This window comes from Gastrolobium bilobum, unplaced genomic scaffold (genome assembly GCF_033153095.1).
Source record: "Gastrolobium bilobum isolate Gb01-03AN ecotype WA unplaced genomic scaffold, APGP_CSIRO_Gbil_v1 utg714, whole genome shotgun sequence".
NCBI lineage: Eukaryota > Viridiplantae > Streptophyta > Magnoliopsida > Fabales > Fabaceae > Gastrolobium > Gastrolobium bilobum.
Window position 1 is genome coordinate 413,543 of NW_026899261.1, and position 70,335 is coordinate 483,877.

The 70,335-nt window shown below is 33.6% G+C and overlaps 10 protein-coding genes across 14 annotated transcripts in view; 7 read left to right on the plus strand and 3 right to left on the minus strand.

Annotated features, from left to right (window-relative positions):
- The first annotated feature begins 4,094 nt into the window (after positions 1-4,094).
- On the plus strand, positions 4,095-5,128 carry LOC133288879 (ethylene-responsive transcription factor ERN2-like). Its single transcript, XM_061486700.1, has one exon. The coding sequence runs from the start codon at positions 4,095-4,097 to the stop codon at positions 5,124-5,126; it is 1,032 nt and encodes a 343-aa protein (XP_061342684.1). The 3' UTR covers positions 5,127-5,128.
- A 4,497-nt stretch (positions 5,129-9,625) lies between these two features.
- On the plus strand, positions 9,626-11,835 carry LOC133288934 (WAT1-related protein At3g30340-like). Its single transcript, XM_061486777.1, has 6 exons — positions 9,626-9,810; positions 10,083-10,145; positions 10,274-10,390; positions 10,482-10,875; positions 11,267-11,418; positions 11,664-11,835. Exons 1-6 carry the CDS (start codon positions 9,629-9,631, stop codon positions 11,833-11,835), a joined length of 1,080 nt encoding a protein of 359 aa, XP_061342761.1. The 5' UTR covers positions 9,626-9,628.
- Positions 11,836-12,889: 1,054 nt separating this feature from the next.
- LOC133288904 (target of rapamycin complex subunit LST8) lies at positions 12,890-19,903 on the plus strand. Of its 2 annotated transcripts, XM_061486739.1 has the most exons (11): positions 12,890-13,029; positions 13,153-13,311; positions 13,678-13,779; positions 13,860-13,972; positions 14,073-14,142; positions 14,582-14,659; positions 15,083-15,199; positions 15,285-15,382; positions 16,593-16,672; positions 16,779-16,838; positions 19,503-19,902. In XM_061486739.1, exons 2-11 carry the CDS (start codon positions 13,204-13,206, stop codon positions 19,628-19,630), a joined length of 954 nt encoding a protein of 317 aa, XP_061342723.1. In that variant the 5' UTR covers positions 12,890-13,029; positions 13,153-13,203; the 3' UTR covers positions 19,631-19,902. The 2 variants fall into 2 exon arrangements, with proteins under 2 accessions (XP_061342723.1, XP_061342722.1); XM_061486738.1 differs by lacking the exon at positions 12,890-13,029 and having other exon boundaries at positions 13,171-13,311; positions 19,503-19,903.
- A 2,212-nt stretch (positions 19,904-22,115) lies between these two features.
- On the minus strand, positions 22,116-23,311 carry LOC133288880 (heavy metal-associated isoprenylated plant protein 8). Its single transcript, XM_061486701.1, has 5 exons — positions 23,300-23,311; positions 23,100-23,181; positions 22,820-22,998; positions 22,643-22,730; positions 22,116-22,381 (listed from the first exon to the last, which is right to left on the minus strand). Exons 1-5 carry the CDS (start codon positions 23,309-23,311, stop codon positions 22,116-22,118), a joined length of 627 nt encoding a protein of 208 aa, XP_061342685.1.
- A 3,426-nt stretch (positions 23,312-26,737) lies between these two features.
- LOC133288881 (uncharacterized) lies at positions 26,738-27,244 on the minus strand. Its single transcript, XM_061486702.1, has one exon. It carries the CDS (start codon positions 27,242-27,244, stop codon positions 26,738-26,740), a length of 507 nt encoding a protein of 168 aa, XP_061342686.1.
- A 10,344-nt stretch (positions 27,245-37,588) lies between these two features.
- Positions 37,589-38,352, plus strand: LOC133288930 (uncharacterized). The gene has a single exon (XM_061486773.1). It carries the CDS (start codon positions 37,891-37,893, stop codon positions 38,071-38,073), a length of 183 nt encoding a protein of 60 aa, XP_061342757.1. The 5' UTR covers positions 37,589-37,890; the 3' UTR covers positions 38,074-38,352.
- Positions 38,353-44,481: 6,129 nt separating this feature from the next.
- Positions 44,482-50,187, plus strand: LOC133288922 (uncharacterized). Of its 3 annotated transcripts, XR_009748421.1 has the most exons (7): positions 44,482-45,062; positions 45,153-45,266; positions 47,242-48,404; positions 48,492-48,659; positions 48,751-48,924; positions 49,492-49,568; positions 49,916-50,187. XR_009748421.1 is itself a non-coding variant. In XM_061486763.1 (6 exons), exons 1-6 carry the CDS (start codon positions 44,738-44,740, stop codon positions 49,516-49,518), a joined length of 1,971 nt encoding a protein of 656 aa, XP_061342747.1. In that variant the 5' UTR covers positions 44,482-44,737; the 3' UTR covers positions 49,519-49,800. The 3 variants fall into 3 exon arrangements, 2 of the variants coding, with proteins under 2 accessions (XP_061342747.1, XP_061342748.1); XM_061486763.1 differs by lacking the exon at positions 49,916-50,187 and having other exon boundaries at positions 49,492-49,800; XM_061486764.1 differs by lacking the exon at positions 49,916-50,187 and having other exon boundaries at positions 47,242-48,365; positions 49,492-49,800.
- Positions 50,188-52,053: 1,866 nt separating this feature from the next.
- LOC133288917 (cellulose synthase A catalytic subunit 8 [UDP-forming]) lies at positions 52,054-58,572 on the plus strand. 2 transcript variants are annotated; one of them, XM_061486755.1, is made up of 13 exons: positions 52,054-52,272; positions 52,705-52,781; positions 52,905-52,956; positions 53,051-53,198; positions 53,471-53,743; positions 54,010-54,355; positions 54,506-54,643; positions 55,529-55,654; positions 55,738-55,950; positions 56,281-56,515; positions 56,613-56,812; positions 56,998-57,351; positions 57,764-58,572. In XM_061486755.1, the coding sequence occupies exons 1-13, from the start codon at positions 52,095-52,097 to the stop codon at positions 58,349-58,351; spliced, it is 2,928 nt and encodes a 975-aa protein (XP_061342739.1). In that variant the 5' UTR covers positions 52,054-52,094; the 3' UTR covers positions 58,352-58,572. The 2 variants fall into 2 exon arrangements, with proteins under 2 accessions (XP_061342739.1, XP_061342740.1); XM_061486756.1 differs by having other exon boundaries at positions 52,717-52,781.
- A 5,818-nt stretch (positions 58,573-64,390) lies between these two features.
- On the plus strand, positions 64,391-65,686 carry LOC133288882 (receptor-like protein 51). Its single transcript, XM_061486703.1, has one exon. It carries the CDS (start codon positions 64,391-64,393, stop codon positions 65,684-65,686), a length of 1,296 nt encoding a protein of 431 aa, XP_061342687.1.
- Positions 65,687-68,681: 2,995 nt separating this feature from the next.
- The window catches only part of LOC133288883 (pentatricopeptide repeat-containing protein DOT4, chloroplastic-like), a 2,657-nt gene continuing 1,003 nt past the window's right edge, over positions 68,682-70,335 (minus strand). Inside the window, exon 1 of the mRNA XM_061486704.1 lies at positions 68,682-70,335. This exon is cut by the window's right edge and continues 1,003 nt beyond it. Within this exon, the coding sequence (XP_061342688.1) occupies positions 68,735-70,335 (1,601 nt within the window). The 3' untranslated portion in view covers positions 68,682-68,734.

The window sequence follows — 70,335 nt, forward strand, 5'->3', positions numbered from 1 at the left end:
TGATTTAAAATCAAAATAATCCCATAATAACTATCATACTAGTCGCTGAAGACATAATAGCTATTATGCTCATGCAATCATACAAGTTATGCAACAATATGGCACCACCTATTCTATATGGCATGTTATCGCAATAAAACATGTTATCAATCATATAATTTATACCAATCTATAAAAGCATTAAATAATAAATCATAATTACTTTAATCCATGGCCTTCCTATTTTAAAGAAAATAAAATAAAATTAAATTAAATAATACAACTTTGTAATTCGACTTTCGCCTAGCCCATAGTATCTGTCTCAAGTCCCTTTAGGGTTTCATGGGCCCAAAAGTCCAAAGACCCAATCCTTTGGCGAGAAACCCTAGGATGCGAAAGAGGAACCCTAGCGTCAGGTCTGCCGCGCCGTCACTCGAAGTCAAATCAGGCTGAAACTCCAGGGGAAGGACCGCCACGTAAAGACGAGTTCACCTCCGCCGGAACCACCCAAAAAGGTGGCCGGACGCTCCCTCACTCTCTCATTCTTTGCCGGAGAGTGGCGGCCACTCTCATCCTCTTGTGGAGGCGCGTGGTGGAGCGTGAAGTCTCCGATGGCCGTGATCCACCCACCGTTGTGTTCGTCTTTCTTTCCTATTTCCAACCATATATAGATCGCCCCATTCCGAGATCGGTAAGTCCTCGAAAAGTCTCCGACAGTGCTGATTGCGCATCTTCCTCGCGATTTCTCGATCTTGAACTTTTACAAAATATTGAAAAAATACACAGAAATTCCAAAAATAAACAAAAACAGCAAGGAGGAAACCTAATCATATGGGATTAGCCTCCTTGTTACAAATCGAGAAATACACGAGAGACCCTAACCATGGATTAAAGCATTTTTACCGATTAAAATTTAAACTTTTATGAAAATGAATTATAAAATACACATGCTAGATTCATACCATAATCCTAGAACCCTAGGTGCCACATTTCAAGAAGCAAAACTAATTACATGAATAGTGAAACTAGATTCACATACCAATGTACAGCCAAGGCTCTGATACCAATTGTAGGAAATCTTAGATTTATGCAGAAACGGTTTAGGACCTAGTACATTGGTATGCTTACCGAATCATCCTTGTTTCACAATTACCTCTCGGTGCGCAGGTCTCGTGTAGAATCTTCCCTTGTAGGATTCCTCTTCACGAACAGCTCACCTCAGCGCCGCAGCACGAACAACCTCCTTGAAGCTGGACTGTGGCAGATCTTCCAAACTATCTCTCGAGGAGGAAGGGGAAGTGTGTGGGCACTGATTAGATTCTGAGCTTGTCTCTTTCTCACAAAAAAGACCTAGTAGGCTGATGAATTAAGATGTACTATTTATATGGGTTCCAAGAAACCCTAGCTCATTGGGCTCTAGGTTCCTTGGGCTCTTCTCATACTAATAACCCATTTGGGCTTTAGTAAAAGAGCAAACCCAACAGGAGCAACCTGAAGGATTCCAAGCTCCAGACCAAGAAGACTTGGTATGTCGATTGAAGAAGAATCTCTATGGCTTGAAGCAAGCACCTCGGCAGTGGTACAAGAAGTTTGAATCATTCATAACTGATCATAAGTTTGAGAAGATAGAAGCCGACCACAGCGTATTTGTGAAGAGGTATGAGGCATGATATTTTTTGATCTTGTTGTTATATGTTGACGACATGCTTATTGTAGGGAAAGACAAATCGAGGATAGCCGCCCTAAAAAAAGCGTTGAGCTCGTCCTTCGCAATGAAGGCCCTCGGCCCTGCAAAGCAGATTCTCGGAATCAAGATATCCGAGATAGACAAAAGAAGCTACTGTGGCTGAGTCAAGAGAAGTACATTGAGAAGATTCTGAAGAGATTTAGCATGGACAAAGCCAAAACAGTGAGCACCCCCCTAGCCGGACACATAAAGCTGAACCAGAAGCAATGTCCGAGATCTGATGAAGACAAAGATAAGATGATGAAGGTCCCGTACCAATCCGCTGTCGGAAGCTTGATGTATGCAATGGTTTGCATTAGACCCGACTTGGCGTATGCTATTGGAATGGTAAGCCGTTATTTGTCAAACCCCGGCAAAGAGCACTGGGAAGCAGTGAAGTGGATCTTCAAGTACCTCTGAGGTACGACCGACTTATGTCTCAAATTTGGAGAAGGCAAAGCCGAGTTGCAAGGCTACTCGGATTCTGATTTAAGGGGAGACGCCGACTCGAGGAAGTCGACTACAGGATATTTGATGAGATTTGCCGGAGGAGCTGTCTCTTGGCAATCAAGACTTCAGAAATGTGTTGCACTGAGGCTGAGTACATTGCCGCTACTGAGGCAAGCAAAGAGATGCTGTGGATGAAGAAGTTCCTCATGGAACTTGGCCATGATCAAGACAAGTACGAGCTGGGTTGTGACAATCGAAGTGCAATCCATCTTGCGAAGAATTCGACCTATCACTCCCGCACTAAGCATATTGATGTAAGGTATCACTGGATCCGGGATGTGGTGGACGGTGGAGAGCTCGAACTCGTCAAAGTGAACACTGACCATAATTGGTCCGACATGATGACAAAGCCAGTTCCAGCAAGGAAATTTGAAGACTGCTGTGAAGGAGCCGAGTTGATGCTGAAGCCGATGCATTGAAGTCGGAGGGGGAGATTTGTTGGGCTTCCTCCTTCAATGCTAAGCCCAAGCCCATTTGAAAGGTTTCCTAAAAACCCTAACCCTAATTTTCACCTCCTCTATATATACTCATTAGTTGTGGGTGGAGCCTAGGTCATATGAGAGAATTTTATTTGACAGATATTTGAGAGAAAATTGTTTGAGCAAAGCTTTATGCTTTGCATTTGATAGATCTCTAGAGAGAGTTTGAGTGAAACATCTCTAGGGTAGTTTGATTATCACCATTGTTGGAGATGTTGAATTAACCACCACATTGGTGTATTTGATTCTTTGTAACCATTATTTTCATAGTGGATTTTTGATCTGGACTAGGTCCCGTGAGTTTTGACTTCTTCATTGAAGAAGGTTTTCCCACGTTAAATCTAGTTGTGTTCTTCTTCTCTCTCCTGTTTTCATTTTGTTTTTCCGCTGCGCTGCCCGACCTGGTGAAATTCAGGTCGAGGTATTGCTGAGATTTGAGATCGACGATCTCATTGACTGACTTCCGCACAAAAGGCCCCTGAGCCGATTTGAGGGAACGATTTTTCCCAACAACATTGCGGGTCTTCAACACTAAGTCCTCCTATTTATATATTTTGTGATACAGAAAGCATCGTGTGGTACTGATTAGCTATTATGAGGAGGAGTTATGAGATTTCATAGTTTTTTAGTGTGTATTATACACACAGACGCTTTGGTTTACTCCTTGGTCGTTAAGAGCAAGATATGTTATACATGATTTTTATTTTATATTTCATTTGATGTATATACATTTGGAAACACTCTTATGGCTTATCCTACCCTCCAAAAGAAAAGAGACACGCTTATTCAGGAGGGGGAAGAAGACAAGGTCAAATAAAGACACAAAGTACAACTGTAAGTAACACCTAAATTCTGCATCCTCGTTCTTAAAGGCGATAACGTTGGAGCCAACGATTATTGAGTTCTATGCTGGTGTCAGTATTTGGTTTTTTACATATTTTAATTGCCTACTAGATACAATTTAAGTTCTGAATTGGAGATAACTTTTTTTAATGTAACCATACAATCAAAACAGGACAATTTTGGATAAGATTGTCTAATTGTTACCGTTTCATGACTGCTATGCAAAGATAATATTTAGCATAATTAATAGTTCAATAAACTCCACAATTTACCATTAATATTATAACAATGACAAAAAGTTGTGTCCTTTGTAAAACTTTTAAACTTTTTGGTCGATATCAACAACACGGCCAGCAACGGTGACATTCTAATATATATATACATACAAATTACGTCCATTCACCTTTGACATGTTCTTACTTGTCCAGTTCGAAGAGTTGAAGATCCTTGCCTTCTAATATAAGCTTATAAAATATCTTCAATTGAAGCTCAAAAGTTTCGGTTATTATTCAAGTAGTAATTAACAAGGTTTGAGATATTGAAATTAAGAAGCAAAAATGGGAGCAGTAAATGAAGGAATAATCCGAAACAGAAAGAAGTCATCATCCAGAGGACACCATAGGTTTGTAGGGGTTCGTCAAAGGCCATCAGGGAGATGGGTGGCTGAGATCAAAGACTCTCTACAAAAGGTTAGGCTTTGGCTCGGTACATTTGACACTGCTGAAGATGCAGCTCGTGCATATGACACTGCTGCTCGAGCTTTGCGTGGTGCTAATGCTAGGACCAACTTTGAATTGCCAGAGTCTGCAATCTCTGGTGCTACAACTAAGCGCGGTGGTGGTGGTGGTTACAATTTCATTCCTGATAACACTGAACCCTTTTCTTTTGAGGATGTGAATGAGCCTGGGACAGATTCTGATGGCCTTCTTGGTGCACTCAAGGCTAAACTGAAGGAAGGAAGGTTTCCAATTCCATCTCGTGCTAATTGTGTGGTTCAATCTGGTATGTTTTCTAGATCAACTCAAAATTGTTATGGGAAGAAAGAGTTATCATCAGGAGCTACTGTTTTCTCTCCCATGAATGTTACAGCCAACAACAACAGTATTGTCCCTGGTTTAATGGTTACTACTTCATCAAACACTTCTGCTAAGAGTGTTCTTATCCCGAATCATGATCATGAAGGTGCTTTAACAAGCAGTGTTGGATTCAACTCTAATCAACTTTGCCAAACCCCTCCTATGACATGGTCTAATGAAATGGCATATGAATTGCCTTGGCCTTTGCAAATGAACCAAGTTGCTGATAATAGCTTGCTTGCATCTTCAAGTGCAGCCACTTTTACATGGCCACCTTATGGGATAACCGAGTCATCTACTGATATGATATATGCAGATCATGAGGGGCCATCAAATAGCAACAGGAATGGCCAAATGAATATGGGGAACATGCAATTACCTCTAGTTGGTGGAGAAACTGAAGGCTTTTGGACATTGGAACAGCAACAATTTTTGCAATGTGAGAACAACGGTTGGTTTAGTTCTAGTGTTTCTTGGGATCCTCTCCTCTATGTTCCCTCTGAGCTAGCTTGATTAGTGTCAATATGTCGGTGAAAGAAATCTTAATTTGTCTACTCTTAATCTTGTTCTACTAATCATTCTTTTAATTTGATATTATAGAAGACCCTCTCTGTATGCTCAGAGATTCACCAAATTTTATTATGTGAGTGAGGGAATGTTGTGTTTGTTTCTGACCTTAAAACATAATAATCATAATTTTCGTCATTTTAATCTGTATTGAATTTTTTTTTTTTTTTTTTCATATCCCTACTAGATATATTAATACTCGTTCTCGAGTCTCCGATGGAAATTTCCTTTCCTTTTTTATTTTCTTTGTATTGAATGATTCATTGACACGGGCAAATAAATGAAATGTTACATCATTCTTTTGGGTTAAACTTAAAGATGAAGAGTTCTTTTCGCGACTTTGTCGTACCTCACCAAACATTTGTCAAGAACAAGATTTAACCACTCAAGTGATTATAAGTGCTCTTTTTTTTTTTTTTCTAGCAATACCATTCTCGGGCATCTATATTAAATTAAATCTCTTATTTTTGAATGAGAAATGCTGCGCTTCTTTGATTTCAGTCCAGGAAATTTTTTTTCCATTTTCAAGAATTAAAAAACAAAAGAAAACTTGTTTGGATGGACACTTTTTGTCTGATTATTTTGAAAAACTTATTTAAAATATTAAATTTTTATAATAGAAAAATAAGAACACGCTTTAGTTGTTTTTATTTTCTTGTTCTTATTTTTATGAATTCTTAATTTTCATTTTAGTCCGAACATCCTTGAACTTTCAAAATTTATACTCAAAAATAAAATTCATTAAACAATTTATTTTTATATATTTATTTTATAAAATAACTCTAAGAAACAATGAAAAAATAAGAACAAAATCGAACTGACGCACTATCTCCGAAATTATGGTAAAATATTTCTCCCGTCAACAGAAATAAGTTATCTCCAGTAAACACAAAACGACTTCGTTTTATGATGAAAATCAAGGTGTTTTTGTAATTATAATTTATTATTGTACTATATTAGTCTTTATTATTGTAATTTTTTTAATTTTATAACCTCAAAACGACATCGTTTTGAACTCACTGAAGAAAACCTTTTCCCTTTTATTATTTCAACGATAGGTCCCATACAGATACTTGATATAATCAAAATTGAAGGAATGTGAGTGAAACAAACAATCTGGCATATGCCCTGGTGCCACACTTTTCTATTTATTCCAATGCAGCACTTAGTTTAGAAAGTTTTCTTGTCCAAAAATTCATTGATTCCACCAGCCCCACCTTGTGAATTTTCTTATTTAAGATTAAAAAACTTAAAATGATTTAAGAGATAAAGCTTTATTCTTTTCATTTCCGAAATGTATCACTTTTTGGCTCTGTTAGATATGACAAGATCCAATAGGGAATAGAAAAAAATACTTAAATATTTATAGTGGTAGGTATTTGTATGATGACATGACATGACACTATGACTTGGGCCTTTACAAATTCTACGAGAGGCACAATCTATGGCGAATGAACGAGGGTTTGTACACGTTATAAATGAACGGTCCTCGTTATCCTACTGAGCTCTTAATATTCATAAAGAATCATGAAAACGTATTAAATGGAAAGTGTTCCAGAAAAGCTTGAGGAAGGAACCTCCTAAAAAAAAATCAAGGAACAAGAGATTTGACATCTTAATCATGTGATCCTCTGCTTTTGTTCTAAAACACAATATGCTATAGAATTTGTGCCATTTCCAGTGAATCCATCATCTGTTGCATCCTGGCCACAAAGACAAGTAGGCAGGATAATATTACGTGTAAAAGAAATTTTCAGATGGAGAGAGAGTCAAAGAATATATCATCTCTTATCATAAATATGTGAGGAAAGTAAATTACATCTCCGACATCTTTTCTCCTGCAAATTCCATTTGCAGACTTAAAGTATAGGCAAAGAATTAATTTGTGGAATGCGGTTTTCAACATAAGTAATTGTTTTATATTTGTTAATAAACACTTTAAAGATTTTATCTTGAAGACAATTGATATGATTGTTTATAAAATGTTATATAAATCAGATACGATATTATGCTTACCTTTTTTTCATTGCTAATTTACCTGCTCATCTCCAACACATATAAGAATCTCGAGAGTAGAGAGAAATGATGAAAATTTGTTAAGATTTTGATTTAATAGTTTTAGAGATAAGTAGCTAAGGAAACAAGAAAAAAGTAGGTAAAATATTTTATCCCGATATAAATTAATTAAGAAGAATATTATACTTACAATCTATTTTCGTTTACAATATTTCACAATCATATGTTAACCGTTAATTTCCACTAATCAATGGCTATTATTTTCGTATATTAAATTTATTAATTAATTATTAATTCGCAATAAATGATAACCCTAGATTAGCGGAAACTAATGGTTAAAATGTGATTGTGAACAAAAATAGGTGGTAAATATAACATTCCTCGTTAATTAAATTAAGGAAGTTTCTGGTTTGCTAAAATATCCTTTGAAAAATATTTTTCTCTCTAAAATCTAAGACTATAAAAGTTACCAAAATTATGAATATAGTATAGACTATAAAGAAGTGTAATTAGATAGATGAGTAAACAAACTCAAAAGTTAAAACAACTTAAACCAGAGATATTATGCAAAAAAACCAATCAATTAAAGTAGAAAATTAGCATATGTACAAGAATTGATAGATCAAATGTGAAGAGAGAAAGACAATAGAAGATTGCTCGGCAATTTTTGTTGGTTTGGCCATCACTGGTTTTACACATTGAGATTTCCACTAGTCTTTTAAGATTCATGTACTCTAAGGGCATGTTTGGTGTATAGTATACGATAAAGCTAGATAGTATAAGACTTAATAATATAAGGTAAGATAGTATAAGACCTGATTAAATTTTAGTACTATCTAGCGTTTGACATGATATTATATAAGATAATGTATTGTATAAGATAATATCATCAAGTATTTGGTAATGCACTATATAATATTAGATAGGACAAAAATAAATATTTTTAACAAAAATACCATTTAATGAAGAATTTATATAATTCTTCTAAATATGTCATATGATATTAATTTTTATAAAAATCTATTGATCAGTGTGTCCAAAACTTATATTAATTTTTATAAAAATAAGAATCTCCAATATTTTAAAAAATTAATATATTAAAAAAAAAAATTTTACTTTAATATATTAATATTGAAATAATATATTAATTTGTGAGAATTGCATTGATCATCAAATTAATATATCAACCTCTTATCAGGTCTAATCCCACAGCCCTTAGGCCTGGTTAAGTTATACATCGTTTTGATATATTAAGGAGGGTTCTGTTCTATGAATTTATATTATACGATGTTCATACCAAATAACTAAAATTGTCTATCATGATATATATATAGTATAAGCTTATACTATATATCATACCAAATATGCCTTCACGAAAAGCTTTGTTCAATCCAACGGTGTCCTAGACAGCCCAGAACACTTTAGGTCAAAATGTGGAAGCTTTCTAGGATTTGAAGAGATTCTTACATACAAATCTTACATTTTGTGTTTTACAGCCGGTGGCGGAGATGTCATAAATCTGATAGTACATATTTAATTTTTGTGTCATGTATCATATTATAGTATAATTGGTTGGGTGCATCACACCGGCACTGTATCCGAATTTCACCACCATTAACTTTACCTCTAGGTTGACCAGTGTTTGTCCGAGAACAATTTCTGGCTGTATAACATAGAAAGTTCAACTCATTACTGTTTTGGATATACTATAGACTTCAATCAAATTTTGAAAGCCCTTCTTTTCTTTCACAAATTTTTAAGCAAAAACTGCTTTCAAAATCATAGAGTTCAATATTTTGAGTTTTATCTATGAATCTACATTAAAGAATCAAATTCCCAAGATATGGCACTTGAAGATTGTGAACTTCAACTTATTTATCCTTAATTTCCGTGTCTTGAATAGTTTCTCCTGCTTTGTACACCACTATATTCTCTTGGTTTTTGAAGTGATTGAATTGCACTAAGATTTGACAAATTGTTCTAGCTCATTCTATTTCTAAAGATTAAAAGTATTAGATGCCATGTATATGGCAGGAGAAGAAGAACCATTTCATCTACAGTCCAACCCAAAAGATGCCAGTATGTCACCAATAATGTAAATGCAAAACTCGTGGCCTAATTAAACTAATCATATCAGAGTCAGATTATAAATCAACCTATAAATTTTTTTGCCAGCCCTTCAATCGAATCTCCTTCTATTGAACAGGATCAGTCAAAAGAAAACAAAATGAAGAGCATAAATATTAAACTACTATCAAAACTGGTTGCTTAAAGTGTTTGATGTGACTGCAGAATTTAATCTTGCTTTCTTACCACTTATTCTGAAATCTGTAGCATTGCAACCATAACTTTTTCTGCCAAATAAAAAACTTGAGGAAGGGAGGGCATAACTCTGCCCCCTCAGAGCTGAGGAATAGAATTGCATTGCTGAAATGAAGACTTGTGATGAATGGAAACCTTTTATTGTAATGATAGCAATTGATTTTTCTTTTGCTGCTGTGAATATTCTTCTCAAGAAAGTCCTTGAAGAAGGAATGAACCATTTGGTTTTTATCACGTACAGGCTGTCAATTGCTACCATTTTCATAGCCCCAATCGGCTACTTTTGGGAAAGGTAGGCACCCTCAATTCTCTGATTAGTAGTATTCTTTTCTTTTCTTTTTGTGTAGTCTTAGATATTGTTAAACAAGAAGATAGACCAAATTGCAATTATTAATGATTTTGAACTCACCCACTTGAAACTCCAATTTGTTTGTCCTAGCCTCAAATATGTTAAGCTAATAATCAGTCATTACTCTTGATCTTGAAGACGAATGCTCCAATGAATCCATGTATACCTGAAGGGAAATTAGAGATCTCACAATTATGACCATATTTTTATTGCAGAAATAGCAGACCCCGGCTCACATTTCGAATTTTATGTTACCTCTTCTTCAGTGCCATTGTTGGGTTAGTCATAAAAATACCAAGTCTTTGTTTGTTATTCAATTTCTCACTAGCACTTTTTTACTTCCAAATTATCTGTTTTGTGGTTAACATAATTGTTGGGTAACACTCAAAAGTTATTTTCTTTGTAGGACATCAGTCACTCAATACTTTTTCCTTCTGGGAATCCAATACACCTCTGCTACCTTTGCTTGTGCTTTTGTAAATATTGTGCCTGTTTTCACATTCATAATGGCATTGCCATTTGGGTATGAATCAAAGCTTATGTTATTCCTATATACTTTGTAGTGAACAACCATCCCAGAATGCAGGATAACTCTTTACTTGGTTCTACTTCAGGTTAGAGACTGTGAACATCAAATGCAAAAGTGGGAGAGCGAAGATTCTTGGTACATTGGTGTGCATAGGTGGCGCATTGATGTTGACACTTTACAAAGGAAAGCCACTGTTTAATTTTTCTCACTATCAGTCTGAAGTGAAGCTAGCTTCTATAAGGACAACAAAGAGATGGACCATTGGTGTAATAGCATTGATTTTAGGAACCCTCTTTTGGTCTTCTTGGTTTATTTTACAATCAAATATAAGCAAGAGATACCCATGTCAGTATTCTAGCACAGCCATCATGACCTTCTTTGGTGCCATTCAATCAGCTGTCATTTGCTTGTGCACTGACCACAACTTGTCCATATGGGTTCTCAAGGGAAAGATACAAATAATTGCTATTCTTTATGCTGTAAGTTCACTTTTTTTAAGTCATGAGAGAGAATTAAGGTTTGGCATGAGATTTGGAAAAAGGGTGCCAATTTCTTAGGCTGCCTGAGCCTGTTTCCTGATTTGGGTTATTTGTTAAAAAAAAGAAAAAAAGAAAAAGAAAAAATGAATCTAGTAAAGACAATAATGTATGGGGTTGAAAGCTTCTTGATTCATTTATTAGGCTTGTTTAGATATATAAAATCATTAATATAACTTCTTTCAAAAGATTAAATAACTTAGGGCTAGTGGCAAAAACCATCGCGTTTTATGCAAGGAAGGGGATTAGTCTCGTCCAAATAAGTGGGGAAAAGTTATTTTGAATGGAATGTATTTTATGACTTAGTTAACAAAGTGAAACATTGTGTTTACAGGGGATGATTGGATCGGGTTTGTGTTTTGTGGGCATGTCATGGTGTGTTAAGAAGAGGGGTCCTGTCTTTACTGCAGCATTTAGCCCTCTTGTTCAGATAATGGCAGCCATGATTGATATCCCTGTCTTGCATGAGCAGCTCCATCTTGGAAGGTGATTTTCTTTCACCAGTTTTTTTTGTCCTATTATTCTTACACCTTTTTTCTTCTACTAGTTACTGATATGTTAGAACCTACTAAAGTTATTTATTATTCGAGATAACAACAATCGCTAAGTAAGCTTTTTAGACTATAAATAAGTAAGCAGAAAAAGTAGAAGTTAAGAAGGAAATGAAAAGCCAACCTTTATCTGATTTTCTTTTTCTTTATTTCTTTTTTTCAATTGAACTGGCTGTTTAGTGTGATGGGATCCATCTTGGTGATGATTGGATTATACATTCTTCTATGGGGTAAGAGAAGGGAGATGCAGAATCGTGTGATCAAGTTAGTCCAAGAAGCTGAAGAAGAAATCAAGGAACAAGAGCCGCAAATAGAACACTTGACCGTGTCTTGTGATTCTCGGTGTCACTGAAAAACAAGTCTCACTTATGTGTATGTTCATGCGTTGCCAAAAACTTTATTCTAGTCAAAGTTTGTATTTACTCAAACAATACTTCACAAAATGTATAATAAGGTTATGGTTTGGTCCATCTTCCTACTCGTAGACAAAAGAAGAAGCACGTACAGGTCACATACTAATGATTTCAAAGGTAAAGGGACAAGGAACTTAGTTACTTAGGGATATGCCATTATCCTCCAATGTAGTTTTTATTTTACGACCCTATTATATGTTTAGTTGATTATTTTTATATAGTAAATCACATTTCTTTATAATTCCTATAATTATTTTAAATTTTTGCATAAATTATAAAATCCTAACTATGAGATTTATATAATGTTAAAATATTTTATATAAATATGATTTTATATATAAATAAATTATAAAAAAAAATAAGAATCATTTCGTTAAGTTGTTGTTGTTGTTTAAAATTAATGATATTTGATTTAAAAATTACGGTGATAAATAACTATAATTTAACGGTTAGATAAATAAAAATGACTTTATATATAAAATTATTAAATGATATAAACATGTTAAATTTTATAATGATATAATTCTATCTCTACTCATTCGTATACATACATATATTGTCTTTGTTATTCAAATTAGATTTCTTACTTGACGCTAAATGATTTGGCATGCAATTTATCCATGCCAATTGAACATGAGATTTACTCTCACTTGATCACATCACTAATAACGAATATAACTACATACTTTTAAATCATTTAGACTAGTCCCAAGCGGCAGTACACGTTGATCTGTTAATGAGCGTCGGTAGTTAAATCTGTAAAAAAAAAATTAAAAATCATAGAGACTAATTAAAAATCAAGGAAATTAGGGTTGGTATAAAAAAAAATAAAAAAAAAATCAAGGAAATTAAACCAAAGTTGTAAATAACTTGTTGGGCTCTCGTTTGAATATGGGCAAGTATCCGAAGCCCAACTCGAACAGGAAAGGGTAAAACGGTAAAAACAAAATTCTCAAATTGGTTGCCCACAGTTGAAAACGGCGCGTTTTAGTTGTTGGGAAGGGAAAAACGCGAGTGACTAGTACGGCGCACTCCTAGCACCGTCGGCGACGGCGGCAGTAAAAGCGGGAGACGGCGATCTCCTTCAGTCCTTCGGTTGCTCTCTTTTTTGGCAGTGTTCAATCGTCACTTAGGTTATTTTAATTCGCTTGTTTCTAGAAACTTCGCATCTTACTTACTTTTCGATTCAGATTCAATGGATTCTGATAAATTCAATTATATAAGGTGTTCCGTTGATTTTGATTTTGATTTGATAGATAAATGTTGGTTGATAGAAGAAGAAGAAGAAAAAGAGTTGTATTTGTAGGATGAGCCAGCCAACAGTGATACTTGCCACTGCCAGCTATGATCACACCATTCGTTTTTGGGAGGCCAAGAGTGGCCGCTGCTACCGCACCATCCAATATCCTGATTCGGTTCGGTTTTCTTCCCTTTTTCATATTTAGTTTTGCAACTATTCAAAAACAAGGTCATATTTGAAACTCTAGATAGTCAGACACGTGCTTTCTATGAAATTTGAGGACAAAAGTTACATTTGCATAAACTTTCTGTTGTTCCTTTTTTAAGTTTAAAAAGGAATTGAAGCTGAAATACTAAGCCTATATGTTTTGGTCTTAAAATTATGAATTATGATATGCTTAAAAGTCAGCTGTTTCAGTGTTTCTGCATATGCCTATTGTTAGATTTTGGTTGCTACTAATTTATCAAATAGAATGACTTTCTGGTGTTTTTAGTTTCCATAACTTGGTAGGTACTAATTTTGCCTCATCTAATTTATGTAGCAAGTAAACCGGCTGGAGATAACCCCGGATAAACGCTACCTGGCTGCAGCTGGTAATCCTCACATACGATTGTTTGATGTTAACTCAAATAGCCCTCAACCGGTATGTCTTGTCAACTCTTACACTTCAAAAAATCTTTTTTTTCTGGTTTCAAGTATTTTCTGTTCCTGAATGTGTGGCAGGTTATGAGCTATGATTCACATACCAATAATGTAATGGCAGTTGGGTTCCAATGTGATGGTAATTGGATGTATTCTGGTTCAGAGGATGGCACAGTTAAGATCTGGGATTTGAGGTAACGCATATGTCGCAGTGCATAATAATTTTGTAATGTGATTTAAACCCTTGAAGTTTTTATAGAAATAGTCTTTGCTTATTTGTTGATAAAAATGCAGGGCGCCAGGTTGTCAAAGAGAATATGAAAGTCGTGCAGCAGTAAACACTGTTGTGCTGCACCCAAATCAGGTTACATTTCACTGTTTTCTTATGGCTGTACTATTTATCCCTGGCTTATGATTACATTTGACATTAAAATGGTATTAAGAAGTTAGAACTTAGAAGAGATAGGAAGTAATAACAATAAGTAATGCATGAATCATCATAGTAACTAGGGCTGAATTGGTCTTACAGCATACCGGCTATTAGCTTTACGTTTTTTATTTTAATTATCTTTTTGGCCCTTTATGGAGCTCATTTAACTATTGGTTTATTGATTGATGTTTAATCTGGATTCTGACATACCCTGATATCAAGAGCATGTTTCTGTTTCGTTACATTTCAGTTGAAGCATGTGTCCTTGATGTTCATTCTTCATTCACTGTGGTTCCTTAGTTTTTGCTATATCCAGATACATCAGATAACAGTTCTTTTAAGCTCTTGCTGATTTTTTTTTGTCATCCAACAGACTGAGCTAATATCTGGTGACCAAAATGGCAATATTCGTGTGTGGGATTTGACAGCAAATTCGTGCAGTTGTGAATTGGTATGAATTATGACCTCTTTTATTTTTATATGGATATCACTGTAGAAAGAAGATTCTAAATGTCTTCTATCCAAAAAAAAAAAAATTTGAAAGAATGAAATGCTTAAATTATAAGCATTGTAGTTGTAACTCTGTAGGCATACATCTTGCAAACACATCCTCTTTTCTCTTAGACCTCCCACATGTACTCTAATATTCACTCAATTTCTGGCTCAACCCCAGGGCTCTTTTTGCACTAGTTAACTGGTGTAGAAGCTTTTTGTTATTTATGCCCTTTGGATAAATGTCATTCCCCAATTCCCTTGTGCTTAGGTTGATAATCTCAAGAATCGGTGCATCTCATTATGTCCTCTCTTTTCTCTCTCACCCTCTGACAAAAAATTATGGATGAAACATTATTTTCAATCTCTGGAAAAAATGTAGGTGCCAGAGGTGGATACAGCTGTACGCTCTTTAACAGTAATGTGGGATGGGAGCTTAGTAGTTGCAGCAAATAATCATGGAACATGTTACGTGTGGCGTCTGTTGCAAGGGACTCAGGTTGTGCCTTCACAAAAATATCACATTGATGTTACTTTCATATCAAACTTTACTTATTTTTCCTAGTGGGTATGTCTTCGTGCAGACAATGACAAACTTTGAGCCGCTTCATAAGCTGCAAGCACACAAGGACTCCTACATCCTCAAATGTCTTTTATCACCCGAGTTCTGTGAACCGCACAGGTGACAAATATCATGCTCATATTTTGTCTTCTTATTTTATTCCTTACCACTCTAATTAAACCCAGACATAGCAAAGGTTGTAGTGATGTGAACAGGTTAGAGATTCAGCTAGTGGGTGATCGGTTGATCAGATGTGTTAATTAAAACAAAAATAGAATTGTAAAACTTATACAATTATGGCTCAAAGGCTAAGGGTCTGTTTGGAAAAACTGAAATCTTAGCACTGGAAAATTTTAGTGATGAAAAATTAAGCCTTGAATTTATATTTTATGAAGATATTTCTTCTAAGTGTTGAAATTTCATTAAATAAAATGAAAGGATGCTAGTTACATTTAATGATTTAATTAAGCAAACGATTTGGGACGAATACAAGCAGTGAATTCTCATGTGCTGAACGTTTCCAGAACATTTTCACTTATTTTAATGTTCTTAATGCATTAAGCAAACTCCACTTAAAAAATTTCAGAGCTGAATCTTCTCATTTTCGGCACTTTATTGAGTTTCCAAACAAGCCCTAAGTAAGTATATCTAGTGTTACTAGTGTTAGTATATTATGATATGTATTCTAATATGCTAAAACTTTTTTTTTTTTTTTAAATTTTACTTGGGAATTATATAGATTCTTACCTGTGAATGCAAACAACTACAAAATGTAGAAACATAAAAACCTAAAATGTCTACTTAATTGGTTTTATTTGAAGTTGGGCATGAGTTCTTTCAATACACGTGTGCACACATGCTCGTAGATGCACATGATATGTTGATCAATATAAGCTTTGGGAGACTGTGTCCCCCTCAATCAAATTTCTTCTCCTGTTTGCTTATTTTCCAGTGTCATATTTATGGTCCGTTGCCATGACACTGAGCTGCACTTTACTTGCTTTTTTAATGTGGTTTTATAATATTTAAATTCCAATACTTGTTTGAGTTTGCACTTGGCAATATTCAAGTTGCAGAGCACAGTTTAAATTGAAAGCATCAAACATTTAATAGAGTACCTGCCTCGTTCTTTAAAATTCATTTTAAACTGTTTGACTGGATAGCTGTCTCTAGGTATAAGCATTTCTGGTAATTTATCAACGGCACCCAGACTGGTTAAGGGACCAATTTAGCATTCCAGGCCTGATAATATCACTGTCTTTAAACTATTGATATACCTCGTAGCTTCTGTAAGATGTTAATATTCCTTTGTTGGTGTTGTCCTTTCTAGGTACTTGGCAACTGCATCGTCTGATCATACTGTCAAGATATGGAATGTTGATGGTTTTACACTAGAGAAGACTCTGAAAGGTAATTCATGAAGTCATGTGATAATCTAGTGCTTTCTCACTAGTCATTCCCTTCCACTTCCCCCGAAACTTCGTTTCCCCTAATTATAGTTGGCTGTGCCTCCCAGGTCATCAGCGCTGGGTGTGGGATTGTGTCTTTTCTGTGGACGGTGCCTACCTTATTACAGGTACTAACTTAGTAAATTATTAATATTTGTTCAGTTATCAGCATTAAGCAACCATATATATAAATAAGAGTTTAAGTGTGATGTGTTGTTATATGAAATTTTACACTATCATTCTATGATATAATTGACACATCAACATCAACAGCACCTTTAACCCAAGTTAATTGAGGTATAATTGACACATAATTAAAATATTTAGACTTTCTAGGTAGTAGTTGTGGTAGTCGAACTACTTTAATAATTTAACAATACATGATTGAATAATAGTGTAAAAAAGTTTAATACTGGAAGTGCATCAAAATTATATCCTATAAATAAATACGGACTATTTATGGCTTTAATGAAAACTGATGGAAGGCTTTTATCATGTATTTGTTACTCGGAAACAGGCTCATATGCATTGGCCAGAATTGGAGCCTTCAATTCACAGGAAATATTGATTTAAGTGCAGCTAAGGTCACAGAAATGACTGATTCAACAAACCATAATTTTCTATAGGTTTAGATGGCTGACTGATCTTACATTTATTTTTTTACCAATTGCTAAGCTTAATTACTTGTCTATCTTTAAAGAAAGGGGAATATGTTTCTCAGGTTATATACGACAATTGTTTGATGCACATCCAAAAAAGTGAATGGAACCCACTAAGAATAAGTGAGAGAAATAAAAAAAAGTTGGTCCCACCTACTTTTTTATATGTGCATTTGTCTCGTGCACCATGAGAAATGTATTTCCCTTAAGAAAATTTAAGTATCTCATGGATTAAATAAAATCAAAACAAAACATAACTAATTTAGTCTTCCAGATTTAATTAATATCAGACAAATTCTGGTGCAATCTTGGATAACAAATTTAAATTGTCTGGGAAACAGTTATTTATATGTGATTTTAGTGGAGAGATTAAGGTAAAATCAAAATATAATTATGTACAACAGTTTATTGTATATATGTATAAAATTTATAATTGTTCTCCTTTGTGACTTTTTCAGGGACCTATATATAAGGTTGTTAGAAATATTGAAAATAGGTGGTTAAGAAGTCCCAAGTTGTTATGTTAGTATTATGTAATTGTTGTAGTTGCTCTATATAATAGAGCATCCACTATGCTATTGTAACACATGGATTTAAACATTTATGTCTGTTTTCCGTGGTATTCAACATGGTATCAAACGAGTGCCATCCTCCGTGACGTTACCCATTGCTTCGGATACCCAGTTCCCTAAAATTCAAAACTCTTCATTAATTACCTTTTTTGCCGACCTCTCATCAGTTTCTTTCGTTGCAACTCAAGCAACTGTCCTCTCTTTGTCGTGATGTTCCTCTGGGCCATTGTCCCAGTCATTGGCTACTTTTTCGGTGAGTTTTTGGCGGTCCTCCAACCATTTAGACCGCCATCTCACAACGGTCCTTCTTGTCCAACACCCATGGGCAACCTTATATCGACGTGTCTCCACATGCCATCTTTATCCGCAGGAGCTTAAGTGCATTTCTAGCGTTTGAGCCATTGTCCAATTGGTTTTTTCTACCGTACTACAAACCCCTTTTACCTGGATTTGGTGTTTTCAGGTTGTGGGTCCACCGTTTGAGCTTTTTCTGGCAAGTCCACCAACTTTTCCAGTGACAGGTAAATTTTCTGGTGAGATTTTCCGCCTGTGATCGGCAGATCTACATCACGCCCTTGTGAAGACTTTTTCCTTCCGAGCGCTATTGTTCATGCACATTTTTCTTTTCTTGTTCAATATGACCCATGGCCAATTCTAATTCCTATGTACCCATTCTCAACAATTATGTCAATGTTCCACTTTGTACGGAGAAAGTTAGATGCCCACACTCTTCTCTGGTCAGATATGGCCCTTCGTGTCGATGTTTATCTCTTCTCCAATCCCAACATAGGATTGACGGGTAGAAATTTGGAAACTGCAAGCTAGTCCTGTCGGATTATCCCCGTTAGTTGTTGCCTGGCCCAGTCGGACTTTGTCCTACATGTATTTTGGTTGGATCTCCTAAGTTTTCATGTGGTTGAAACTTCTAAATGCTATTCTTGATGAACTTGAAGAAGTTTTAGTTCTTTCAGCAAAGTCAATTCTTCCTTGTTTATGCAATTCAACCAGCTCTTATGGTCATTCCAGTCACCTTGCTAAATTGCCTTCCTAGCCATTTTTAGTGAGTTTTAGCATCCCTGAGTTAACTTCGCAACCTTATTTTGTGATGTAATTGTTATAGCCATTATGATTTAATTGTTATATTCGCTCTATATAATATATCATCCACTGTTATTGTAAAAAAAATTATATAAATGAGAAAAAATACAGAAATAAAGCATTAAAGCATTACATGGGAATTGTAAAAGTAAAAACATTGGTGGTGACAGTACATTTAAGTGACCGGCACAAACTGGTTTTACTATTTTTGTTGTTGTAGTTTATTAGTGAGCTGTAATTTAAAAAATTAAATAAATAACATTTTCCTCCATCTCATTCTCCTATTTTTTCCACCATCTCCTGCAAAAATTAAATAAAAAATTAGTCCTTGAAATTTCAATTGTGAATTTGGGCAGTCTACAATTATTGTTCTTGGTAGTCAAGTAAACTGATATGATCTTAGAGTTTATCAAGTATTGTTTCATGTAAAAAAAATTGTAAACCAATATATTTGCTGTTGCAGCTTCGTCTGATACAACCGCTAGGCTTTGGTCTATGTCAACTGGTGAAGATATTAGGGTTTACCAAGGGCATCATAAAGCTACAATTTGCTGTGCCCTACACGATGGGGCTGAACCCGCAACTTCCTGACATAATGGTCATAAAGTTATTCTCCGTCAGATATATCTGTTTTGTAAATAATTATCTGCTTCTTTGGTTTGTGAAGTTTACTCCAGTTCGTAGACGACATGCATTTGTTGTCAATAACTCTTTAACACTGTAAATCCTCATAGGGGATGAAAAACATTATCGGGAGTAATCTGAATTGTAAATTAAGAATATCTTTAATATTATTTGTGGGTAATTTCTCAACTAGAGTAATCTTATCAAATAGTGGATCGAAACACACAAGAATTAATATTTCATATAACAGTGCATCATTTTTAATTTATAACACATTTTGGTGTGTAAACCTATCAAGGTTTTGGTTTGATCTTTGATTTGTGTGCCAGGTTAGTATCCATATAATCCAAAGTTTTGTTTGGGAGTTTAGAGGGAAAGAAAAGAAAGAGAATCTAAGGGAGAGGGAGGGGAATGAAGGGAAAGGAAATGAATATGGTAAGGGGAAAAAAAAGTAAAGAGTTAATGAAATATTTTTATAATTTTACTTTTTAAAAAAAATTAATATAGTTATTATATTTTACAAATGAAATTAAATTTAAATTTTTTAAAAAATTATTATGTATTTTTTACACTATTGCAAAGTTCAACGAAATTTATTTTCTATCTAAAGTTTTGTCAAAATGATTTCTTAAATATTTTTTGCAGAAAAAATTCCATCAAAGATTTTGACGGAAAAATAATCTGTTATAAATTATCGACGAAAAAAATAATTTTATTGAAAAGTTTTGACCAAAATTTTTTTTCCCACAAATCGACGAAAATATTTTCCATCAGAATCTTTGACATAAATGTTTTCTGTCGAAAATTTCGACAGAAATGTTTCTATCAAAACTTTCGACAAAATTTATATTTTGTCAAAAATTTTGATAGAATTTTTTTTTCGTCAAAAATTTCTGTAATTGATTATGACTAAATTTTGTTTCATCTCTTTCGATAAAATTTAGATTCTGTCAACAATTTTGACGAAATTTTTTGCAGGCGAAATATTCTGTTAGTGATTATGACCAAATCTTGTTCCCTCTCTAATTCCATCTCAAATTTCGACGAAATATTATTTATATTCTGTCAAAAAATTTGTCACTATTTTCGACGGAATATTTTTCATCTATAAATTCTGTTGGTATTCGGGACTTTTTTAGTAGTGTCACATTTATGTAGTTTTCACATTTTAATGTTAAGGCCAAATAAGTAATTTTTAATATTTTCTCCCTCAAATCCCCCCAAATTATGGGAACCTTGATTTTAAGGGTGGGAAGGATTTTAGAGGATTTTACAAAAATCTTTAATTCTCTTTGCACCTTTAAGGCTTGTTTGGGAGTCACTTTTAGGAGAGAAATAAAAGAAGAGGGGGATTTTATTATATCTTCTTCTTATTTGTGAGTTTAAAAAAATGGGACGTAAATAATCTTAGTTTTGTAATGTGGAATGTTAACTAATTGACTTGTGTTATTTCCCTTATAAAATTCTTAGCTTTGTAATGTAAAAATTCATTTGTAAAGTTTGTGCTGCGAGATAATTTTACCTTTTCCAAATGGGGTCTGTAAAAAGAAGTGATAGAAAAAGAAAAAAAAAATAGATCTCATTCAGCTTTATGTAATCGTGAGAGATAAAATAATTTCTGTAAACATGTGCTCTTTTCTTTTTTAAGAATACAGAAAACTTTGAATTGCTAGACTTGAATACAGATGTAATTCAGTACTTACACAAGAGTGGAAGTTGATAGAGGACCAACATCCTCTCTTTATACCAAACGATGATAACTCAGTTGGTGTTAAGGAACTGAGTACGTGGGAGTGAGAGCATATATTAAAAACTCTCAATATTGTTTTTAGGAGTGGTTTAAAGTTTTAATCTCGGGACCTGTCCCGAGTCAGACTAACTACGAAGTGATAAACTGATTGGAATATCTCCGGAAAAAAAATCCTCTCATTGTTTTTCCTCTCTCCCTCGTTTACATTTTTCCTTGAACTTTTTTTCCCCTAATTATTAATAACTTAACCTTTCCATATTATTAAAAATAACTTAAGCATAATTGTTTGTATTTGTAGCTAATCGATTACACTCAACAGAGTAATTTAATCACCCCAATTTAACTTAAAAGTAATATTACTTAATAATTAGAGGAGGGTTATATTGATGAATTTTTTTTTTATAAACTTATAAATTACACTATGTTTTAACTTCATTCAAGAATGTCTAACTAGTAAGGCATAGTATAATTTGTAATCAAATTTTTTGTAAATATAATATTTCCCTAATAATTATTCAATAACATGAGTTATGATAATCTACCAACTGAATATGAAATGTTTTTATTTCTTTTTGGATACAATGGTGAGACTAAGCTCGAATTTGTGATCTCATGTAAACTATTTAAATCCTTCACCACTATTCCAATTCTAGATACTTAACATATTTTTATTTCAAAATACTAAAGTTTCCTTAGAAACTTTTACATTATTGAACATGCAAAAGCGTTTTCATCACTGAAGATTTGACAGGGGTAAAGATATTCTGTTGAGTATTGAGGAGGATAACTAAACATAATTATATGTTCCGGGCAATTCTCATTGCTTTCCACTTCGTCTTCCTTTATAATCTCCGCATGCTTTCCCAGTTTCTTATTCACATATTTCACAAGTTTTGTTGGTTCCACTTCTCCTCTGACAATGACATGCGAATGCGATGTTTCCTCGCTCACTTCCACAGAGACAACACCTATATCACACGTTAACAAAGTAGACACTAAAGACATTATTTTGGTAATATAATCAATCATTTATATGCTAGCTATGGTCTTTAAAGACCTCTATTTATTATTTTGTTTTTTTTTTTCAGTTTTTTTTTTAAATAAAGTTAACATTCACTAAAAAAAATGTTACGAAATTTTATTTCAGCCTTATAAGATTAATTTAACGTTATGGAATGTCGATATTAAAAAGGAAAATACTCATATAGCTAAAAACAAGAATATTGTACCTTTCATTTTCTCAATTTTTCTCTTGACATCATTTGCACAGCCTTCGCAATGTATATACATCTTGAGCACCACAGTTTTTACTTCAGCCTGCTTACAATAATCAAAAATAAAAATCAACAAGAACATGAGAGAGAGCATTAATAATAATTAAAAAGAAGGAAACTTTGAATTTAGACCTGCTCCTTTTCTTCTGGGTCTTTCTGTTTGTTGTCTGGCTTTGGTTTTGGTGCAATCAGTTGGACATGTTTGCTGTAGTTCTTTCGAAGTCTTTCCAAAACCTTCAATGGATCATTCACCACTTCTCCTTTCACAATGATCTTGTGATTTTCTTTATCAACCGCAACACGCTCCACTCCTAGTCATTGTACATGACATCTAATTTGATTAATTACATTATACGAATATATTATACAAGCATTTATCCATAATAAAGAGCTAAAGTAAACAAAATATTACCATCAAAACCTTTCAAGCACTCGTAAATTTTGTCTGCACAACCTTCACAATGTATGAATGCTTTCAACACCACAGCCTTCTCCTTTTTGCAAATGAAGAAAATAAAATTGACAATGTCAAATATGTAATTTGCTAAATAGAACTGGTAAAGATTTTTTCATCGATTTCAAGGACTTGAAAACAAATCGTATAACGCATACAGATGAAGACATATAGGTAACTTAATTCATACTTGAATAATAGAATGCAAGTAATGTATCCAATAAAAAAGAAAAGAATGCAAAAAATAAGATTGGCAGTCATTTTCCTTACATTCTCTCCCATTGCTCAACCTCAACTAAGGTGGAATGGTAGCATTTCTTGGGACCTTAAGTTATTGATATATATATATACAATTCATATTATAGCTAATAAGGTTTACATATTTATTGTCACGACATATATATAGAAACACATGTGTACATATAGGTTAGATTTGGAATAACATGGAATTTGCAAAACTCACAATTAAATCTCTACATTAATACTTTAATATTCAATCGTAACAAATCCAAGTTTTTAATACAGTCATAGTACATATAGGTTAGATTTGGTAAATTGGAAAGAAGAATAAGACAGTAAAAAATTGAAAATAAATTATGGAGATTTCCTGATATATATCATAATATTTTACGAAACTGAGCTTGTGCATAATTAGGAAAGTTATAACAATATGCATACCTCCTAATAATTTTTTAATTTTTTGGTATCTTTGCCTCCTCATTATTTTATTATAATTACTTTTTGTCTATATGTGTCTAGCTATATTTTTGTTATGAATTTTCCACCTTAAAATGTTAAATTTCTAACGGTACTGGAGATTTCTATAGGTCGACAGATCTGGTAAATTTTAAAGAAGAATTAAGTCAATAAAAAACCCAAAATAAATTATGATTTATATGTATCATATACTATTTTACGAAACTGAATTTGTACATAAGAAGGTAAGTTCTAACAATATGAATGCCATGACATTATTTTTTTATTGTTATCTTTTGTGCCTGAGTTTAGCTATTTTTTTATTATGAATGTTCCACTTACAAAGTTTAATTTTTAATGGAATTTATTTAAAAATCTAGAAGTTTTAATGTAGTAATAATACATAAAGGATAGATTTAGTAAATTTTAAAGAAGAATTAAGAAAATAAAAAACCGAAATAAATTTTGGAGATTTCCTGATATATTGTATGAGTTGTAAAGAAGTACTACATTGGTTAGACATAGACCAAGTGTCTCACACTTGAGGGGAAGATGTTGGAAGTATTCAAGTATGAGTTGTAAAGAAGTACCACATTGGCTAGACATAGACCAAGTGATGACCATATAAATGCAAAAGACCCATAAACTTAGAGCCTTAAGGTTTTGGGTTAAAATGTGGTGTCGGCTCACTTATTGTGATTTCTCATTTGGCTCATTGGTGAATAAATCCTTTGCAAAGGTTTTGGGCTCCCTCTTACCATTCCTAACATATTTTACTTAACTGAACTTGTTCACAATTAGGAAAGTCTAACAAGATGTATACCTCCTTATTATTATTATGGTCTTTTGTCTATGTCTCTTGCTATTTTTTATTATGAATTTTTCACTTAAAAAGTTAAAATTTATTTTTTTTGGTACATAATTTTTTTTTTTAAATTTTAGTCTCGCATTAATGTCTGTGAAAGACCAGAAATAATAGAGATATAAAAATTAAATTATAACTGATGAAATTAAAGTAAATACTACTTTGACAATTTTTTATTGAAGAGTATGTAAATCAAATTTTATATAATAACTTATCATGTTATCTATGAATAGACAAAATAAATCATGATCCTGTACAATTTTTAACATTTCATTCTGCTCACAGTAACAACGAATTCATATATATATATATATATATATATTTGGTAATAGAATTCATATATCTTTAAAAAGTGATGCAGAAGTCATTATGATTGATCTAGTGGTGAGAGATTTAGATAAATTATATTAGATTATGTGTTCAATTTCATTTGTATCCATACAAAAAAAAGTGATGCACTGGAATTTAAATAATAAAGTCAGTTATGCATGAAGTCTATTGTATTTCAAATTTAAAAGTACATAATTCTATAATCAATAAAATGAACATGGCAGAAAAAAACGTTATGTATAAAAATATATATATATATATATATGTGTGTGTGTGTTGGGGGGTATTTGTCCTTTCAAAGGACATAGAGTTATGTCATTTTAAGTGAAAAAAATATACAAATTAATATTTTTATTTAAAATTTAAATTAGAAAAAATATCCACTTTCTTTCCCATAATTTTCTTTATTTGTGTTTTTTTCTCATTTAAAATAATACAATTCTATATCTTTTAATAGGACAAACATCAATAGAGTAAGACTTTTAAGTCTGACTCCTCATCTTAGCCATTGATAAACGAAAATCAACGATTGTCATTTGTAATGTAATTAATAATTAATTAATTAATATGACTTCCTAAACTATAATCGTTGGACTGACGGAAATCAAGGTTGAGATGAGGAGTAAGACTTAAAAATTTTACCCTGAAGTCAAATGATCTCTCTCCATATATATATATATATATATATATATATATATATATATATATATATATATATATATATATATAATATTTTCAACTAGAGGTATGCAAATTGATTAATAGAAGGAATATAGTAAAAACGGGGAATGTATCGTATATGGATCTGGATACTCTTATGTGAAAAAAAAAAACATGACATGGTCATGTGGAAAATCATAACCATACAAAGGTGGATTAATGATAGAAAAGGAAGAGATGGAGAGAGAAAATATTATAATAGGTAGTTATAAAATCATAACCGTTGATTTACCTTTCTATAGTTGTAATCTTTTCACATGATCATGTCATATTTTTTTGAAGATCTATTTCTATCATATATATATATATATATATATATATGAGAATATCTCGCATCATTAAAGTTATTCATAAATAAATAATTAAGGGTGATGAGAGAGAGTTATAATAAAGAATAAGAAAATAATAACGGTTGATTTGTTGATAAATATTTAATATTATGATACATCATGACCTCATATAGTATTATGCATTATAAACATAAACTGTTACATCATTCCGTTACCCAAAAGGGTAAAGAAAATTAATAGCAATATCAACACCAAAATGGTTAAAAGGTAATTAGGTGTGCGGGTGTATTAGGTGTTTAGGGTGTATTAGGTGTGCGGTTCGATTCCCTGTAATGTCCAAAAAAAAGGTAATAAGTTGTCAAGTAGGTCATCATTCAAATACAATGTTTCCTATATATTTCACACACAAAGGAGAAGAAAGCTTTCATTATTTTTCTTTAATATTCTTTTACATTACTTTTCTTACTTTGTCTGACAATATATTCTTAGAATGGGGATTACAATTTTGCTTATAATTAATAATATATATCTCCGATTTGATTTATGAAAAACCCACTGAGAACTAGCACAAACTCACGGGAAAAAAATAAAATAAAATAAAATAACATACTAGGAAAACAAGGTTATTCAAGCATTTATTCTTTAGCACTCCATGATATATATAACGTTTTGCTCAGAACCTCTATGGATGGAGCTCAATCAGAATGACCAGATTGACGTTCACTTTTGGTAGCTTCTTTCTCTTTGTTTTTTCCCTTCTTCCAATGCTTCTCAGCCTTATAATGAGGAGGCTCAGCGAAATCCGAGATATCCACGTGAACACCAGGATCATTGGCATGGTAACTACCACCAAACATGATTGAGTTATTTACAGCCTGGAAGTTGCTGTTAACGTAAGTGCTCAATGCTTCATCAGGTTCACCATCATGATGAAAACCATTGCCAGCTGATGATTTATCATCCAATAATTCGCTTCTCAGAGTAGCTCCATCATTGTTTCCTGCGAGGGTGATGATCCTCACATCATGTTCATCCTCAATATCATTCTTCTGATCCAAATGGTGTGTGGAGCCTGATTTATGAAAATCACTGACACGATGAGTGATTGCAGATACCATCTCCCTAATTTCTCTATCTAGACTCTTATGCTTCTCGCTTTCACCAGGAGGAGATTGACTTGGCTTCACTGTTTCTGAAGGCATGATTGAATGAAAAAAAATTCTCCTTAATAACACAAGTGTGTGTGTGTGTGTGTGTGTGGTGGTATTTGGGTGTGACCTGAGTTCAATATGAATTATGAGTGTGTATTTATATAAATATATTATGTAGTTAAATTGGCAGGGGAATAAAGTGACTAATGGAATGACTTGAATGGCAATAAAAGGACCTTCAAAAGCTAAAGAAGGATTGAGGATTGCTTCACAATTGGGATTAACTTATGCTAGTGTGACTCTCATGCTTCTTTATGTGAGTGATAATCATTTCTAGGAGACTCACAGAAGAAAATTGAATAAATAATAAATTTGATTATGAATACTTATAATCAACTATAAAAAAAATAACCACTTTACCAGCCCTTCTTAAGAACATATGGTATGTTTGTTGGGAATGGACGGAACCCAAAATCTTTGCAAAGAATTTATTCGTCAATAGACAAAATAAGAAACCATAATAAGTAAGCTAACATCACATCTTAATCCAAAATTTTAAAGTTATAGGTTATGGGTCTTTTATATTTATATGATTCTCAATTGGTCTAAGTCTAGCCTATAATATGAAACTTACTTCATCACTACTCACTCACACTTAATTATTTCAACAATATTGTTTTTTTCTTTAAAGTACGTGGTATGTTGCCTTTAGAAGAAGCCGTATTTGGGAAGGGATAAGATGATGCGGTCCTACCCCATATATTGATTCCCTTACCCTAGCTTCTCACGTACGTAAGAAATTGTGGTTTTTCCCCCTTAAAACCTAAATTAAGGTATTAAAAAAACAGGAAGATAGTATAATTGACGTAAAGTTTTGGGATTGAAAAAAAATACTAAAATTTGATTTAGTTTAAACTTTTAGTAATTTAAAAATAACTTTTTTATATAAAAAATTTAAGTAAGGAAATGTTCATTTTATTTTAAATTTAAAAACATATAATTAATTATAATGATAATTTGGGCAGTTATAACCACTAACGTATATAGCACATGCCCCAAAAACTAGTCCGCAATGGTCAAAATCTAAGTCGTGAAGATTCATTCGATGTGCCTAAAAACTGGAAAAGAAAAAAAAAAATCAATGTGGGATTTTACGAGGAAAAGCGTTGCTTCGTGGCTTTATTTTACTCCCTTTTCTCCATTTCTTCTTCCATTCTCTTCTTTTTTTTCTCCTTATTATCAATTTTCCTTTTTATTTTCTTTTCCTATTTTATCAACTCGATGGTAAAAAATTCTGGACAAAATTAGATGTTCACACCCACCACTCCAACTTTGGCTGCATCATCTCCAAGCCCCTTCCAGATCATGTCATGTTAAATAAAACGTTACATGGAGAAATCACAATTATGTAAAGATAAATCGGTAATGATTTTATAACTATTTATTTTATTATTATTTTTCTTTCTTTCCTTATCACCATTAATTCACCTTTTATATGGTTATAATTTCTTCACATAATCATATTATATTTTATTTAACATGAGAAAATTCACTCTTGATATATGATGACATGGCTGGTTCCTCCCTAGTGTTACATTGGTTTGTTGTTACTAATTTATAAGGTTGGCAAGGATTGGCTCAAAAATAAGCCAGTTGGATTGGCAAAATGAGCTGTCAACCCAGGGGTCAAACGGTCCAGCTCGCAGATTACATTTTTTTTTTATAAAAAAATAAAAAATATGATATACAAAAATGGATAAAACTCACACACGTTGTCATCGTCTTTCTTCTTTCTCTAAACCTAAGTCCCTAATTTTCTATCATCACTATCATTTTTATATTGTTAGGCCATGCTGGCTCTGTTTGGTTCAAACATCTTACCCTCTTGGTAGCAAGTGGTTCTAATTATTTCTCGATGTTGATGCAAATTTGTTGTGAAAAAAATTTGAAAATAGAACATTTTGCTTTTACTTCTCATTTTGTAACTTTCTATTTTGCTTTTTTTATAAATTACTATGTAAGGCAGTTGTATTGTTTAAGCAGATGGAAGTCGCATAGCTGGTGCATTAATACTACAGGTTTATTTAAATAGGCTGAAAACAAGCCAACCCACAAGCCATTTTTGAGTCAACCCGTGAGTCAACTCTAACTCGACTCGAGTCGGGTTGGGTTAAGTTTTTTGGCTCATTTTTTTCCGAGTTAACCCTAACCCTACTCATTTTTTTTGAGTTACATATGAGTTGAGCTGGGTTGATTGCGGTTGGCCATTTTGCCAATCCTACTAATTTATATCTTTCAAGCCCACAGTTAGCGCTTGAGTTTGCGGCGCATTGGATTGGTTTGATTTTACCTTTCATATACTAATTATCAAGTATATAGCTGCTTATTCAATTTGTTTTTATTTATAAAATATTATCAAAATCATCACATTAACAGTGTAATCAATATTAAACGATGCACCCATGATTAATTCATACTAAAATGAGGCTATAATATAAATAATGAAGATTGATTTGCTATGGAGCAACCAAATGAAAGGTTAGTGCAAGATAAAAACTTTACCAACATCATAGTACATATTTTCATTTTTTTTTCCAGTTATAAGGATTGACTCATCATCAATGAGACTTATTATCATAAATCTAATCCTGGAAATGTACATTGCTTTATTAATTTTCTCCTCTTTAACTGAGGTATTTATACAAGTATCATAAAACAGAATTCACTTAAAATTAGATAACAACCTCTAAAAAACTAAACAACTAAACAACTCAATCCTATCCAATTTACATCAATAGCTCAACAACCGAAATTCTCTTAACAAACTAAAATCTATTTTCAACACTCCCCCTCAAGTTGGTGCGTGTATATCTATCATGCCCAACTTGTTAATGGCTTCTTCAAAAACTTTTCCAGAAACAGCTTTAGTCAATACATCAGCAAGTTGTTGTTGAGATCGTACATGAGGAATCTCAATTATATGATTTTCAAGCTTCTCCTTTATAAAATGCCTATCTATCTCAACATGCTTAGTTCTGTCATGCTGAACCGGATTCTTTGCTATTTCTATTGCAGCTTTGTTATCACAGAAAAGATTCATTGGCTGACTATACATAATTCCCAAATCAGCTAATATATTTTTAATCCATAACTGTTCACAGACACCATATGTCATACCTCTGAATTCAGCTTCAGCACTTGATCTAGCCACTACCTTTTGTTTCTTGCTCCTCCATGTAACTAAATTTCCTTCTACAAAGGTGAAATACCCAGAGGTTGATTGTCTTGTAGTCTTATCACCAGCCCAATCTGAATCTGTATAACCTTCAATGCATGGTCTATCATTTTTTGAAAAAAGTAGCCCTTTTCCTGGAGTTCCTTTGAGATATCTAAGAATTCGCTACACAGCTTTCATATGTTCCTCACTAGGAGAATGCATAAATCTGCTTACAATGCTAACAAAATATGCAATATCAGGTCTAGTATGTGACAAATATATCAATTTACCTACCAACCTTTGATATCTGCCTTTATCTGTGTCAACCTGGTTTGGATAGACACCAAGTGAGTGATTCATTTCCATTGGAGTATCTGCTGGCTTGCTGCCCAATAACCCAGTTTCAGAGAGAAGATCCAAGATATACTTTCTTTGAGATAAGAAAATTCCTTGTTTAGATCTTGAAATTTCTATCCCAAGAAAGTATTTCAGTGGGCCAAGATCCTTCATTTCGAATTCAGCAGCTAGATTCTTTTCCAGAGACTTCATTTCTTCTAGATCATCTCCAGTCAGCACCATATCATCTACATAGACAATAAGTATTGCCACCTTTCCTTTGCGATGCTTAATAAATAGAGTATGATCTGAGTTGCTTTGTTGATACCCAAACTTTTTCATTGCTAAGGAGAGCCTACCAAACCATGCTCTTGGTGACTGTTTAAGACCATAGAGTGCCTTTTCCAGTTTACAAACCAAGTTCTGTTTTGAATGTATTGTTTTTACTCCTGGAGGTATTTCCATGTAAACTTCCTCTTCTAGGTCACCATTCAAGAAAGCGTTCTTCACATCAAATTGTTTTAAGTGCCAGTCTCGGTTTGCTGCTATAGAGATTAGTATTCTGATGGTATTCAGCTTTGCCACTGGAGCAAATGTCTCTTGATAATCTACCCCATATCTTTGTGTAAATCCCTTTGCTACAAGTCTTGCCTTGTACCTGTCAATGCTCCCATCTGCCCTTAGTTTCACAGTATAAACCCATTTGCAACCAATTGTCTTTTTTTCATCCGGTAAAGAAGTCAGACTCCAAGTGTTATTTTTCTGAAGTGCTTCCATTTCAGTGTTCATGGCTTGCTTCCATTTAGGATTTTCCAATGCTTCCTGCACACTATTAGGAATTTGTACAGTAGATAATTGATCAATTGTTAAAGCATATGATTCAGATAGCCTATGGGATGACACATAATTGCTAATAGGATATTTCCCTTTGGCTTTCAGATTCGGTTCATAAGTAGCCTTTGGAATGCCTTTGTTTGTCCTCTCAGATCGTCTAATATGAGTATTATCCAAAGGTACAGGTTCTGTATTTTCGGCAGAAGTGGCTTCAATAGCAGGTGGGATTGGATGATCTGTATTTTGGGCAGAAGTGGTTTCAGTGGCAGGGAGTTCAGAATGTGTTTCATGTAGAGGAGGAATAGGAATAGAATTAGAAGATCAGAATTCTTCTTCTCGAATATCAGATATCTCCCCTGGAGAAGAAGAAGTTGAAACTCCCCCTGAATAGTAAGCTTCGGATTCATTAAAAGAGACTTCAAGTGTGACATACATCTTGTGGGTTTGAGGATCAAAACAGCGGTAGCCCTTTTGGGAGTCAGAATAGCCCACAAATATACATTTCTTAGCACAGGGATCAAGTTTGGTGCGTAAAACTTTTGGAATGTGGACAAATACGGTGCAACCAAAAACTTTAGGTTCTAGATTCATAACATGAGGAATTGAAAAAAAGGTTTGAAGTTTTTGTTGAGGAGTGAGAAATTTCAAAGAGCTAGAGGGGGTCCGATTGAGAACATAAGCAGCAGAAAGAACAGCTTCTCCCCAATAGTGAGAGGGTACATTCATATCAAATAAAAAAGCTCAAGTAACTTCTAATAATTGCCTGTTTTTTCGCTCAGCCAAACCATTTTGCTGAGGTGTATAAGCACAAGAGGTTTGATGTTTGATCCCTTTAGAGTTTAAAAAAATCAGAAAATGCCTTATTTTTATATTCAAGCCCATTGTCAGATTGCAGTATTTGGATAAAAGTTTGAAATTGAGTGGCAACCATATTATGAAAATTTCGAAATACAGAAAATACTTCACTTTTGTTTTTCAGTAAAGAGATCCACATCATCCTAGTGCATTCATCAATAAAAGAAACATAATAAAAGGCATTCAAAAAAGAAGATACACGAGCTGGTCCCCATACATCAGAATGAATAACTTGAAAGGGAATTTCACTTTTATTTGAACTAGGATAAAAAGGCAGACGATGGCTTTTAGCCATTTCACAAGTAGAACAATGAAATTCAGAAGGATTACAATTCAAAAATAAATGAGGAAATAATTTATTCAGATAAGGAAACGAAGGGTGTCCTAATCTCCTATGCCAAAGCCATAGTGTAGAATTTTTATTTGCAGAACTATGAGCAACAGCTGCCTGAAAAGCTATGTCCGATGCATTATGAGAAGCGTCAAAAAAATAGAGATTGTGCTTTCTAACACCATAGCCAAGAATCATTTTTGTTTGGAGATCCTGAAATACACAGAATTTTGGGTAAAACAACACTGCACAATTAATTTCTGAAGTCAGTTTACTTACAGACAACAGATTAAATTCAAGAGAGGGGACCACAAAAACAGAGGACAGAGTAATGGTGGGTGACAAAACAAGGGTTCCTTGACCCGTAATTGAAGCAGTGCTACCATTGGCAGTAGTAACAAAGGTTGTATCACAAGGCAAAAATTCAGTCAAAACAGAAGCATCATGAATCATATGGTTTGATGCACCAGTATCAATTATCCAAGACAAATTGTTATAGTGAGTAGAAAGAGCAACAGAATTACCTAGTAAGCCTTCATAGATAGCATTTGCCTGAGGAGTGGAGACCGAATCACCAGCGGAGGAAAGGAGAGCTTTAGCTTTGCGACGAGGGCGTTTTGTGAAATCCCACCAATCGGGATACCCAATTAATTCATAGCACCGAGCCTTGGAGTGACCGGAATCGCCACAGTGAGTGCACTGGAAAGTCTTGGCAGAGGGACCTTCCTTTCTGTGTTTCGGGGCAGAAGAGACAGGAGCAGAACGAGAAACATGAGAGAGTAGAGCAGAGGAATCCGGTGAAGGGAACGGTTTTCCCATTGTAATCCGTTGCTGATATTAGCGACGAAGGAAGGCATAGGTGCTCTCCAAGTCCAGCTTTGGTTCTTTACGGAGGATCTCACCTCTGACTTGATCAAAATCAGAATCAAGCCCACTCAAAAAAATGTACACACGCATACGAGCCATTGAGGAGTGCGTGTGAACAACATCAGCAACGGAAGCAGCAGAGGAGGACATGCGATGATCGATCTCCTGAAAGATGGAGAGAAGTTCATTATAAAACACCGACAGAGGCCGGCCATTTTGCTTAGAAGAAAACGACCGTTGATGGAGTTCGAACAGGCATGATTCATCCGAACCATCGTAGAAGGTTCGCTTGGTCGCCTCCCATATGTCGTGAGCAGTCTCAAGACGGATGAACCTCTGCATCAACGAGGGTGACATCGAATCGATGAGCCAACTCTTCACTCTTTTGTTGTCGGTGACCCAATTGTCATAGGAGGGATCAGTGGGGGGAGGCTTCGGTGTCGAACCGGTGAGGAACCCAGACTTATTCCTTGCACCGATGCGCATGTCAAGAAGTTGTGACCAGAGTGGATAATTTGAGTCATCAAGGATGACAGAAAGAGGAAAGGATGAGGTCTCTTGTTGTATGATAATGTTTGAAGGAGAAGTGATAGAGGAACCGGGTGGAGTGGGAGGTGTGGGCGGTGTGGGGTTGTTGTTGTTGGTAGGATCCATTGACGGTGGAGGGGAAATATCAGGGTTAGGGATTGGGAAGGCTGTTCGGGTAGAGAAGAAGCGTTTCGGGTAGGGATTTGAGGAAATGGGTAGAGAAATTCAAAGAGAGGAAAGAAGGAAACCGGGTTCGGGTAAGAAAATTAAAAAAATGGGTCAGGAAAAACAAACTAAGAGAGATAGGTAGAAATACTTTCGAGGATTAGAAAATAATTCATCTGATACCATGTCAGAAATCTAATCCTGGAAATGTACATTGCTTTATTAATTTTCTCCTCTTTAACTGAGGTATTTATACAAGTATCATAAAAGAGAATTCACTTAAAATTAGATAACAACCTCTAAAAAACTAAACAACTAAACAACTCAATCCTATCCAATTTACATCAATAGCTCAACAACCGAAATTCTCTTAACAAACTAAAATCTATTTTCAACACTTATCATAGTCTTGACACTCGCATGTCATACAGTAACGGAAACTACTAGAACCAACAACAACATTTTATGTGAATATGCAACAAACTGTAGAAAATAATAATAATGTTACATGAGTTAGGATCATTTTACACCAGTATAAGTTACACATTTAATTTTATCCGTTGATCTCACTTATATCTAAAAACTTTAATTTTTTTAGTAATGTGAGCCATTAAATACAAGTGGATCAATGGTCAAGATTAAATGTAACTCTTTCACTGATGTAAGAATATATTGTCCCATATTATATATATGGATGGGCCATTTGTAAGTAATTATTAATAATAGAATAAGCAAATCATTCTCAATAATTAAAAGAGTATTATATAATTATTAATATTCTATATCATTGAAGGACCTTCCTAGATCAATCTCAAATTTTTCTGAATATCACCTGGCAAAGTAGAACAAAAAAGCAGCTTGCTTGAATGTTATGTCAAACTTAACTTTTGGCAGATTCTTTTGTACAGCTGTGCGAACAAGTATGGGTTGCCGGTAACCTAATATTTCAAGTTTGAACTTTTACTGTCTTTTGTTTATTGAAATACCGAATACGTGTTTAATATTTGGATTTTAGAAAAAAATTATTATTATTGAGGCGTTTGGTAGAGGAGAAATATTTTTTTGTCCGGAAAACTCGATTTTCAAAAATATAACTTTTATATTTAGTTTACGATAATATCCAAAAATTTAAAATTTAAAAAATTTCAATTTTTCGAAAATCCGGCTAAAATTCTTGTATCAAACGCCCCCTAAAGGTATTCTTATTCATTCTTCTCTGACTATCTTATCTTCAAAATAAGTTCTAAAACTAGTTTCTTATTAAAATATATAATGCATTGAATCACTGCTGTCTGAAAAAAGATAAAACTAATCACTCATTGGAAAAAGAAGCCTTTTTCCTCTAATCCATAAAAAATTTCAAAAATTACTTTCACCAAGATTTAAATCATAAACAAAGCAACCCTGGATGCTCAACTTTGCCTTGACCTACGGGTTTAGAAACCTCTTTTTTAATTTATAAACTCACTTCGAAAAAACCAAAAAAGACATATGAAATGCCTTTATTAATTTTTTAACTGTAAAATAGTTATATATATGATAAGACATTTTTATACAGAAAGTCTTATTCAATTAATAAATACTTTTCAATGATAATCATAGTTTGTATTTTTAATAATAAACTATGGGAAATGCAAGAGTTATGTAATATGAAAAAGAACAAATCAGCTTTTGGTGAAATCCACGAATTAAAAAAAAAAGAAAAAAAGAATGAGGCGCTTTTATCGATGAGACTTGTGAGTGCAGGAATTTTTTTTCTTTCATGTTACATAATTCTTATATTTCCATAAACTAATTGATGGTGGAAGCATCCTTCTAATGCTGCTTTATTCACTAATAAACAGATCGAAATTAATACACTAGCATGTTATAAAAAAAAAAAAAATTAATACACTAGCATTGTTGTGCTCAAACCTTTTTGGTTTCTTTTATAAATTCGAAGACTATCTAGATTGCGCCAAAATCACGTTTCTGCGGATATAAATGGAATTGCACAGTAACTAAAGGCATTGGGATGATTTTTCGAGTGAAAAAAGGTTATTTTTTGAGATGAGTATATATAATTGATTTTGAGAAATAAAATAATTGATTTTTATTAAATAATATATATATATATATATATATATATATATTTGTATTTATATTTAAAACTTATTTATTATTAATAATACTGTACACTTGATTTCAAAATTACGTAATCTGTAAAACACTTGATATTCCATTAACTACAAATTTTTAGATAAATTTTTTGAATAAGTAGCCAAAGATGATTCATTCATGGTATAATATTTTTACTATGAGTGAACATAAATTAAATCTAATTTTAAAAAACCGAAATGAAAAATAAGCTTATGTAAAAATGCAGAATAAATAATTTTTTCATTTATAAAACAAAAAATAAAATTATCTTCTTGTGCAAAATTAATGTGTGTATTATAACACTTTATTAAAAAAAACTAAATAAGATAAAATTTTACGTGAAAACATCCTTTTACATAGTGGCATAACGTGACAGTTAATAGATTTTTCTCAAAGGGAGAATGATGTAATTTGACTTCATATTTTGCAAAGTACCACTTACGTCTTGCACAAGTAACTAAAATAATTTTATATCTATAACCACCAACATCCTAAAGTTTTGCTTTTATATGTACATCGATGGGTCGATTATTTCATAGGAGATAAATTTATCTCTTGTATAAATATAAAAGTATGTATAATTTATATTTTTTTCTCTTTTCTTTTTAAATGTACTCATATATGGTGTATAGAAAATAAATTTATTTTCTAAAAAAAATAAACCATATATCTATATATATAAAAGCAAAACCAAGATATTAGCAATTGATAAATCATTTCCAATTCTTATATGCATACGTGTCTCAGTTCAAACGCAAGCGCAAATGCAACGCACTCTGGCTGACACGCAAAAATGCCAAACAATCATGAATTATTATTAAGTCTCTTTTAAAATAGAAATTATTTATTCTTAATTTAATTTAAAATATACAGTAATTTTAATCAGTTAAAATTTAAAAATAAACACACTTTTAAGTATACGTTTTTCGTAAAAACTTCAATAATTTTTGTTGTTGTTTTTTTTTAGCAAATTATAATAAACTAAAATCATTGTTGAATTATTAGGCAGTAACGTGGCACAACTCATAATAAGACAATAACGTCGTATGAAATGAATAAAATTAAATAAGGTAGGTGAGAGAGGATAAGGTTGGGAAACCATCGAAGTTAAAAAAGACACAAGCACAAAACTGGTACAAGCACACTGAAACTCTTAAAGTGGAAACCGGCTACCATTACCACTTTTGGACTTTAGTTTTCAGATAACACACACTTACCGCACTTCCCTCTTAGATAACGGTGGCGCCCCTTTTATTATTACCGGCTATTCAGGTCACCCTCTTCCTTGCTCTCTCACTCTCTATATATATCTTAAATTAAAATCCAAACATCCCATCGATATTTCCCAGTGACTGTTTTTTTATACTTTCGGATTCACATTCAACCCGACCCGATTCTATTGTTTGAGAACACAGAGAGAGAGAGATGATACTGGTGGCGATTGTGGCTGAGGTGCTGGAGGAGTACACGGCGTTGCTGGCGAGGGTGGTGGAGCAAGTTTTCCGTTCCGCGCCTGTACCGCGACGGGTTCGTTTTCTGATCCTCCATAGCCTTCCCTTTGCTTCTTCTCGCCCTAGGAGGATTCGAGATCCTCCCCCTGCATATTAGTTCTTCCTTCTTCTTCTTCTTTTCTTCAGTTTTTTCTTTTTTTTGGGTGTAATTTTGTGAGTGATGGTGGCTCTCCATCTTTGTGTGCCATTATCGAGCTTGTGTAAATTTTTTTTGTTTTTTTATTTTTGTGCATGTGACTAAGGATACATCGAGTTTTCGGTAGATCCTTCATCTGGTGGCATTTGGCATTTGTTTTATTTTTGGGTTTGATGTTTCTAATTACAAATGATAGAAGTTATCTCATTTTTTTGAGAAAGACACACTAAATAAAAATCATTGCGTGAATGATTTTTTTTAATTTAAATTTTAAGTAAAAAAATTTATTTTGTGTCTGTGTAATAATAAATAACTTTATATTATTTAAAATAATACATATTTTTTTCTTTTATTTATACTAAATTATTAATAAATAATTTATTTTAAAATTAAGTAAGAGAATAATTTGATGGGTGTTTGGTTGTGGAGAAATTGTTTGGTTGGGGAAATTTTTTTTGAATACTATAGAAATATAATTGATAAGAAAATAGTTGAAAAGTGAATTTGGTAAGAAAATATAAAAAAAGTTGTTTGGTTGAGTAAAATTTTACCAAGAATATTAACACAATTTTAGTATCAACTTTTTCATTTACCTAGCAAAATCACAATACAGAATTTGGTTTAAGATTACATACAAATTTTTTTTCCAACAATACAATTTTTCCCAGCAATTTTTTTTTTAAGTGTTAGCAAACATGGTATTATTGAATGTCCATCCTCACTTCCCCGTGCATCTTACAAAAATCTCCAACCAAATACCACGTAACATGTTTGGTTTAAATGTTGTCAAACGAAAAGGACGGAAATACGCGATACGAAGCACGAAAATCAAAAGGATTTTTTTTTCCTTCGGCCAAATGGGTTATTTAATGACCTTGAAATTTAAGACAAAGCACTAATCATCTCAATAAGTTAAAGTTTGATGACCTTATGGGGGCGTTTGGTACGCGGGATTTTGAGGGATTCCCGGGAAACTGAATTTTTCTAAATTTTAAATTTTCAGATATTATCATAAACTGAATGCAAAAATCATATTTTTGAAAATCGAGATTCCCGGACAAATAAAAATTTCTCTTGTACCAAACGCCCCCTATAATTCTAAAACAAAACATCAATCATCTCGATAAGTTAATTTTTCAAAATAAACTATGTTTGTAAACTTAAATTATAATAATATACCCCAAAGAAACAAATTATAATAATTGATATTTTCATTAAAAAGACAACTGACACCAATATATCGGTCATAAAATGGGTTTCCCATTCCCCTAAAATGAAAGTTACTTCGTGTGCCCAACAAATTGGACTATTACAACGCGCATTTTGAAGAGGTTTCTCCTTTAGGTATTGTTTCGCACGAAATAAATATTGGTTAGTGCTTTAATATAAAGCATTTTCATGAACTAGAGTCATGGCATACAGGCATTATCATACTAATTCTTTTTTTTATTCAATCCTAAATTATTTACAAACATTATTCAATCTTGTATTATGATAACTATGATTAAATTAAATTACAATATAATAAGTTCAATATTTTTTCCAATTAAATGACGACAAAAGTTAAATTCTTTTATCCTTGTACATTGATATCAATATACTTCCGAGGATTAGCCCACAGAATCCTAGGCAAATTATAGAATTAACAAATGTATCATTAGACGAATGTTTATAGTATATTCTGCATGTTCATTATTTTTTAATTATAATTCTAGTGAGAGTTTAACACCTCAAATAATTGTTATTGTAATGGAATAGAGAAAAAAAAAAAGTTTCTGCACCCTTCGAATCGCGCGTCCACAGAGAACCGTTAGTAGCCACCACATGGGATGTTTCAAGTTTTCGGTGGATGTTTCGTTCACAATAAAGAGTTATTTAATTCAAATGGTTCAATCATAAATTAGACAATGAAAGTTGAATCCAGTAAAAGAAGAACGTAATTCTCTATAATTATGATGGATTTTCATTTTTTTTTCTTGCAATGATTGATTAGCATATAGCGCTTTCCATTATCAATGGGCGAAAATTGATGCCACGATCAAGAAAGGACTACTTTATATCATCAGCAAAGAGAAAGTATTGCTCCTTAAAAGTTACTTTTACTAAATAGGTCAAAAGTGATCAGTGTTAATGTGTTGTTTCTGATTTTAACTTGGAATGGAGCAACAAAAAGGATGAATCAAGTAATAAGTATATTTGAGTTTAACGATTGAGAGATTTTTACCCTATCAAAAGTTTGAACTTGCAAGAAAATATTTTAAAAATGTTTGTAGTAAAGGGTAATTTCAATATCTTGATTAAGAATTATTCTTACATCCAATGAACGTAGGGGCAAGTTAGACTATTATGCCACTCGAAGACTATTATGAGAATTTTAATAGCTTTTTTTATAACGAGGATAATGTTTCTTCTTTTTTATGAATTTCGACCCAAGGACCGTTTTGTAGGTCTAACTTTTTCTTGGGTGGTGCTAGTGGTTTATAGGAGGTTTTAGACTTTCTTCTTCCGTAATGTCATCCTCCTCGTCATAATGCATCCAACTGTCACAATCAGGACCACACATGCTAGATCGACATCTTGGATAAAATTACTGTCAATCTTATCTGTGTTGGTGCGGTATACGTTTAATATAAAAACTACGGATAAACACTAGTTTTACATGTACTAATCCACTCTAAAACTAAGGGAATTAGTTTTACTAGCTCTTCTGATGGAATCATCATTGGAATTTGAATAATGGATGCAACTTCTTTTTCTTTGTTTGTCATAATTAACAGAACATTTGTATAAGAGAAATTAATTGTGTGATTTTTTTTTTCTCTCTCCTCTTTTCTCTTTAGATGGTCCACATGAGCCGGATTCAGTGTATATTGGCTCCTATACAACGAATAAATCTTTGGTATTACTGCTGTATCTAAATTCAGTGCATCCTATCAATGAGAACACTACACATTAGAGAAGAAAAAAAAAATTAACTAACATGTAATATTCTCATTTGTGAGATATACTGAATCTTTGATACAGCAGTAGTATCAAAGATTTATTCCTATACAACAAGAGTTTTCTTTGATATTACTGCAGTACTTTTATCATTTTTTAAAAAGGTAAAGTACCAAAATTTGAAAGAAAATGTAAATAAAGGCATGAATTTATATAAAATGAAAATTTTCTAATTGGGAAAAAAGAAAAAAAAAAAAGTATGTGTAATTTTAAACGACATAACTTATGTCATTTCACTCTCATGAAAAGATGAGATTCATACCTTTTTTTTGTCCACTTTCTCTCTTTCATAATTTATCTTTCTTTTTTTTTTCACTTAAAATGACACAACTTTACATCTTTTAAAATGACACGCACTTTTAAAAAATGAAGAAGAAATACAGAGTTTGATACTCCCGTGTATCATAAAAAAATCCCCCATACAACAAGTTGGTAAGGCAAGGCCAGTTGAATGATTTTTGAAGTCTATAAATGACCATACAAAGCGTAGTTGAAATAACTTTCCGAAACTTGCTTGTAAAAAAAAGACTTTTATGTTTTGCTTATTTTAGTTCTTTTTATAAAAATTAAAATTATTTATATTTAAAAAAATATTTAATTTTTGACTTCTGTTTTTTCAGAAACTAAAATTGTTAGCTTCCAAAAATTGATTTTTTTTTTATAACTTCTATTTTTTTTTTTAAATTCGACATCCAAATGAATTTTGTAGCATAAGTGTTTTTTTTTTCTTCTAAAAAAGTACTTTTTTACTAAAAAAAAGCAATCCAAACAAACCTGACTCCATCGGAGAGAGAATTGTCTTTTAAGTTTGACATTGTAATTAGAAATATTGTAAAGACTACACTTCTTACATGAAGAATGCTTAAAGGAGTAAAAGGACCAATTATTTCCGTCGATGGAGAGATCATTTTTTGTGCGATCATTATTTTTTGTGCGTCAGTAGTAGGTGCACGTGTCATTCAATAAGTGATACTTTGATAAAAGAATATTTTCTCTCCTTTCCATACAAGCATCACAGTTATTCCTCAATTTCTATTGGCTAGATGCACTGAGTGAATGATGCATCAATAGTACCGTAAATATTTCCCTCAATGGAAGACAAAGTCTACGAGTCTTAATCAGAATAGCTCTCTTGTACTCAAGCTATGTTGATCACGAAAAATACTATCCTAAATTATTATAAGTTATACCCAGCCGTTTGGTTCCTATCTGTGTAATTTCGCTAAATATCCAAAGTACCATCCCACGGTTTGTCTTGTGTTAGGTGTAAAAGGTCCTTAAACAATTTAATTAAAGGGATTAGTATTTCTCATCTCTACTTTCTTTATATGATCATATATGGACTTTACACACTTTTATGTATGTGTAAAAAATAAGATTATCTCTTACAACATAAAAAATATTAATCCCTTAATTAAATGCATAAATCGCTTGTTCTATGTTTCTGTGATTTGCATATAAGGTGTAAATAGGTAAAATGGTCTGCAATGAACTATGGCTTGCCCTATTTAATATATTTAACAAAGTACAATAGACTCATTTTAAAAAAATGTATCAATAAAATAGTTTATAATTTTTTTTATAAGGTCTACTTTATAATTATACTGATCAATTTGTATCATGTTATTTATTTTAAAAAATAGACTTAAATAGGTTACGTCAAATTAAAAAAAAAGACATACAAGTCATAGTCAAACTCAACATTTTACATTGACTTAATTTATTTAGGCAAAAGCTTAATTTAACATAGCTCATTTACACTCATATTTAGATAGTACAGTCTTTATTTGTTTTAAATTGTAAAAGGAAAAGGAAAATGCTTAAAGCGTATCTCTTATCTCTTACGTTTTTGTATAAATCATGGATAGGTTGTACAATTAAGGTCTAAATGTATAAGAATTTTATTTAAACCAATAATAATCAGGTAATAAAATTTATAAATATAAACTTTGAAGATAATCTATATTCACGAGTAACGTAACATTGATCTTCGCCACTCTTGTTATATTTTCCATTGATTGAAGAGTGTTTTAGTCTCAAAAGATCACAATTTTTGTCACCAGCTTAATATTTTGGCATTAGCTTAAATGTTTTGCTGGCTCCGCCACTGTATAAATCATTAAGAAAGCTCAACTCAACAATTTATGCTTTTGGGTATAAATATTTTTTTTATACTCCGTATATCTTTTATTAAGTATGAAAAAAAGTAACACACATTTATGTTAGGGGTTTACATTTATCATGCGACAAAAAAAAAAAAAGATTTCCTACTGATACAATATTTTGTGGGACATGTATTTTTTGAAACGAAAAATAAAAAAAAAACTAAGACACGAAAAACGAATTTCTATAACATGATAAATTTACGCAATATAATTTTTATAAAACCCTTTATGTTATGGCTATTTCTTTCCCTATTTTATTTTTATTTTTTTATCTTAGAAATGGGAGTAACTACTCCCTTATCACCGAAAATGTAATCAAATTATACTTTCCGATTAATTTAAAGTTAACGACAAATGTTAAAAGCATTAAAGATTGGTGCTTCAAAGAATGGCTGATCGGGCTTACTCGTGCTGTCTGAGGAAAGAATAGGTGCGCTTATTGGCTTGCGGGTCTCTCTCATGATTCTCTCGAGAATCTGATTATTCCCCAGGATGTTCCCTTTGTTCTGGGTCCTCTCCTGACCCATGAGTAACTCTAGATCTCTAGCTTTATAGTTTTTTCTTTTGGGCTTTGGCCCCCTTGTGTACTAAAAAAAGCAAAAAAGTTAACGACAAATTCCAAGAAACTTCATACATAGAAGAGAAACAAGTGTATCAAGCCATTTTCCCGGGTCAAATTATCTCCATTGTTAATCACTTGATTTGGACCACGAATAAAATCAATTCAACTCAAAATTTTAAAAATATTAAATGAAGTCTTATTTAATGATTTATATTATTTTTTAGAGGAAGAATATATTTATAACCAAAAAAGTTTACCATTTTTACAATTAACTTAATCATCGTTAATTTCTGTCAATCTAACGGTTATAATTATTTTAAAAATTATTGAGTCATATTTATTAATTAATTATTAATTTTTAATAAATTCAATAAATTATAACCGTTAGATTGACAAAAATCAAAGTATATCCTGCCCCTATTTTTTGGTTACATCTTTTTACATAAAAGTCCTTTAAATTTGAAATCTAAACATATTTACCAAAAAAAAAAAAAAATCTAAACATTGTATAGGCATATATTTTTTTTTAAATTTTATCTTATATTTATTTAATTCGACAAGTGCCTGCGCGCTGAAACGATTCTTTACATAAACCATCCATACCTTAAATCAAATATTAAGGATAATTGCTACTTGGCTAAGAAGTTGGAGTGCTAGACTGCCAAAAAAACCAAAAAAACCTTTGAAGTCAATAACCTCAATCTCTTTGATCTTGCATACCGACATCCTACCCCTTCTACTGTATTTGATACTTCTCTCTCTCTCTCTCTCTCTCTCTCTGCAACTATTGATCAATTTTGCTTCTCTGCATTTTCTAACCAAGTTTTGACTTTGACCTTTTGAGGCTGTTTGAGTTGGTTGTTATGATTATCGGCTTCCAAAATCCAAACGTAAAAGGATGAATCAGAATAAGCAAGTAGCCTCATTGACCACGACGCGTTTGTCACCACTGGCTAAACCCTTCACGCTTAACCGCTCTTCGCACCAACCCGGTTCGATGCTCTCAACTCATGAACCTTGTGTCTATTCCTTGCAACACTGTAACCATGATGACCCTTTTAGTTCTTTGCTTGATTCTTTTCGAAAAACTAACCTCGCTTCTAAGGGTGACTATGGGTTTGGCCAGGACACTCTCACAACAACTTTACCAGTTGAAACTGCTACTCAGGCCCAGGAAAAAACCCTTCTTGAACAGCACCCTTCTCTGGATTTGCCAAAAAATGGTGACTTTGATGGGCTTAATTGGTCACACTTTGATATTATGGACGATTTCTCGTTGCTCAATTACTCACCATGTGTTACTACTGGTTTAGGTAATGGGAGTGAGGTGAGTTATGGTCAGCAAGGAGTGGATTTTCACAAGAGTTTGTTTGGCAAAGGAAATGATGTTGGCAGTTCAGCTGCTGATGCCAGCATTTTTCACAAAGGTAGTTTCTTTTAATGCCTTGCAAAATTTCTTCTGTAGTTTTTTAGTTTGACTGATTGACTCGGGTGCTTATGGTTGATTCTGATGCTTATGTTTTTACTTCATTGTATTATTTCATATTGATTATTCTTTTCTTGTCTTATTGATTCCCAATCCCTTACTTTTGACATTTGAGGCCAATGTATCTTTTGATAAGCATTTTATTTTACCTTTAATAATTGATTTTGCTTTGATGCAATTTTTGTTTTAACAAATTAAGCTTTTTTCTGCATAAATGAGGATTACAAGTTGGAAATTGTCCTATTCTAGTTTCCTTCTCTTTTTCATATTCTGAGTCTATTGTAAGATTCTGAGCTCTGTGTTTTAAGGTTGCTGACATGCAGTTATATGTATAAGGTTTAACAATTGGAAAAAAGCTCCTCCAAATTGACCAAGTGCGATTATATTTACCCTTGAATTTTAGTGTGTTAAGATCTTGATACACATTAAATTAAATGAGAGGTGGATATCCTAACAATTGAGGGGCACGTGGTTCTATAGATAAAGAAGGAATTTTTAAGAGAATCTTGAAATCTTTATTGCTGTTGAAAATTATAGTTGGCACAATTTCTAAAGCAATTCTTCATCATTTCATATTGCAAACTCTTCTCTAGTCAATTGAATATTTAGAATATCTACTAATATTGCATTTAAGACAGGAGGGAAGTGTATGTTTTAACTTGTGACAGCACTGCTTACATTGGATCCCTCCTTCATGTAATGCAGTTAGTGTATCATGAGCATGGTTGCAACTCGGATTTTTCTTTTATTTTCGTATTTTTATAATTAAGGAACCTCACTAATGTGATCCTTTAGCTGTGAAGTTTGGATATCTTTCAGCAATGAAATCCATGCTTCAAGAGTTGAGATTGAAATTGTCTTCCTCCTAAGTGTGAGGAATTACACAGGCACTACACTACACACAAATTAGGCTTAGTTACCTTCAGAAATAAAAATACCGGTATTCACTTAACTGCAAATTATAACTATGAATTTTGTAGGTTTAGGGAAGTTAAATGAAGTTTTCTCCTTAAGCCCTTGTGCATCACTGCATCTTAAAGTTTTGTTACTTGAAAGATAAGTGTTGAGATATATAGTCCCACATTGGTTGTATGTGCAACTAATGTGGAGTTTATAAGGTCTTGGGCACTCCCACCCTTTGAGCTAACTTTTGGGATGGTGTATCCCAAGGTTCTTTACATGGTATCAAAGCCTCGCCGCCCCTCACTTTCTCTTGTGGCGTTTCTTAGCACAGGTAGGTTGGGCCTGTTGCATTGTCCACTCTTCAAGCCCAATGGGCTTTCGTGTGAAGGGGCGTGTTGAGATATATAGTCCCACATTGGTTGTATGTGCAACTAATGTGGAGTTTATAAGGTCTTGGGCACTCCCTCCCTTTGAGCTAGCTTTTGGGATGGTGTATCCCAAAGTTCTTTACAATAAGAAAGTGAGTTTGTTTCACTCTATGGTCTCATGGACATCTAAGACTCTAAAAATAAGATTTGACTCTTTTATTATACGTTGTTCTCTTCTTGAAACTGTTTTGAAGATTAACTACACTCATGAGCGTGTCAGTGTCTGTACAGTGGTAATTTGGTAATCCTTTACAACTATTAAGTGAAAAAAATGTACAATTTTCATATCTGAAGTGATGACTGATGGGGATGTTTTAGCTATAGATATATCATTATCTTTATTGTTCCAATTATGCTCCCCATATATGGTAATATTAGTTTTACAGTGAACCAATAAAATAGGTTCAATTATACTGCTATCAAGGGCATCAAAGGCTTGCTCCTATTTAGGATTGACCTCTAATATTCTGTTCTTGAATTTCGATTAAGTCTTTTGACAAGATTTAGTTTGATGCTTCATATAAAATTTTATTAAAAATAAAAAATGGGACAAATAACTGAGAAAATTTGGAATGATATGTACAGGTAAGCATTCTGTTGATGGGTTGAATCCCTGTCTAAGAGTGTCTCATGGTATTTTCAATAAAAGCACTTCTACGATTGTGGCAAAAGACATTCTACCGAATTCTAAAGGCTCAATACACACAGCTGATGAATCTAGCTCCTTTCATATTTCTAATTGTAAGGTTGCCCCAGTCAAGTTATCAACAACTGATATGTCCTCTGCTAAAACCACTCCTCAAAATCAGTCTTCTAAGAATTTAGGTGACAATGGCTCTGAGGTGGATTCTCCTTGTTGGAAGGGAACCATGGCTTTTTGTCCAACTCCAGAAGAAAGTTCAGGGTCTGCACAATTTCATCATGTTGAGAAAGCAACAGAAAAACATAACAGTTTAAATCCTCGGGCTCCTCAATTTTTTCCTGGTGTTGGATACATTAAAGATGATTTTGTGTCTTCCAACTCTAGTGTGCCTGTAGCTACTGATTTGTTGTCAGGAGAGGACACATTCATGAAAACTGTTATGGAAAAATCCCCAGTAGAATTGAATATGGGAATTGAACTTCGGCATTCTAGTAACATCTGTGGAAGAGAAATGGCATTTAATATGCTTAATGATCCACAAAATAGCTCTGTGGATCCTGTGCTAAATTCACTATGTATGACGACTCAATCTTCTTCTAAAGAAGATTGCTTGACGTCAAAAGGGAAGCTTGTAACTATCGTTGATGTTGATGACTTTGTAAAGGGAACTAAAGATCCCAGGTCTAGTAGGTCAATCAGTGAGGTTTTCCCTGCCAAGGGTCATTCTCCAACTCCAACTTCGACAACATTATCAACCCAAGTTAGTGTTGTTACTGATCTTCTTAAAACATTTGAAGGTGTTTCTAAGTCTTTGATTGAATCACCAAAACCTGATGTTGATGTAATGGTCAGAGCAATACATGTTCTTTCAGAATTACTTGTACAAACTGGTGTGGACGGAGTAGATTCATGTAATGAACATGATCATATTATTATGATCCAGAAAATAATCAATAATCTGAATGTTTTTAGCACAAAAAAATGTGGCCAAAGGATTCCAACCCTTGATTCAACTCCTGCAGATAGTCCATTTTGTCTTGACAGGTCATTAGAGCAGCGTCCCAAGGTATGTATGAATCTATGTCTTCGAAGCAATTTATGCACGGTAGCAGCCTGGCTGGGCCATTTTATTTTCCTTTTTTGCTCAATCTTTTTGGCTTTTGAAACTGAGATGTGCATGTCTACTTTCAAGGGACTTGAAATGACAAGGATAGAGACCTGTACTGTTCAACACCAGCTTTATCCGCAGAATGAGTATATGGGGAAAAACAGAGTTTCTAAAGATTTTGGTGAGAGTGGACAGTCTCCTTTTGCATCTTGCAGTAATGAAGGCACTGAGAAAGGCAATGAAATTGCTCAGGTACCCGTATGGCTGTGATTGTAATTAGAATCCAATCAGATTTTGTGTTTTCCAAAATCTGAAATAAATATTTGAGTTTTTGTCGCTTCAGGACATTCGGAGAAGGCTTGGGAAAAAACTGGATTTTGATAAACAAATGCATCCAATGGCTTTCCTGTTTTGGAATTTATGGCTTGATTCTGAAGCAGAACAGTGTTATACGAAATATAAAACTTATCATGGCCTAATGGAAGCTGGGGTGGATGTAAGTTGCACAAATGTTGCGGTATTTCCCTCTGCCTTAAAATCTTATATCAATCTTCCCTTTTCTTTACCAGCTAATTATATATATATATACTGTAAAGAACCTTGGGATACACCATCCCAAAAGCTAGCTCAAAGGGTGGGAGTGCCCAAGTTCTTATAAACTCCACATTAGTTGCACATACAACCAATGTTGGACACTATATATCTAAAGAGTGAGAGTGCCCAATGCCTTATAAACCTCACATTAGTTGCCCATACAACTAATGTGGGACTATATTTCTCAACATATATATATATATATATATGGAAAGCGATTAACTTTTACTAGTAGAAGAATAAGAACTCTTATGCCGATTGTTAATTGTTGATTCTGCTTGCATCAAATGTTTCACGTGAACTCTCTAACTCTCATCTCCAATAAATTAGAATCATTAAATGCAAGTAGAATCAAGGATTAGTAATAAGTGTATCAGTTCTTATTCTGATACTAGTATAAGAATAACAAGTTTTTATATCCAAGTTTAATTGTTGATCCTACTTGCAAGCATATTTAAGGTTGAAAGTGTAATTTAATTTCTATTTTCAGGATTTGTGGTGCAAGAGAACCAACTAGAGGCTGTAATTAGACATCGGAGATATCATACATAATATCAACTAATTCTGGTATTAATTTCTACTTGTACAAATGCAACTGATTCATGTAAACGCAATGAATCTGGACTGATATCAAGAGGGGGAAATTGTAATAGTTGATATTGTACTACGTAAAGAGTTCTATCATGCCACTATTATTTGTGGTTTGTTTTTAAAGTTGACAGAAATATGCTTAAGCAAGTTTAACCACATTCAAATACTGATAATTATTGTCTATATATAGATTTTTTTTATTTGTATCGGGATATAATTAGGTTTATTAACTTTTTTTGTTCCATTTTTTATTTGCATCAATATTATCGTGTAGGAAATTGCTTACTAATTCTTTTGTTTGGTCTTCTGGAGTATGCGAATAGCTGCGTAGCTTCCTGCTTTGGAGTTCTTTGGATGATTCAGTGACCTATATATGAGTTGTTTATCGAAAAGACCTATGCTTGCTCATTCACATGGTGTGGTTCATGTCATCTTCACTTGTTCTCTCCTAAACTTTCAAGTTACTCTGTTAACCACTTTTGTGAAGATATCATGACGTTGATGCTACTTATGTAGTGTACTTCTCTCCTGAACCTTTTTTATTCATGTCATTGTGTCAACTCTTCCTTAGGGAACACTGAACAAGGTCAAGTTATTCTACTATATATAAACACAAGCCCATCAACATCAACAACACCTTTATCTCAAATTAATTGGGGCCTAAAGAAAATTTCTGAAAGAAATTTGAATTATGGATTATATAAGTTAGGCTACTGGTAAATGACACAATGTGGCTAGTATCTATAACTGTTGCATATATAATGACACACAAACAATTGTGTTTCGAGCTTAGCAATGATCGAGAACATGATCTGACGTTAGAACAACTTAGCATTGAAACGTGTCTTTTGTCAAGTAGCAACAAACAAACAGACTGTTATAAATGCTAAACAAACTATTAGCTCAATTTGGTAAGAAGAATAAGATGCACGAAACCTCGTTAGTAAACGGTCAAGCATCGTTATCAGTTGAGGCCTACTCCTCTGTTGAAAGTCATATTTGTTTTTATATTATATGAATTTTTTAATCATGGTAAGCTAATGTTAAAGTACTTCCTTACCTAATCCCTAATAAAGAGATTACCATTTACCAACATAAATTTGGACTCAATACTTTTACCTTTAAACTAGTTGAATCATCCATCCTTGGAACCACCTGTGTAACCTGGTTAAACATAATTGGTTCAAACTCTATTGAAAGACTCGCTGTAAAATTTCTCACAATTTGTCAACAAAAATAAAATTGCTCTAGTATAATTTTAACTTTATGATAAATCTAAAATTAAAAAATGTGTATATGATTGTAAAATATCCCAAGTAATAATAAAATCGAAGGTGTAAATGTGCATATGTTGTTGGTCATCTTAGAAACTCAGATAATTAGAGAATTCTATTATCGTCCATCGTTCTTGACAGCTTTTACAATTTGAATGCAAACCACAAATAAAATTATACCCTATGTTAAATAGACTAGCAAAAGGATCTAGCCAGAAATAAATTCTAGTCAGTATTTACTGAATCCATCCATTATAGAAATCAGGATCACACTATTGCTCAACTAGATCCAATATAATCAAAAATATCATGAACTCAAAACACTATATAATTACAATGGGCTTAATAAGATAAAACTGGAATATTTCATTAATCCGAATTATTTTAAAAATAATAAAATAACATTAATTAATAAAGCCCTTATAATAAAAAATTCTACCCACCAAAAATAAAATAAAATTCTAACCCTTTAATCATGCATTTAATTATCTTATAAGTATTTCGTCTAAAAAGATTTTATATTATTGACGTTTTGCTAACGAGTGTTTTAAGGCACTATTTAAAGAATAAAAACAAAATGTATTTACTAAAAAGTGAAATTCTTTTTAGTTTTTAAATGTAGTAAATGATTTATATTATATTTAATACTTTTCATTTTCCATTTCTTTAACTATCCTTGGGAACTAGCTGGCAAAACCTATTAAATTATGGGCAATATCATATTACACTTTGGAATGTCAATATTATCAGGTTGGAATGATCTTTTCCATGTAGTTTTCTTCATTGAAAAACGTTACTATTATGTTTCTAACATTTCTTTGATTGCTGGGTGCTGGCCAGTGGTCATGAACTTGTAGTTTAAGGGTTGTTAGTTAAAGATGTACACAACCCAACCGAAGCTTTCCTTATACTTCCAGCAATAACTTCAAATCTTTATGCCTTGTTATGAAAAAAGAACTACACGTTGCTTCTCATCTCTCACTGTCTCTGAATGTGCCTTTGTGTGTGAGTTAAACAATGAATGACATCAACTCCCCAACCTCTGAAAATGAACCCACCACATATCCTTTACACTAGTATAGTACAAATTTGCTTTCCAAAGTCTAGTTTCAGTGAGTTTATGCTCTTTCATATAAACTCATTAGAGCTTAGATTGAAAAGCAAAGGGTCAGAGAGGTTTATATATTGACATTTTGGTCCTTGAACATAAGGTGGACTAAAACCAAAAATGATGGAATCTGGGGTTCATTTCTGCAACTCTTGTGGGGAACAAGTTGGACTTGATGCTAATGGGGAGGTGTTTGTGGCTTGTCATGAGTGCTATTTCCCAATTTGCAAGGCTTGTTTTGAATATGAAATCAATGAGGGACGTAGGGTCTGCTTGAGATGTGCCACTCCCTATGCTGGTAAGTAACCCTCCTATGTCTAATTGTCTACATTTATATTTCCAATTTATTATGTGAATTATCTGTAACTCTTTTTTTACTCTTCCTTTCAATTTTCATTACATGGTTATTTTAGACTTACAATCTTGGAAGGCTAATTAAACTTTGACATTTCAAGAATCATTCAACAAAGTAAGAGACTAAATAAAAGTAAAAGAAATAGAATTTTAGTTTTAATTTTCTAAAAAGGAGGCAAAGAAAATCTTTTGACATTTCTTATTTAATTATCTATTCATCAGTTTAATTGAAGCATTCTCTTTTCTTCTGAATTATTTTCTCATTCACTCAAGTAAATATATTCATTTATTTTTTTAATAAAAAGTGGCTCGTTTACTCGTTCATCACATGCCCTTTTTTGTGAAATATATATCCTAAGGTTTGTTTCTTTCATAGATAGAACAAAAGATAATGATGACACAAAGGTTTCTGGATATCAATCCACAATGGCTGCCCAGATCAGTGTTTCTCAGGTAATTAACAGTAACATTAATAGAGGTGCAAATGATAATCAGCCTTATTATTTGTATTTTATTTTTTGTAATATAGTAAAGTTGTTCACGTTTGCACTTACAACCTCTCCTTGCATTATGTAGGATGATGGACTCCATGCTAGGCATGTCAGTACTGTGTCCACAGTGGATAGTGGTAAAGAAGAGAGACTTCAGCCCATATTTTCTACTACAATTTCTTTTGGAATGCTCATTGATAATCATAAATCATAACATGGTTTTTCTTGTAGAATTAAATGATGAATATGGGAATCCAATCTGGAAAAATAGAGTGGAGAGCTGGAAGGAAAAGGATAAAAAGAACAAGAAGAAAAAAGCTGCACCCAAGGCTGAAAATGAGACCCCAATTCCACCAGAACAACAGATGGGAGAAATACAGTAAGTTCAATGAGAAAAGCAGCACTTTTCCTGAAGGGAACTAATTGTATATTAATAAAACTGTATTTTGTACCTAGGTATAATATTAATTGTTGATTTCTAATCAAATTATTATAAACCATCTGGTTGTAACTGCAAGACTATAAATTTGATAATGAATATTTTTGATGTGTTTACTATTTTTGTATTGACATTTTGGTCCATTGGTTTAAAATCAATTCAATCATATATTTATTCTGATGTACATGGCTACATGCTGATCTGTTTTGCAGGCCATCAGAGTCTGCTGCTGCTGAGCCACTTTCAATCATTATTCCAATCTCCAAAACGAAACTCTCACCATACAGATTTGTGATAGTCATGCGACTAATAATCTTGGGACTTTTCTTCCATTATCGAGTTACAAATCCTGTTGATAGTGCTTATGGACTGTGGCTGACCTCTATCATCTGTGAGATCTGGTTTGCATTTTCCTGGGTGTTAGATCAGTTCCCTAAATGGTCTCCCATCAACAGGGAAACTTTTATTGACAGGCTATCTGCAAGGTAAGTACATATAGTTGTAAAACATTTGCAAACCTTGTTCCTTGTACTTCAAGATTTGAGCTGAAAAATCATATTGTAGTATATTATGTATGTTTCAACATTTGTTTCTTTGTGTGTTCAGAATTTGTAAAAGGTAATCTATGAAAATGATATCAATGTATAGTGTATAATAAAATAATGTCTAAGTTGAATATGAGAGCTAATATTTAATCTGTAGTCTGTACTTTGCATGCTGAATGTGCTCACATTTCATAATGCCATGGCAGGTATGAAAGAGAGGGTGAACCCTCTCAACTAGCAGCTGTGGATTTCTTTGTTAGTACAGTTGACCCTATGAAAGAACCGCCATTAATCACATCTAATACAGTGCTTTCTATCCTTGCTGTGGACTACCCTGTGGATAAAGTATCCTGTTATGTATCAGATGATGGTGCTGCAATGCTGACATTTGAATCCCTTGTGGAGACAGCTGACTTTGCAAGAAAGTGGGTTCCATTTTGCAAAAAGTTTTCAATTGAACCACGAGCACCTGAGTTCTACTTCTCTCAGAAGATTGACTACCTGAAGGACAAAGTAGAACCTTCTTTTGTGAAGGAACGTAGAGCAATGAAGGTAAGCATATGAAGCTTCCTATTTTATGACTTCAAAGACAGGACACCCTTGATATTTGAAACATATCTGATTTGCTATACTCACCACCTTGATTTTGCAATTTGAGTATCTTAGAGAAACCTCTTCATGATTGTGTTTCATTTTTGCCAGAGAGATTATGAAGAGTTTAAAGTAAGAATTAATGCTTTGGTAGCAAAGGCTCAGAAAACACCAGATGAAGGATGGAGTATGCAAGATGGAACCTCTTGGCCAGGAAATAACTCACGCGATCACCCTGGCATGATTCAGGTATATTCATTCATTTTGTGTATAAACAAATCTCAATGCAGATATGCAGAGTCAGATGCCTAATTTCTGCAACTTGGCTACAGAATTTTTGAGAGTTCTGACAGTTTAACAGTGCTTAGTATTTTCTTGTATTGCTTTATAAGAGCTAATTATATACTTTGTGTAGCAGCAATTCAATACCTATTCAGCAATATGACTAATTTTTCAATTAATAATATATCATGTCACCAAGTTAAGCCTTTGTGTTCCTTTCTTCAATTTCCACAACATTCGTTCTAACTTTTCACTATAAAAAATGAATGCTTCATCTGAACATTCATATTATGTTGAGATATATAGTCCCACATTGGTTGTGCTAGCAACTAATGTGGAGTTTATAAAGCTTTGGGCACTCTCACCCTTTGAGCTAGCTTTTGGGGTGGTGTGTCCCAAGGTTCTTTACATGGTATCAAAGCCTCGCCGCCCCCCACTTTCTCTTGTGGACTTTCTTAGCACAAGTAGGCTGGGCCTGTTGCATCTTCCACTCTTCAAGCCCAATAGGCTTTCGTGTGAGGGGGCGTGTTGAGATATATAGTCCCACATTGGTTGTGCTAGCAACTAATGTGGAGTTTATAAGGCCTTGGGCACTCTCACCCTTTGAGCTAGCTTTTGGGGTGGTGTTAGTTGCTGTAGTAATCATTCAAGTTATTCAGAATATTTTAGATTCTGAGCATATAGTACAAAGAACCAAGTGGTTCTGTGCATGAACCTTTTCTGCTTTTGTAGGATTGACTAGTTTTATTGATCAATTTTTGGAACCAATGCATGCTATAGTTTTATATGCTTCTCATAGGCATCACTGCAAAAGCTGAATTTTCGAGAGAAATTTCTGTTTACCATTTCCAGGTTTTCCTTGGACACACTGGTGCCCATGACATAGAAGGAAATGAACTTCCCAGATTGGTGTATGTTTCCAGAGAGAAAAGGCCAGGTTACCAACACCACAAAAAGGCTGGTGCTGAAAATGCACTGGTATGGACAGATACTTCAAATTAACATTTTATATAAGGTCATTAAAGTTTTAGAATGCTTGATGCTTGTTTGAATTTATATAGGTGAGGGTGTCTGCAATTCTCACAAATGCTCCCTACATTCTCAATCTCGACTGTGATCATTATGTTAACAATAGCAAGGCTGTCCGGGAAGCAATGTGTTTTCTGATGGATCCAGTGGTTGGTAGAGATCTGTGTTATGTGCAGTTCCCCCAGAGATTTGATGGTATTGATCGTAGTGATCGATATGCCAATCGCAACACAGTTTTCTTTGATGTAAGTTAGATGAAACTAAGAGTTATACCACCTATACATTATATTGTAGTCTCAGTGTGGTAGAAACATTGCCTATTAAACAAGTATTCACAGCAATGCTTTCCCTAGTCATGAGATCGAAGAGAATTATCTTTTCTATGTTCTTTTAGTGAATAATAGAGTCCAACTACTCTGGAATTTATGTGCTTCTATGTCCAGATTGGCTCATTGTCAGCAGTATTAATATGATAATGTATATAGTGCATGCAATGCCATAACTTTTTGACTACTATGAAGTAAAAAATCAGAGACACAAGTCTTACTGTAGTTTCTAACCTTGATACCTTTCAGGTTAACATGAAAGGACTTGATGGCATTCAAGGACCTGTATATGTGGGGACTGGATGCGTTTTCAATCGACAAGCACTTTATGGCTACAGCCCACCTTCTATGCCCAACTTACCAAGATCTTCATCCTGCTGTTGTTGCCCCTCAAAGAAGCCTGCCAAAGATGTCTCGGAGCTTTATAGAGATGCAAAGAGGGAAGAGCTTGATGCTGCCATTTTCAACCTCAGGGAGATTGAAAGTAAGCACAGTTAATTTTGTTAACCAGGTTTTACTTAAACACATAGCACCATCTTCAATGAGGAATGTTCTTCTGGTTTCTTTTCTTTTTCTTGCAGATTATGATGAGTATGAGAGGTCAATGCTGATTTCACAAATGAGCTTTGAGAAAACATTTGGTTTGTCCACCGTTTTCATTGAATCTACACTAATGGAGAATGGAGGGCTTCCAGAATCTGCGGATCCCTCAATGCTGATCAAGGAGGCAATTCATGTAATTAGCTGTGGATATGAAGAGAAGACTGAATGGGGGAAAGAGGTTGGGCTAAAATGTTCATGTTCTTGTATAAAGTGCAACGCAAAATTAAGTCTCCAAGTCTGGAGAATCCTAAGTTTTATTACTGTACCTATACCAAATGAAGAATTCATTCTAGCTAAATTCATTATCTTTCACTTTTTACTTGCTTATGGTTTAATTAATCAAATATCTTCTTGTCTATTCAGATTGGTTGGATCTATGGTTCAGTCACTGAGGATATCTTAACGGGGTTCAAGATGCAATGCCGAGGATGGAGGTCAATTTACTGCATGCCCTTAAGGCCTGCATTCAAAGGGTCAGCACCAATCAATCTTTCTGATCGGTTGCACCAAGTTCTTCGATGGGCCCTTGGATCAGTTGAAATTTTCCTTAGTAGACACTGTCCCCTCTGGTATGGTTTTGCAGGAGGTCGCCTCAAATGGCTGCAGAGACTGGCTTATATAAACACAATTGTCTACCCATTTACATCCCTTCCTCTTGTTGCTTATTGTTCTTTGCCTGCAATATGCCTTCTCACAGGAAAATTCATCATACCAACGGTAATCTCCTCATCTTAATTATGGCATAACATAAAAAATCAAAAACCACTCCCCGTTAAACCCGACTACTGAGTGTGAGGTGGAGGAAATCCTTGTACGCAGCCTTACTCTTGCATAATTGCAAAGAGATTGTCTCCTGGATTCGAATCCATGACCTTTCAGTCGTGAATGAACAGTTTTACCACTGCTCCGATTCGCCCCCTTAATTATGGCATAACATAAAGCGTTAAAAAAACATAATTTTATTAATTCAGTCAATCCATAAAGATTATCCTGCAAATGTCATATGAAATATAAATAATGTATAACTAGACAACCAATGAAAACAATTTATAGCAAGAGATCAATGTATAAATTAAGGTCATTAAAAACTAATGCCCTGAATCATATTGTTCTTGCTGATTTGATGCAGCTTTCCAACCTTGCAAGTGCCCTTTTTCTTGGACTTTTCATCTCCATTATAACCACCAGTGTGCTTGAGCTGAGGTGGAGTGGTGTTACTATAGAAGAATTGTGGCGTAATGAGCAGTTCTGGGTGATTGGAGGTGTTTCAGCCCATCTATTTGCTGTCTTCCAGGGATTCCTGAAGATGTTGGCAGGTGTTGATACTAACTTCACTGTGACTGCCAAAGCTGCTGAAGATGCAGAGTTTGGTGAGCTATATATTATTAAGTGGACTACACTCTTAATTCCTCCAACAACCCTTATCATTGTTAACCTGGTTGGAGTTGTTGCTGGATTTTCTGATGCACTTAATGGAGGATATGAATCTTGGGGACCACTCATTGGAAAGGTTTTCTTTGCCTTCTGGGTGATTTTTCATCTCTATCCATTCCTCAAGGGTCTCATGGGTCGCCAAAACCGTACTCCAACCATTGTTATTCTGTGGTCAGTGCTCTTGGCCTCTGTCTTTTCTCTTGTTTGGGTCAAGATAAACCCATTTGTGAACAGAGTTGACAGTTCAACTATCTCCCAGACCTGCGTTTCTATAGATTGTTAAGTCACAAACAACAACGATTCTTGCCATAGAGTTTTGACCATATGCAAAAAGATATGGATAATGATGATTTTATCCTCAGCGTGTGCAAGTCATAACATAAGAAGCGTTAGTTCTTTGTAGAAATGTGAAGGCATTTTGAAGTAAGGTTGCAAAAGAGTCAGTGGTATTTTTTCTTTTCCATGCAAATTGGTCAAATTTCCTTGTGTAAAAAGAACAAGCATCGACTGGTTTTATCAATGTAAAAATAGTGATTTTATCTTTGTTACTAGTTCCATGACTTTGCATTGTAACGATGCAACTCCTCGAACATGTTAGTTGACCTATCATTTTCACTGCACATTTTATCTGACGAAATTAAATTATCCATAGAGATAGAGGTTACCACCCTTATCCCTGGATTAAAAAAAGCAAAAACAAAATTCCATGAATTGTGCTTTTTACCGATGAAAACTGTTTATTGAAGTATAGAAGTAGGTTTCGCTGGGGAGGGTAGCGTGATATATATTATTGTAGACTAGGAACACATTAAGTATTAAATCTTCTAATTAAAAATAAACTTGATTGGAATATTTCCAAAAAAATAAAATAAAATAAACTTGACAGGTTCAACAACTGATTAGATGAAAAGGAATAGTGAGTGATATGAAATTCACGTGGCAGAAACATGGATTCTTGCATATTTTCATCGGGAAAATTCATTCAAGCCTAATTTACTTTCGGAACAGTAACCTAAATGACATATTTTTTTTAAAAAAAATTTCACAAATATTATGCAAATAGTCCATTTTTTCAAAGTGTCTATCAAATTGTTGTAGCGGGTTTTGTTTGGTCGCATGACACGTATTTTAAGGTCACCAAACACTCTGTCAAGTATAACGAATTTGGTGGTGAAATCAGTTTGTTTACAATATTAAAATGGACATGTGACACGTTTAGGCAAACTTGCTAGGGCATGTAACGAGTTTAATTTGACACGTGGCACAAAATTTTGATAATTTTATTGTAAAATTTTGAAATATCATAACTTATATTCACAGTGTACGAATTAGGTATTTTTTTTATTCCACTTAACTTTTTGAGATCTACGCATTAAAAGAATTATTTTTAGTGTTGGAAAGTGAAAACAAGAGTAAAAATTAAATAACATTATTCATAGAAATAAAATATACCAAACAACGTGTTCGTCTTGAAAGGTTATGTGGAATAAGAAAATCACCTCATTCGAGCACTCGAAACCAAAGTTACGGTCTTCCGAAGTTTTACAGTAAAATTATCAAAATTTTATGCAACGATTTTGGCCACATGTCAAACTAAACTCGTTGGGCTTGTAGTTTGCCTAAACATGCCACGTATCCTGTTTCAGTATTGTAGACTGACTGATTTGACCACCAAAATTGTTATACCTGACAACGAGTTAGGTGGCCTCAAAAAAGTGTCACGTGGCTAAACCAAACTCGCTACTTGTTATAGTAAATTTGTTGCATGACATTTTGAAAAAAGAGAAAGGTTATACTTACAACCAATTTTTTTTTACAATCTCTTACAATCATATTTTAACATCGTTAATTTCCGCCAATCAACGGTTATGATTTTTGCAAATTAAACTCATTAATTAATTATTAATTCATAATAAATGATAACCGTTGATTGACGAAAATTAATATTGTTAAAATATGATTGTAAGAGGTTGTAAAAAAAAATTAAGTATAACTTTCCTTTTGGAAAAATATATTATTCGTGCCACATTTGAAATTTTTTTTTAAAAAAAAAGATGGCATTTTTGTCATTATTCCTAACTTCACGCGCACACATGAAAAAAAAAAAAAAAAACCACGTTTGTAGGATCCAAACATAGTGCAGAGACCGTACCTGCATTGCGCAGGGGAGAAAAATCCAATTCACTCTACAAACATCAACAATTGCATCCTGTTTAATAGAAAGTAGAAACACTATTTTCCTTTGATGATAACACATATCTAATAACGTCGTTATGTATTTGCTTTTGCTTACGTTGAAAATACACAATGAGGTTATTAGATAGAAATATGTTATATTTACAAACTTTTTTGTTTACAGACTCTTACAAATTATATTATCTTTTCCCGAAAAAACACTAGCTACACTATTTTTTTCCGGAAAAAAATAGTGTAATTTGTAAAAATTTATACAAAAAATTTGTAATCGGATCCTTTCCCTATTAAATATTCCTCGTAAGATACCCTTATCCTCATCTACATCGAACCGGATCATTAATAATCCATCACAATTGCATTTCTTATATCAAATTACTTATGTTTATATATTTATATATTTTTTATATATCTTTACATAAATTTAATTTAACTAGTAGTTGTACTTGTGATGGTTGAATTTCATCAATAACTCATCGCCTCAATATTTGCATCATTGCTGATCAAAGATGGGAATAAATTTTTGGTACTACTGTTACTGTTGTACCAAAGATTCAATACATCTCACCAATGAAAATATTACATGTCAGTTAAAATACTTTTTTTTCTGTCAAATTTTCTCTCTCTCATCTGATATGTAAGACTCTCATTCATAGAATGCACTAAATCTAAGTACAGCAGTAGTACCAAAAATTTATTCCAACGTGGCCTCTGCCTCTCATATTTATGGTCTTAGGATTTGATTGACTACTTTTGAATTGGGCTATGCTTTGGCCCACCCATGTCTATATAGTGGGTTTACATCTGTTATTTGCTTCTCTCTTTCCTTTTTGTTTGTTCTGGATTGTTGGGCACTGAATTGGATATCGCTCCATTTCAGTATCTCTTTTTGTTGGTTGCAGAACCTTTAAAATCATTGTCATATCTTAATTTTAAAGAACAAGGTTGATATTAATTAAATGGATTATCATTTCTGTTTCACTAGCAGAAAGTTTTTTTTTTCTGCCACTGAGATATAAAAAGGAATGACCCCATTATTGTTTTATCTCTCATTCCTCCACGCTTTCTCTCCCATTATTTTATGTTTCAGTGGCAGAAAATTTTCTGAAACAAAAATATAATCCGTTAATTAAAATATAAACTTAAAACATCAAATTCAGTTTGATATTTTAATAATAATGTTAGAATCGTTCTTAACTTACCGTGTAGGTTCATATTATTGTTGTTAAAGACACATCCATATTGACCATAACTCCCTTTGAGAATACATACATGGCTCTCTTGCCTCACTAACCGTTCAAAAGCTTATCAATTAGATATAAATATTTTTGAATTTGGTAATTGATCCAATTGTGGCAAATTATAAACCACTTCGTTATTTTATGAAAAACTTTTGAAAAAATATTTACCTATGCATGTATCATTTCTCAATACTTTTTGTTTGGTCCGTGTGTGAATTTTTGGTCATATATATGACAAGAAATAATTGATTTCCCTATCATAAATTCAATTCCCACCTTCAATAAACACAATAATAATTAAAGTAGTCTATAAGCCTTTATCTAATTGACATTGCACTCACCCTAATTGCAATCTATTTCCTGTTTGAGTCAAATTTATCTAGTCATGTCACATAATCACAATTCATGAAGAAAACTAGATTACTCAGCCAAGAAATTGTATGAACCCAATACGCAACGATCTTTACATGGATTCTTAAAATGAACATGGGACACCATCTCATTAACAATAGTGGGAAATGAAATAAAATTACCATAAAAGTGAATGCTCTAATCCCTACTTTTGGATTTATGATATAAATTTTGCTAATGCATGCTATAGCTTATAGTCAATTGTGGACAAGAGGCAGCAAGTCATCAATCACAAGGATGTCATAATGTAATGACGTAGTTTGGAGGGGTTTCTTAAAAGGTTAATATTAACAACTAATTGCTTCTTCTTGTTGTTCTTTTTAATAAATCTCCGTTTGTTTGGTTTTTCCTTTTGCTGTCTGAGTGAAAGTGAAACCCTTTGTTGTTGACATGATAACCAAGTCAAGTTATCAATCTCCAAAAAATGATAAAAAGGTGAAAGCTAATAGTTTAAAGATAGGCACCAAAAGTTGAGCAGAAAGAACTAAAAAGAGTATAGAGGAACCCCATGGAGGAAGACCTGGATCCCACGACTCCTCCAATGCAGCTGAACACCAACATTAATAATTAAAACAATTAAACATTATTAGGTCATTGACAGTGAGAGATTTTAGTAATTTGCAAAAATAAAAAATCAAATTTTGTATCATCACTTAAAATGAATATATATATTAAGTGTCAAATTTCAAATTTGACACCGGTGTCAAAGGATCCTACCTATATATATATATATATATATATATATATATATATAGGGAAAGTTATATTTACAAACTTTTTATTTACAAACTACACTAAATATGACCGGCCATACTTCAATCAAGAGTGTATGACCGGTCATACTTAGTATAATTTATAAAAAAATATTTGTAAATGGATCCTTCCCCATATATATATATATATATATATATATATATATATGAAAAATATATTTATTTTTATTACAGAAAAATTTTCTCTACTATACTCACATAAAAGTGAGTGAATTTCATTGTAAAGAGAAGATAAATAAAAAATTAGTGAGACCCATTTACTTTCACACGAGTATAACAGAAAAGAAATTTCTACAAGAAAAAATAAAAACATTAAACTCATATATTATATATTGTTTCCTTCTCGTTTCAATGATTGAACTCTAAATGAAAAACTACTACTCACAATTATTTTTTAAAGAACATAATAAAGACCTCAACTAATTATCAAAATTAGGTTATGAGTTGAAGAACTGTTTCTTCTGTCTTGCTATAACTCCATTACTTTATTTTTATTTTTTATTGAAACTATGTGTAAAGAATCAATTCAACCAAAAAGTTTAAGTTGTTGGGTGAGGTTACATTAATGATTTTATATATCTCAACACATCCCCTCACACGACAGCCCACTGAGTTTGAAAGGTGAGCCCAACTACCTGTGCAAACAAAGAAATTGGGGGCGGCGATGATCGAATCCGGGACACGAGACTCTGATACCATGTAAAGAATCAATTCAACCCAAAAACTTAAGCTGTTAAGTGAGATTACATTAATAATTTTATATATTTTAACACACACTACGTGCCACGAGTAAGATGCACTCCATTTCATATATTTTTCTCAAATATCAAGACAAGAAAATTAACTAATTGCCTTCAAAGAGAGAGAATAAAATCTATCCATGAATGTGGTCAGCCATGTACCATTTAGCAATTTTTAAAAATATTTTATTTCATTCAAGTTATTTTATAAATCGAAAAGAGTGTTTATACTTTATACTTCTAATATTGACCGTTGTTCTTTAAAATATTGAAATGACAGGTGCAATTCTGTAAATATATATCCAAATCAAAAGGAACAAACGCAATCCCCACGTGAACTGTCACAGTAGAGGCCACACCTATGAATTATGATCCTATCTTTCTATTTAGAATGGATTTGGATGTTTTCAATGAAAAAATATCATCTAGTCGTATTAATTGATCATAACTGTTTATTAATAATAAAATAAAGAATTTATTTTTATTATGTTACATAACATAATATCATCTTCTTACACACACAAATTTTATATGGGACCCACTTTAAATTTTTTCTCTTTTTCCTACTCTCTCTCCCTTTTGTGAGAGTAAAAAGTTTATTTTTATGTTACGTTACCTAACAAAAACATTTTCCTAAAATAAAAGAAAGAAAAATATATAATTTTTAAATAAATAATTATAATCAAATGATATAATATTTTTTTTTTTTCATAACCATACAGTGTAGTATATGCTACTGCCAGCAGCATTGTATTCTTTGGTATCTGAATCTTAATCTTGTTCTCCTCTTTCTTTCTCTCTGCCTTAACCATCTTACAGTTCCAACACCCAACGTTGTATCTCGCACTCTCTCCCAATCTGTTTTTTTTCTTCTCTCTCTCTTCTCTCTCTCTCTCTTCTCTCTCTCTCTCTCTCTCTTTGCTGTGAATATCATATCAGCACATGTGTTTCTGACCACTGAGCCATGAAACCACCATTTTCACTTCTTCTCACCCTCCACTTCCTCTTCTTCTTCTTCCTCTTCCCCACCAATATCACATCACTCCCTCCAACCCCTTCCCCAACCTCTTCTCCATCTCCTTCTTCTTCTCCTTCTTCTACTTCTACTTCTACTTCTACACTTGACCCAAAGCAGGTCATAGCCCTGCAATCCTTGGATATCCCCACTTCCAAGGACCCATGTTCTCAACCTTCCTATCACAATGCCACACTCTGTGACTCTTTCAAACCCTTTCGCCACCTCATCTCTCTAAGCCTCTCAAACTGTTCAACCTACGTTGCTCTCTCATTCACTGCACTCAAATCACTCTCAACCCTTCAGTCCCTTCAGCTTCTTAACTGTCCTGTTGCTCCCATTCGCTTCCCTCCTGAACTCATAGCCTCTCTCCGATCCTTCACTTGCATCAACAGCCTCCACAAGGTCACTGGGGTTTGGCTCTCTCAGCTTGAGAACCTCACTGATCTCACTGTCTCCAATGTTCAAGTCACAGCTTCTGGTCCTTATGTTATACTTGGACACATGAACAAGCTCAAGTCTTTGACCATTTCCCATGCAAATCTCACTGGTGCTCTCCCCGGACACATTCATTCCAACCTTACCCACATCGATTTTTCTGGTAATCACCTCAAAGGAACCATACCCACTTCCATTACAAGGCTTGATGGCCTTGAAATTTTGAATCTTTCATCTAATGCGCTCGGTGGTGAAATACCTGCTTCCTTTGGGGACTTGGTCTCGCTAAAAAACTTGTCTTTGGCTTCAAACTCCTTTTCTGGGTCTATTCCAGATTCAATATCTGCTCTATCAGGTTTGGTTCACATGGATCTGAGCTCAAACCAGCTCAATGGGAGTATTCCAAAGTTCATTTCCCAAATGAAGAGCCTCAAGTACTTGAATCTAGCTAACAACAACCTTCGTGGGGTTGTGCCTTTCAACTTGACTTTCATAAAGAGATTGGCAGTGTTTAAGGTTGGTGGGAACAGCAACCTGTGCTATAACCATTCGGTTGTGTCTTCAAAATTGAAGCTTGGGATTTCTCCTTGCGATAAGTATGGGATGCCAGTGTCTCCACCTACAAAGGATTCTTCTGCAGATGATAGCAGTGACTCGGATTACGATGACAGTGATGAAGATGGAAACAAGCACAAGAAAGAGCATCATCATGGCCCAAACAAGTTCGTTCTTGGTGTGGCAATTGCGCTTTCTTCCATTGTCTTTCTGATTGTTTTCTTAATTGTATGCTCAAAATGTTGTCGCTAAAGAAAATTTTGATTTCCGGTTTTCAGATTTTAGATTAGGAAAATTTGATGATTTGAGTTTGAGTTAAAGGCTTGTTTAATATATTCATTATACAATGGTTACAGAGTAGGTTCAAGAAGGAGAGGAAAGAGAATGGAAATGTAACTGCCAAAACAAAGAGGAAAATTATATATATAAAAAAGGAATTTTTATATTTTGGTGTAGATATATAAAAAAGGATCATTAAATTTTAGCTCTATTTTATTGTTGCCTTAATCAATTACTTGTGCAGTGCTATGAGTTTATGATGGAATGTTAGGCTTTGATATTTAGCTGTTTGGAGTAAAGGTGGAGGTGGTGCATGTGCTATCTGAAAGTTGTATTTTACTTTTGCAATAAGCGTTTGTTTTCACACTTCTCATTGATACGGCAGCTCTGATGACCTTCAAAATTGGCCTTCTCAAATGTTTGTTGCACTATTGCACTGACGTCTACCTTTTTACTTACTTAGCTGGAAAAAAGAAAATATTTTGTTTACACTCTCAGTTGTTTTAATACTGTCTTCAAGTAATTTGTTTGACATGACCCTTGAGTTCATTTTGGGGGCAAAATAGATGGATGTTATGACACTTATTTCAGGTTCTGCTGCATATGGCTAAAATAGTGATGTTATTACCTGTGAGCACAACTTGGGCAGAAAATTTGCTTGACTAGGAGAGAGGGGCAGCAGCCCAAATAGGTGAAGGTTGGTGATATGCTAACTGGAGAATAATAATATACGATTATGGATATCTGGCTCTGGGTCCAATTTTATGGCCTGTAACTGTTACATGGTTGGATATGAGCTGTCTGCTCTACCATGATTTAAATAAATAAATGAACTTCCACACAGATTCCTTTTCCAAATTAGATTGGAGGCAAAATACTAAAATTGACTGCTAATATCCATTATTCATCATATGCTAGCTTTGTACTTTTTCACCAAACTCCTACAATACCTTTTTCTGTGTGTTAGTGTCATTCATAACCGATTATTTTTGTTCATATTGTTTTGAGATTACAATCTTCAGCAAAATTAAGTATATAAGTAGCTTCACGAGTTTAGAAGTGAAAACTTGCGTCATTGATAACCTGGACATAGTTGTAAATTTAATTAGTTTTTGGAGCTTGCTTCAATAACATACTTGTTTCATTCAAGCTATAGGCGATTCTGCAGCTCCTTTATATATATATATATATATATATATATATATATATATATATATAATTGTTACTTGTGTGATGAAGGTGGTTGTCAACATCAACTGCATTATCAACTCTCTCCTAACTTACTATGCTAAGCATTACGTAGAGGAGAAAAACATTTCCTTGCTTGAGGACAGGACTGCCCCATCCTTTTTACAAAGTTGGCGTGTTCACACCTCTATTTAATTGAATCTTAGGTGGGTCCCAAAGACACATGTATCTTAGATCTCAGTTTCATTAGTTTATTTTTCAGTTATATACAACTATATTCATAATCAAATTATCATGGGTGCCTGATGACAATTTAGAAGCCTCTAATTTGCAAGTAATGATTTCGTAAATGCTGCTTGCATAGTGTTTCTCAGTACTATGACTATGGCGTTAACAAAGGAAGAAGCTGATATTTGCCCATTATTAATTAGGGAAAAGCATTTATGTAGTGAAGGTGGAAAAATTATCTGCAGTATATTATGTACTACGGATAGTCACATAGTATGTAATGTAACTTTTGAAATCTAAATAAAAATAGAGTTCATTTCAAAAGTTACATTATGTATTACATGTAGTACATAGTGTGATAATTTTTCTGCCTTAACTGCAGAAAAGTTAAACTCTATTAATTATGCAGAGTTTGTTCTCAAGTAATTGCGGAAGCAGCATTTTTTTATTTCTATTTATTTAAAGGTTTCAATTAGTATTTTTGCAGAATTAGTAATTAGATTCTGAATTGAAATGTATTCAATATTAATGCAAAAATCAATACTTGTCAACTAGGCAGAAGGTATCATTACAAAAAGTTTATTTTCCTTTTAATGAACATTTGGCTTATACACAAGTTATCCCTATAGTGATTAAGATATAAAGCACAATGCTAATTAAGGACCAAGTGTCATCCATCTGCAGGGGAACACAAAGGGCTATGAGAAAAGAGAATTTACACTGGGTAATTTCCTTGCAGTTGTGATGAAAAAGACACAAATCAAAGTTCTTCTTAATGAACACTTCAGTTGAAATTTCTGAAGCTGTAAATGAAGCTTTCTTTAATGAAAGATGCAATTGTACAGATTTTAGAAGGGAAACGGAGGTTCGGTTGCATGTACAGTCTGCAGGCAGCTTTGTTTGCACTGTGCAATTTTCCTACAACTCCGGGCACCCCACATGCATTTGTTAGCTCCATTCGAAGTAGTATAAGCAAATTATTGCATACTGAAAAAAAAAAAAACAATTAAAGTGAATTTTTGCGGCCCAGCCTAATGGACCACATCTGTGTAGTCCAAGAACTTTTGAGGGCAAGGAAGAAGATATAGAACATGCTATATTTAGAGGGCCAGGCTTGAGACATGTAAAATTGTTTGACACGGTAATGTACTGATTATCCTTGATGGTGAAGTTACCATGTGAATGATTATGTCAGTATAAAAATGAAGGTTGGAATCTCAACACTAATCTATTTTCCATAAAAATATGCCGCTTCTAAACTCCAATCAGAGATCCCTGCAGTGCTCTATTTCCAAATCCAAATAAACAAATGTAGATGGGTTATCCATAATTGACAAAATCTATTCTTGTCAGACGGGGATCCAACGTGTAAATTGCCTCTGACTTGTCTGTTAAACCTGAAGTCTAAACCTCTGATTCAGCACAAGTATGACTCTCAGACTATCCTTGATCCATCTTATGTTTTGGCTTTGACTCCACATAAACGCGTTGTACCACAGTCAAATAACTGTGATTGGCATAAGATTTATTCATCAAATTCTCATGAGTCATGAAGAGGTTAACTTGATATTGATATCTTTTCCTGAATTGAATTTCTCCAATGATTTACCAGAAATCTCTGCAAGAACAGAAACCATCCTTGAAATGGTGAAACCGATTTGAATCTCTCAAGACAATTTCCCTCCTTGTCGTCTTGGACACGAACTTCATCATCTCATGGCAATCACCACAAACTCGTAGATTCTTGGTAACCCTAAGAGTCCTCCCAGGCGGCAAATTTAATATACCAAAAGCCATGGCCAGCTTCTCACTGTGCCCACATAGAGCCACTTCCTTCTCCATATCATCTGCATTAATCAAGGCATACCTCATCTTAGGAGAGTAACCTTCATTCTTCATTTTCATTCTCAATTCTTTCAGCAATGAGTCTATCCTTTTGGCTTGAGGGTGTGCAGTATCCGCAGAAACAAAGATATTAAATTTTCCTTGGACCTCTATCCAACTACACCCTGGGCTCTTTTTTAGTCCCCGCTTACCAATCCTCTCTCTTAACTTTTTCACTTCTTCCCATTTTTCTGCCTCTGCATAGATGTTCGCCAGAAGAACATAATATCCTGTGTTCTCTGGCTCTAGCTCAAAAACATTCTCTGCCACTTTTTCTGCTAGCTCCACATTATGATGGATCCTGCACCCACAAAGCAAGGCACCCCATATTGTAGCATCTGGTTTAATTGGCATTGTCTCAATGAACATATAGGCCTTGGATAGATTTCCCGTACGTGCAAGGAGATCTACTATGCAGGCATAGTGTTCTAACTTGGGCTCGATGTTGCATTCACTTGTCATGGAATTGAAGAATTCCCAACCCTCATTCAGTAATCCAGAATGACTGCAAGCATAAAGTATCGAAGTGAAGGTGATCTCATCAGGCTCGATACCTGCAAACCTCATCTTCTGAAAAGTGGCAATTGCTTCATTTCCAAAACCATGCATGCCATATCCAGCGATCATAACTGTCCAAGAGATAAGATCCTTCTCAGGAATCTTATCAAAGAGTACCTGTGCATGAACTAGTGACCCGCACTTTACATACATATCAAGAAGTGCATTGGCTATATGCAAATCTGAAGAGTTCCCATTTCTCAATATGTGCCCATGTATCTCTCTGCCTATCTCTAGAGAAGCTAGGCTTCCACAAGCTGGAAGCACGCAAGCCATTGTAATGCCATCAGGTCTTGATTCTTTTTGCATCATACCAAAAAGTTTAAGAGCTTCACTGGGGAGAGAGTTTTTTGAATAACCTCCAATCATGGTATTCCATGAGACAACATCCTTAACTGGAATTACAGAGAAAACTAATTGAGCTTCTTCCATGCTTCCACATTTTGCATACATATCCATGAGAGCATTAGACACAGGCAAGCTCAAGGCCATCTTGTTCTTTCTAAAGTAATTGTGTACATCTCTGCCTTTATCCAGTGCGTTGCTACAAGCACAAGCATGAAGGACGCTAGTCACGGAATAAACATCTGGGACAACACCTTTGCTTTCCATTTCATAGAATAACCTGATTGCATCCTCATATAGACCTTCACGTACATATGCAGCAAGGATTGAAGTCCAAGAAACAACAGTCGTTTGACCCATCTTCTCGAAAACTTGAATTGCGCCACTCAAATTACCACATTTTGAATACATGTCTAGTA

Coding starts and splice junctions, on each gene's coding strand:
- LOC133288879 (XM_061486700.1), top strand. CDS start 4,095: ATGGGAGCAGTAAATGAAGGAATAATCCGAAACAGAAAGAAGTCATCA.
- LOC133288934 (XM_061486777.1), top strand. CDS start 9,629: ATGAAGACTTGTGATGAATGGAAACCTTTTATTGTAATGATAGCAATT. Junction 10,391..10,481: donor ATAATGGCATTGCCATTTGG/GTATGAATCAAA, acceptor GTTCTACTTCAG/GTTAGAGACTGTGAACATCA. Junction 10,876..11,266: donor TAATTGCTATTCTTTATGCT/GTAAGTTCACTT, acceptor TTGTGTTTACAG/GGGATGATTGGATCGGGTTT.
- LOC133288904 (XM_061486739.1), top strand. CDS start 13,204: ATGAGCCAGCCAACAGTGATACTTGCCACTGCCAGCTATGATCACACC. Junction 13,973..14,072: donor GTTAAGATCTGGGATTTGAG/GTAACGCATATG, acceptor ATAAAAATGCAG/GGCGCCAGGTTGTCAAAGAG. Junction 14,143..14,581: donor TTGTGCTGCACCCAAATCAG/GTTACATTTCAC, acceptor GTCATCCAACAG/ACTGAGCTAATATCTGGTGA.
- LOC133288880 (XM_061486701.1), bottom strand. Junction 22,999..23,099: donor GTGCTTGAAAGGTTTTGATG/GTAATATTTTGT, acceptor TACAATGACTAG/GAGTGGAGCGTGTTGCGGTT. Junction 22,731..22,819: donor ACCCAGAAGAAAAGGAGCAG/GTCTAAATTCAA, acceptor TATTGTAAGCAG/GCTGAAGTAAAAACTGTGGT.
- LOC133288881 (XM_061486702.1), bottom strand. CDS start 27,244: ATGCCTTCAGAAACAGTGAAGCCAAGTCAATCTCCTCCTGGTGAAAGC.
- LOC133288930 (XM_061486773.1), top strand. CDS start 37,891: ATGATACTGGTGGCGATTGTGGCTGAGGTGCTGGAGGAGTACACGGCG.
- LOC133288922 (XM_061486763.1), top strand. CDS start 44,738: ATGAATCAGAATAAGCAAGTAGCCTCATTGACCACGACGCGTTTGTCA. Junction 45,063..45,152: donor TCTGGATTTGCCAAAAAATG/GTGACTTTGATG, acceptor CTACTGGTTTAG/GTAATGGGAGTGAGGTGAGT. Junction 48,660..48,750: donor AAGGCAATGAAATTGCTCAG/GTACCCGTATGG, acceptor TTGTCGCTTCAG/GACATTCGGAGAAGGCTTGG.
- LOC133288917 (XM_061486755.1), top strand. CDS start 52,095: ATGATGGAATCTGGGGTTCATTTCTGCAACTCTTGTGGGGAACAAGTT. Junction 52,782..52,904: donor CCCAGATCAGTGTTTCTCAG/GTAATTAACAGT, acceptor TGCATTATGTAG/GATGATGGACTCCATGCTAG. Junction 52,957..53,050: donor TGTGTCCACAGTGGATAGTG/GTAAAGAAGAGA, acceptor TTTTTCTTGTAG/AATTAAATGATGAATATGGG.
- LOC133288882 (XM_061486703.1), top strand. CDS start 64,391: ATGAAACCACCATTTTCACTTCTTCTCACCCTCCACTTCCTCTTCTTC.